The sequence below is a fragment of the Lactuca serriola genome, chromosome 8 (assembly GCF_051521515.1).
Source record: "Lactuca serriola cultivar US96UC23 chromosome 8, Lser_US96UC23_V15, whole genome shotgun sequence".
Classification (NCBI taxonomy): Eukaryota; Viridiplantae; Streptophyta; class Magnoliopsida; order Asterales; family Asteraceae; genus Lactuca; species Lactuca serriola.
In genome coordinates this window covers 55,272,543-55,344,631 of record NC_136415.1, presented here as the reverse complement: position 1 = coordinate 55,344,631, position 72,089 = coordinate 55,272,543, and positions in this window count along the sequence as shown.

The following is a 72,089-nucleotide window of genomic DNA, read 5'->3' as shown; positions in this document are numbered from 1 at the left end:
AAGAGCAACTTTCGGCTCTCAAGGAGATCGTGGGCTTCTTTTTGCTTTCGTTCGGCTTCTTCAGCCTCACGCGCCACACGACTGGCATCATCTTCAGCATTGCGACTGTTCTTTCTTTTTAACATGTCAGCAATGGTCTCCTTGTCTTCATCTTCATCTTCATCTTCATCTCCTCCCTCTGCTATGTTCTTGCCCTTGTTCTTCACACCCGAACCCGAGGCATGACCAGTTGGGGGTGGTTCGGTTGTATGAGTAGCTTTGGAGGAAGGAGGTGGTTTCGATCCTTTCTTTTCATCTCCCCCTTGTTTCGGAATGGACACGAAACTCGGTAGGCCTTCAATCTTGCTTAATAAGTCCATGGCCGGGGAGAGCTTTTCAGCGAGGGTACGCCTCACCGAATGATTAAGGATGGGGTCGTGTGCTTCCAGGATGTTGGATAGAGCTGCGTGGACATCCGAAACACACGTCTTTATGACTTCCCTCTCGGATCGAAGAGCTTCCAATTGTTCTTGAGAGTTGGAAAGCTGCGTGCTCTTGACCTTTAGGGCAGTTGTTTTACTCGCCAAAACGTCCATCAGAGAGTTCTCTGCCGCAAGATCCTCTTGTAGCTTTGCCAGGCGGGCATCGATGGAGGCACGGAGTGCCGAGTTGTCGTCGCTGATATTTTGTCTGAGGGTAGCGAACGAAGTCAACTCCGTCGAGACGAACTTGGCCAATTGTTGAACAATCGGTTCCAGAGTTGTCTTTGTGGCGTCGGCGCTTTCCTGCAAAGATTTTAACAGGACAGTAGCATCGGAGAATAGTTTATCGACTTTTTCGGTCGCCGCCTCACAGGCTCGGGTGGAGGCGTCTATCGCAGCAGATGCTGAGGCCACTGAATCATGTTGAGCCCTGGAGAAGGCATCAACAATTTTCTGAAGGGCAGCGTCAGACAAAGATGACTGCTGGTTGGAAGAGGAGGCGAGAAGTTGATCAACCTTCTCGTTAAGCTCACGAAGATGCTTCTTTGTCACTGGAGCATCATCCTCCTCATCACTCTGAACTTGAAACGGACTATAGTAGACCGAATCAAAGTTCATGTGATCACCACCAAGGTATTGATCATCGCCATTGGAGGCGTCTTCTGGAGATGGAGGTGGTGGTGAAGCTGGGGGTGTGGTGGGTTTGGTTGGTTCAGGTTGAGTGGGTGGGGGGTTAGTTTCGGGTGGTGGATGTGTATGGGTAGGTTCGTTTGTGTGGGTTTCGGTTTGTGGTGGTTCGGTTACAGGAGGGGTTTCGGTAACAAGTGGTGTTTCGGTTGATGTGGTGAATATGGGTGGAGGTATAGGGAATGAGGTTGGGGGGATAGTGGGGTTTATGGTGGGAATGGAAATGTAGGTGGAGGTGAAGGACCTGGTGATTGATGAAGTTCCATCTCTGGGGTTGGGGACCGAGGTGGTGTATTGCCTCATTGAGGAGATTCGTCTCCTTGAGATCCTTCAGAGTCCGAACTTCTACCTTCGGATTCGCTCAAAGAGGAGGGAATAAGGAGCTTTCGCTTCGGTTGAGTCTTCCTCCTCTTAGGCTGTGGGGACGGAGCAGCCTTCGGTTGTTTGCGCTTTTTGGGAGAAGGTCCCTTTGGAGCTTTGGACACTTGCTTCCATTTGTCACCCTTTTTGCCCCTGGCCGCCGGTTTATCGGCATCATGAATCGATCGCAGCATGTCCGGTGTCAGTTCCCTCGGACCAGTTAGCCTAAACTCTTTGATCGTTCTGATCAGTCTGCTATCGGCGGGCACATCGGCATACATCGACTCCGGGATAGAGCCAATGAAAGAGAATTTTGATGCATCGGATACAATGATCTTCTTGGTATGAAACGTACCAACAGAAGACATCGGTGCACCATCAGCGGTTGGAACATCGAACTTGTCCATAGCCCATCGTGTGATCAAGATCCAGAACCGGGCCAACGACACCTCAGAGTGTCGTGAAGAAGAAGAGAGGCTCTGAATCAGTTGTTGCCAAAGGACAAACCCATAGTCCAGGTTTATCCCGTTGTATACCCCGTACATTATCGAAAGGAAAAGACGACTGGCACCGTCAGATCCTGAGCTCCTCTCTGACAGTCCCTTGAAGAGAACTGTAAATAACCCATTCCACTGGGGCGGTAGGCAGGACTTCTTAAATTTGGGCACGGAGGTGAGAACCTCGGTGTAGCCCATGTTGTAAAACATGTTAAACAGCATCCCAACCGGAATCGTCTCCGGATGAACTCGTGACGGGTCAGCAGCAAACCCTAACATAGTGCAGAAACGGGGGCGAGAAATCGAAGTCTTGTGTTCTGCCACTTCGAAGAATACCCTGTCGACGGCTTTGTCGTAGTAAGCCGTTGCGTAGACCTGAGATAAGGCCACCATTGGCACCGTTTCAATCCTTGACAGTGCAGGAGCAAGCTGAGAGTACTTGAGGCACTCTATGACCGGCGAGATGTAGGAGTCGTACGCCAGTGGGTTGAGATCAATGACCAGACATTGCTGAGGACGGATTGGAAGAATCTGAGAAGTAGCATGGACGGAAGAAGAGTCAGCCATTGTTGCAGGTTGGAGAAGAAGGTGAACAGTGAAGTGCTCTGGAGGTTTTTGCTCTTGAGAAATTTCGGAGGCAGTAAAGAGGTAAAAGGTTTTGTGGACTGCCTTTTATAGTGAGAGACTGGAGAGAGAAATATCGTTTCATATCTTCTATGCGATGATCACGTAGGAGAGAGATTGTCAGAATCCTAGGATCACGCTACCCAACAAGCGTCGTTTCAGAAGAAAATCGCTTCAAATCCGCACGCGCCATTAATTACCAGAGATATGACGCTTGAATTTCGCACACGCGTCCATAAGTGTCAGTAAAAGCGCGGCCGTTTCAAATTCACACGCGCCTGTCTTTTACCGTCGTTTGAATTTCTATCTTTTGAACTCCCGCCACGTCAGCAACCTTTTCGTCTTATCCGTTTTTTTAAACGGCATCTTTTGAATTAAACGCCCACGTGGATTATTGCTGACCACAACTTCATTATTAACCAACCAAAATTGATCCAGCCTGTAAAATAATTAGTAACGGAATTTTTGAAAATCAAGGATTTTCGTGCAAAGAGTGTAAAAGAAAAAGAAATAAAGCAACTCTTTTAAGGATATTCTGTGATGTCAATAATGACACGAAACTGATGATCCCGGGCACGAATCTCTTCCTTCAAGGTCAAGAGACACCTCAAAGTGTTAGTGTGGAATCCCGTTGAATTACGATCAAACATTTATTAATAAATGTTGAAAGGCTTCTTTTAATAAGGCTAAATAAGGGTGGTTTCGCTTTGATTCATCAATTCTATTCTTGAAATAAGAAAGAAAGTGAACAAAGTACTTGTGAGACCGGTGTGGTCTGTTGAACAAGTAGGTAGGAATTTATTTTATAATTGCTTGGATTAACATAAAACCTCAAAAAAAATAATGGATCCCATGGGAAGAAATGTTATGGTGTTTAACAATTTCATAGGAATCACGCAAAAAAAATGTGAGATTTTATGAGGATACATTCATTAATTCATTAGTGAAAGCTTGATCAATTTAACTGTTCACCGTCAATTCTTTGGTGTTGAATTTTGGGTTTCACTCAGCTCGTAGTGGCACGAAACTAAGATCATAAACACATATGTTGTGTAACCATAAACCTCAGTGGTAGTTGCTGAGAGTCTCAAGGGTTACATTGATGAAACGAATGTAATGGAGAAGTGTAATGGGGATGGTGTAAGAAAACATAGTACCTCTACTGCGAACAAAAAGGACCAAGCAGGAAACTCTTAACTCATGTGAGAAAAGAGTGAGGTAGCTCACGATCAGAATAAATATGTTAGCCTTATTGGGAAGACAAGGTTTGTGTATACCAGGTCATGAAGGCTATTATTCAAAATCTTATGAGGCTTGGGACACATACAACAGCATGCTTCTAGGGACATTTAAGTAAGTCATCAAATATATCCCCATAAACAAATAAGAACACAAAAAAAATATTTTTGGAGTTTTGATATTTTAATAAAAATAAAATTAAGATAAGAAAAACTAAAAAAAATATAAAAGAGTTAAAAGAAATACGATAAAAAAAAACTTTGGAAAAAATTGAAAAACCGAACCCGAACGTTCGGTTGGTGTCGGTTGGGAAAAAGTTGAAAAACCGAACCCGAACCTTCGGTTGGTTTCGGTTCAGGAAAATTTTGAAAAACCGAACCCGAACCTTCGGTTGGTTTTGGTTCAGGAAAATTTTGAAAAACCGAACCCGAACCTTCTGGAGGTTTCGGTTTTGAAAAATTTTAAGAAACCAAGGAGTTTAGATATGCAATTTGGAAAAACTTTTTACACACAGGAAAACAAATTTTATACAAAGAAAATATACAACTCATAAAAACTACCTTTGAAGTAATGAGCGAGTCACATGATTGAACCGAACCCGAACGTTCGGTTGGTTTCGCTTCTTACGATTGCGTTTGAGAGGTAGTGTGAGGTACTGACTCTGATTCCATCATACCCAGCCCTTGCAATATTTTGTTAAATGATGCTTCAGGAAGAGCTTTGGTAAAGACGTCAGCCAGTTGATCAGTGGTTCTTACGAAGTGAACTTCGACATTTCCATCTTCCACATGATCTTTGATGAAGTGATACCTCAGTGCTATGTGTTTGGTTTTAGAGTGTTGCACTGGGTTATGACAGATCCTAATTGCACTTTCAGAGTCACAATATAGTGGGATCTTCTTCATATTGAGTCCATAGTCGCGAAGTTGACTCTGGATCCAAATCACTTGGGATGTGCAGGATGCAGCGGCAATGTATTCCGCTTCGGCAGTAGACAGCGACACACACGTTTGTTTCTTGGATTGCCAGCTGACCAACTTCCCATCAAGAAATTGACAGCCACCAGTTGTGCTTTTACGGTCGAGTCCACATCCTCCAAGGTCAGCATCAGAGTAGGCTTGAACGAAGAAGCCTGAATTGGATGGATACCATAGACCTAAGGAGGTGGTTCGCTTGAGATAGCGTAGGATGTTCTTTACTGCCAGCATGTGAGGTTCGCGTGGGTTAGCATGAAATCAAGCACAATAACACACAGAAAACATGATATCAGGCCTGCTAGCAGTTAAATACATCAGTGAGCCTATCATTTGACGATAGAGCGTGATGTCGACAACCGGTTTATCTAGTGAAGGGGTAAGCTTGGTGCCGAATGCCATTGGGACTTTTACTTTTGAGTCTCCCATCATTCCAAACTTCGCTAGGAGAGTCTTTGTGTAAGCTTCCTGATTGATAAAGATGCCTTCGGGTCCCTGTCTTATATTTAAACCAAGGAAAAAATTAATAGGACCCATTGAGCTCATTTCAAACTTAGTCTCCATCAACTTTCTGAATTCAACTGTTAAGCTGGGATTCGTAGAGCCAAAGATGATGTCATCGACATAAATTTGAACTATCATAAGGTGGTTACCTTCCTTTTTGCGAAAGAAGGTTGGGTCAACCGAACCTTGTTTGAATTTAGACATCTTTAAAAATTTTGTAAGCGTTTCATACCAGGCTCTCGGAGCTTGTTTGAGGCCGTACACAGCTTTATCCAGAATATAGCAATGATTTGGATACTTTTCGTTCACGAACCCAGGAGGTTGCTCCACATACACAGTTTCTTCGAGTTCTCCATTGAGAAATGCGCACTTGACGTCCATTTGGAAAACCTCAAAGTTTTTGTGAGCAGCATAGGCCAGAAATATTCGAACCGATTCTAGCCTAGCTACTGGAGCGAATGTCTCTTCATAATCTATCCCTTCCTCCTGACAGTATCCTTTGACCACCAGACGAGCCTTGTTCCTTATGACATTACCTTCCTTATCCATTTTGTTCCTAAAAACCCATTTGAGACCAACAACCGAAGCATCTGGAGGAGTTGGAATGAGGCGCCAGACTTTGTTCCTTTCAAACTCATTCAGTTCGTCTTGCATTGCTTGAACCCAATCAGAGTGAGCGAGGGCAGTGTTCACTGTCTTCGGTTCAACTTTTGATACGAATGAGTTAAACATACAAAACTCAACCTTTGAGAATAAGGATGTCTGTTTTGCCTTCAGTTGAGATCGGGTTAGAACTTTTTCAGATACATCACCAACCACTTGAGAGATAGGATGATCTCTGGTCCATTTGGTAAGAGGAGGGTAATTCGGATCAAAGGTTGGATCTAGTTCAGCGTTGATCATCTCTTCTGGCTCAGATTGGCTATCGTAATCAAGCGTCATATCATCATGCTCCCCCTCAATTGATGAGTCTTGAGAGACATGAGGATCAAGGGTTTCTTGTGGTACTGGAGTTTCAGACGTTGAAGCACCTTCGTTTGGAGGGGCATCTTCGGTTGGTGAAGGACCTTCGGTTGAAGATGTAGAGTTTGGCTCCCCCTCGACTAGAGAACTTGGCTCCCCCTCGACTGAAGCATTGATAGATGGAGATTCATCAGTGGGCGATTCTCCTTCATGCATTCTTCTTGCAGCATCTTCGACAATCTGCTTCATATGATCAACTTTGTTGTCAGCTGCATTCGCTTCTGAGAGAGAAGTTTTTTCCGGTTCGTCAAAGAGTTCCATAAACTTCTCGTATAAATTGGCAATCGAGACTGTGACTTGGCCAGTTTGAGGAAAGATTTCCCCGGCAGTGTCTTCTATGGTCTGTAGCTTCTTAACATAGCTATCGTCAAAGGTCACATAGTATGTCTCTTCAATCCTCCTTGAACGTTTGTTTAGGACCCTGTACGCCTTGGATGTGAGTGAGTAACCCAGAAAGATTCCCTCGTCGGCTTTGACATCAAACTTGTTGCGGTGTTCTTTAGAGTTAAAGATGAAACACCTTGAGCCAAACACGTGGAAAAATTTCACATTGGGCTTCCTGTTGTTTAATATCTCATATGGTGTGAGCGTGAATCACTTGTTGAGATAGGACCTGTTTTGTGTATAACAAGCAGCAGAAATAGCGTCAGCCCAAAAATAAAGAGGTAAGGAAGCGAAACTTAACATAGTTCGGGCAGCTTCACACAGAGATCGGTTTCGTCTTTCGACTATTCCGTTCTGCTGTGGTGTGTAGGGAGCTGAGAAATTGTGACTAATTCCCTTTTCTGCAAGAAACTCTTCAAACTCCCTGTTCTTGAATTCGAGACCATTGTCGCTCCTGATGTTACGAACGACCTTCTTGAGCTGGACTTCAATTTGCTTGATAAACACTTTCAGCTTTTGAGTCGCTTCAGATTTGAGCTTCAGAAAGAACACCCATGTAAATCGTGAAAAGTCATCAACGATAACAAGAATATACTTGCTACCACAAATGCTTTCGATAGATGAAGGACCACACAAATCGATATGAAGCAATTCGAGTGGTTCAACAACTTTTGTGTTGATTACAGATGGGTGACTTTGATGACTTTGCTTTCCCATTTCGCATGCAGCACACAAATGCTCTCTGTCGAACTTGAGCAATGGAAGACCCCTAACATGACCTCCAGTGACAAGTCGGTTGATATCTTTGAAATTGAGATGTGAGAGTCTTCGGTGCCACAACCAGCTTTCGTCGGATTGAGCTTTTGATAACAGACAAATGGCTGGGTTTCCTTTGATGGGTTTCATGTTCAGAGGAAACATTTCACCATTTCGCTCTGACTTTAGAATCACTTTCTTTGTCCTTTTCTCTATGATTTCAGAACCTTCATCATCGAATGAGACATTGAGACCTGTGCCTCCAACAAGTTGAGATACACTGATGAGGTTGTGTTGGAGTCCTTCCACATAAGACACCTTCCTTATTGTAAAGTCACCATTCGTTATCATCCCATATCCCTTTATGGTGCCGAAGGAGTTATTTCCGAACTTGACGTTGCCACCATTCGCAAGAGATCTGTATTCCCTGAGCTCCTCTTTCCTCCCTGTCATGTGACGCGAGCAGCCACTATCGATGTACCATTCTTCGTCAAACTGTTCGTCACTTATAACCTGCAAAAGTTAAGCAGATTTAGGAACCCAAAGTTTCTTGGGTCCATGTGAGATTTTCATGGAAACGGGAATAGTAAGAGAGATGTCAACCAAATATGTTCGTTTTATTAGAGTTGTTTCATCTTTCTTTTTAATGGTAAAGACTTTTATTTTGTTAGGATTAGATGTGTTCGTTTTGGACTGTGGTTTGGATTCATCGACCTTCTGCTTTCCCTTCTGTTCCGCTGATGAACGAGGTTTACGAGACTGAACTGGATTAGCTTTGGAGCAAGATGGAGATGAATTGGTGGAAGTAGAAGAATTAGATGTACGAGAAGAGTTAGAATGAGAGGTTTTGGATGGAGAAGACTTCCTGGCTGGTGATTCTTGGTGACTCTTTTGCTTTTGATCATTGGGGGGACTGACCTTAGAGTCTTGTTCTCCTTTGACTTCAGAACCGAACCTCTGCGTTCGGTTGGAGTTGTTCTTGGAACCGAACCTTTGGTTTCGGTTGAAGTCCTTCTCAAAACCGAACCTTTGCCTTTGGTTGGTATCTTCTTGTGAACCGAACCTTGGCTTTCGGTTGATGTCCTTTTCAGAACCGAACCTTGACTTTCGGTTGGTATTTTCCTGTGAACTGAACCTTGGCTTTCGGTTGGTATCTTCTTGTGAACCGAACCTTGGCTTTCGGTTATTGGAACTTTCAGGCTTTCGTACAGGATTGTTTTCATACTTCAAATTCTTGTCTTTGTGAGAATAGTATGCATTCTGGGAGTGCCAGAATTGTTTCCTTTCAGAAAGGTTTTTCCTGTATCTTTGGTTCCTTTCTATCTTCTTATCCCTCATCTGCTTAGGTTGATGATGAACGTTCGCTTTCGTTTTTGTTGTCACCTTTGCTGGTTCCTTTTGAACTTCAGGTATTTTACTTTGAGCCGAGGGAGCAGAGGGAATGTCCGAAGAAGATTCAGTTTGTACTGTGGAAGTGGAAGGAATATCTGATGAAGTTTCACTTTGAGCTGTTGGAGTAGAGGGAATGTCTTCTTTTGCTGAACGATCATCCTCTTGAGGAATATCTTTCGTACCACTGGTGCTTGGTTCACTGAAATTATCAGGCTTATTCAAAGGTTCAGGGATGTATCTTCCTCTGCTCATCCAGGTGGTTCTTTTAGACAAACCAACGGTTTCGTTTGCATTATCAATAGGAGCTTCCCAGAAGTACTCATCACAGCCATCAGCATTGTCTTCATTCACAATAGCTGTAAGTTCGGCTGTTTGATGTTCGGTTACTCCAGTCACCTAGTATACTTGATTCGGAGTGGTACTGACCTTTTGATACACAACTGCTTTTTCTACTAATTTCGGGGACTTTTGTTGGGACAATCTAGCGAATTCCACAAAATTTTCAGAAATAAGATTTTTGTGGTTTTCAGTTTCGCTTTTAACAAATTCTGAGCAGTCAACCGTATCCTCTACAGAAATTTCACTCATGTTTTCGTCCTCGTTAAGCTCAGATGCATTTTCAACATCGATTTTATTTTCTGAGCTTACGTTGGCGTTTAGAGAATCAAAGTTTTGCATGGTTTCGGTTCTCAGTTTAAGTCTGTCATTTTCGTCCAAAAGATTTTTGAGCATGTCCTTGTGGTCTTTGGATTTGATGAAGGACTCAATTTTGTCCAGTCCATACATATAGGTTGGGTTGACATCATCAGACGATATCACACTCTCACAATTGTAGGCCTCGGCATCGATTTCATCCTCCTTAAATTCCAGGAAGGGCAAAATCATGCGGTGGATCTTTTGGCCTATCTCACAGTCTAAGTGAAGTTGAGTAATATTGGAATATAAGCGTTTAGCAATTAAACAAAAAACATTTCGTTGTTTTAACAATTTCAAATTGTCTCTCTGCAAATAAATGTTTTCGTCTTTAACTTTAACTAATTCCGACTCTTTTAACTCAATCCACATTCGCCGCTCCTCACTCTTCGACGCCACCCTGCTTAATTGATCAGTCAGGTTAGAATTGGTGACTCGAGTTTGTGTTAAGCTACTATCTAAATGAGAAATTCTTGTATTAACGTTTTTTAGTTCTTTCTCATATGAGGATGGTGGAACTTTAGATGAAACAAAAACAGATTGTACCTTCTTTATCAGTTCATCGAGCTCATTGAACTGCTGGCTGAGTGGTTTGGCCGTAAAGCACATATCCTCCTGTACCTTCGGTCCGTCGCTTCCTCCATCGGTGTTATATCCCCTCATTTGTGATACGTCAGTCACCATGAAACATTTTCCTCCACTGCTTTCCTCCTTAGCCACATACGCCTTTCCATGGGTAGGCTTCCTCACTTCTTCATCTTCTGAGTCAGTAGACCAAACTTCTGTGCTACCGAACTCATCGTCATTAACCGAACCCTGCACAATAAGAGCATTAATAGAAGGGTTAGCTGTAGACTTCTTCTTTCTCAACTCATCCAATCTCTTCTGCAGCACGGCTTCCTCATCCTTTCCATCGTCCTTTTCAGCCATCTTCTTAAGAACACAGTCCTTAGCATAGTGGTTCTTGCCACCACAATAGAAACAGCTTACTCCGGAATCGCCATCTGCCTTCGGTTCCTTCTTGGGCTCCTCAGCCTTCGGTTCATTGTTCACTTTTTCTGAGCTGTAACTCCCCTGCCAGTTTCGGTTTTTGTTGCTGGGGAATCTCTTATTTATGAACCTCTTAGGATTGGACACCATCATGGCATAATCCTCAGATGTGAGGTCATATTCCTCCAAGTTAAGCTCTTCATCCTCCATCACAGCTTTACTTTTAGATAGAAGGGCCAACGAACCAAGACTGGAAACAACGTTCTTCTCTTGTACCACAATCTTCTCTTGAGACTTTAGAATACCCACCAGTTTCGCCAAAGAGTATGATTTAAACTGCTCATGGGCTTTGACTGTGGAAACCACTGCTCTCCACTCAGACCTTAGTCCGTTCAAGAAAGTAACCTTCTGTTCGATAAGCTTTCTTTCAATATCGTGTTTGATCATCTTGCTGAGAAGATGATTGAAGCGATCAAACGTCTGGGTCACGGTTTCTTCGGCCCCTTGCCTGAATTCTCCAAACTCAGATAGAAGCAAGGTTTGGATGGAATGTTCAAGATCTTCGTCTGTAGAATACAGTTCGCGAAGTCTATCCCATACTTCCTTCGCCGTAGTGCATGAGATGACCAGTCTGAATGTGTCTGACTGAAGGGCGAATCTGATCAACCTTAATGCCTTAATATTACACTGGAATTTGTCTTTCTCGTCTTGTGCAATATCCTTCACGTCCTTAAGCAGATCGTTGTACTCTTTTTGTGTCTTGATGATTCTGGATGTAGCAGAATGAGAAAACGGTCCATTGATGATGGCTTCCCATATGAGATAACCATTGTCCTCCGATCCAATCACGTAATCTTCAAAATGATGCGCCCATACTTCATAGTCATGGGTGTATAAGATTGGAATCTTCGTCGTCGAACCGATGCTGTTGGAAATATTAATGGGGTTTGATTGCGTCGCGTCCATTATGATCGTAAAAAACCTGTTCAAAGATCAGACTTGTAATAAAGCAGATTAGGGCAAAACAATAAATACTAAGATACGTCAATTAAGATGACGGCTCAATAAATATCGATGATTGCGGAAAACCCTAATGGAAATCTTTTTCACAGAAAAGATGTGTATCGATTACACAGCCTCCTGCTCTAATACCAATTGATGGGATTAAAACACCTTTTAATCTATGAAGATCGATTAGATCTTGAACAAGTATATAAATATGAAACAGCAAAAACGCAATAATAAGAACAAACAGCTTGAATCAAACGTGTCGAATGATTAAATAAAATCCTCAGAAGAGCTCGATTAAGAACATCAACTGTAGAGGATTAGAAGATTACAAGAACAATGAAAGAAAAATGTTGTACGCTGTATCAATCGCTATTTCGACAGTATCTGCAATCTTAACCTAATATGCATGCAAGCATTAACTTAAATACTATACATAAAAGGCTCACGGTTGGACAGGCCCAAACCGGAGAATACAAGGCTAAACTAACGATCCCAAAAGACGCAACACCAAAACAATCTTTAGCCCAACACGTAATCCATGATCGTATCATCCCCTCCCCCTTCAAAAGAAATTGTCCTCAATTCAGCAAGGACTTCATAAAGTTGTTCTCCCATACGATCCTTCCAAGATGGTCTCTTCTTTAAAATGAAGGATATCTCAAATCATCACACATCTTACATTTAATTTTAGCATTATCACCCAACTCTTCTTTCTTCAAACTAACCATTCACTTGGACTTAGTAGCTCTCTTGATTTCAATCTGAATTTCATTTTGATACATATAAGAATGTGTTGGATTAATTGTCTAAGGTCCTAACTAAATTGTTATAATATTGATGAATAAAAGTATCCTTTTTGGATTTCCCTCATAATCAAGAAATGGCTTGGATTGATCAAAGGAGGGAGAAGGAGAGAGAGAGAGAGAGAGAGAGAGAGAGAGAGAGAAAGAAAGAAAGAGAGAGAGATCTAGAGAGAGAGAGAGAAAGAGAGAGAAAGAGAGAGATAAAATGTTTTGTTAATATATTATGTGATTAATATATTGCTAAGAAATTGTTAAATATTGATTTGTTAAATTATTATATGAATAATAAATTAATTAGAAATGGTTAATAATTGATTAATTATTAATCATAATTAATTTGAAATTCATTCGGTTTAATCAGAATTAATTAAAGGTGCCATTAGTGAATTATAATTGTTCAATAGCTGAACAACAAGGCGATTCTAGAACCTACCAAGGCTTGGATGGTTTTAGATCCCTTTTTAGGGTTTACATAAGCTTCCTGATGGTAAATAAGAAAAGGATTTAGATGTGGATTAAATCTATTATTTAATCCTTTAAATCTTGCTTTGTTGTAATGCCCAGTTCCTGGAATGTATTTTAATAAAGAATTATTCATTCTTGTAAAGGGAATCGACGATTTGGAGGCCCCAAACTCGTCGAGTAGGAATGGGATTTTTGGACACAGGACTTGAAGTCTACTCGACGAGTTGAGAAGCCTCGACTTGACGAGTAGGGCTGCCACAGTGAAACCCTAGTTTTCAGGATTTGCACCCTATTTAAAGACCTTAATACCCCCATTGTGGCCTCCCTTATCGCCTCCCATAGTCCAACAACCCCTAATTCGTAATCTTGAGCTTTGTGAGTGTGTGTGAGTGAAAATGAGTGATTCTTTGGTGTTTTATTGAAGGAGTGGAAGCTAGAAGTGCTCGGTTGAAGGAAGGAGCTTTGGATCCAGAAGAAGAACTTCATTTCCAGTTCATTTGAGGTATAAATTTTATACCTTGTCTATTTGTTTACTAGATCTCTTTATAGGGTAGTTTGGGGCCATATGGAGCATATTATGGAACCATTCTTGGATGCAAGCATGTTTTACGATAATAACTTCAGATCCAGAGTCTTTGAGGGACTTTATGGCATAAAGGTGCCAACTTTATGGCCATGGGAGTCCCACACATCATATGAACCACTTTTTAGGGCTTTTTGAGCTAAATAACCCATGCATGCACGTAAAGTTAGAAACTTTACGTGATATATCGACCCTAGGGAACCAGATCTATGTTTTGGATGCATTAAGCCCGACTAAAAACGACTGTATAGATTTAGACTATGGGGGACTTGACAAATTGTTCATACGACTCGCCGAGTTAGGTCATGGTCCCCCAATCTTTTCTGTTACTCAGTAAACTCACTGAGTTTAGGAGATGACTCAGCGAGTTGGACACGTTTTGGGCTTGAAGATTAAAGAACTCGACGAGTCAGGAGGAACTCGTCGAGTTATGAACAAAATGTCCCGACTCTGTATGAAGGAGAACTCGATGAGTTCAAGGAGGAACTTAGTAAGTTATGGGTAAAAGGTCCCGACTATGTTATAAGGAAGAACTCGACAAGTTCAAGAAAGAACTCAACGAGTAAGAGCGGGACTTCAGGGTTATATGGATTATGGAACCCAACGAGTTGATGGACCAACTCAGTGATTTGAGTCAACCAGATGTTGACTTTGACCAAAAGTTGACCTTGATGAGGGTGTTGATCTTTGACTTTGACTTTGACCTGAGTTAACCCTTAGAAGGGTTATGAGAATGGAAGGGTAATTAAAGGAGATTGTTATGTGTAGGAGTTTGAGAGGAGTTGATCCCAGCATCGAGGATAGTTCAGCTACTACGCGACGTTGAGGTGAGTTACCTTCCAGTAGGAGTGGGTCGAAGGCACCAATGTCGGTCCACTAGTTAGCGATTTATAGCTGAGATGATTGTCTTTATGATAATTGTCTGGTATGACACTATCTGATATGATTTATGTGCTAGTAGCTATGTTATTGTATGGTAGTGGTAGGGGTGAAATAGTCTCCGGTTACCTGTTGAAAGAGACTGAAGGGAAAGCCAACACCCAGATATTGTGACATCCCCGTTTTCACGGCCAGAAAAGAGCGATTTTGTTTATGCTTTATAAAAATCAGAGTATCTCTTTTAATAAAAACGTTGAGGAATTTGTTCCCAGAAAAACATGATAATTTCATTATCAAAGCATTTCCGAAGAAATGTATTTTTATTCATTTTAAAACATTTGGGATGTCATCGTCAATACAGAAACATAAGCATAAACAAAACTTACATTCATTTACACTAGTGATCTATATCTCCTTAATCTCTCAGTGTAATGTAACTTCACCTCGTCACCTGTGATACAAGTAAACTTAGTGGGTCAGGTTGGGAAACCTGGTGAGTACATAGGGTTTTCAACCACAATAATATAATTATTAAGTTTAATCATCAAACAATTAACCCAATTACTCATCCCCATTATCTTCTTTATTCCTAAGTACCTTCCCTAAGGATTTATCCTAAGGGTCATCTCCTACATCATATTTACCTCTCATCTCCTTACATCACATTTCCTTATATGTTTGTTCCTAAGGACTCTCCCTAAGGATCATCGCCTACATCGCATAGACAATATTGATTCATGGATTACTCCCTCAATACGTGCCCAACAAGGGTTAGGGCATCATCGCATGAATACGTAGTTACAACATCGCCCGAACTCGTAATTTATAGTAAGGGGTTAGAGTATCACCGCATGAATACGTAGTTACAACATCACCTGAACTCGTAATTCATAGTAAGGGGTTAGAGTATCATCACATGAATACGTAGTTACAACATCGCCTGAACTCGTAATTCATCACCTACAGGTTATGGGTTTGGTGGTGTTTCCATGGGGTTGCCTATAATAGTCTGTGGTCGCCATCTATACTATGGTAGATGACTACATCTCCATATTTTCGGACAAGGTTATGGTATCTTTCATCCTACATCACCGATTCATCATCACCTATCTATCCTCACCTAATTATCATCACCTTCCTATCATCACCTATCTCTCATCATTTTATTTCATCACACACCAACTATTTCATCTACTCATGTTTTATCCTAACATATTTGTAGATATAAAATAAATATACAGTTTGAATCATTTAAAACATGTATAAAATCATTCATCCAACATAAACAACAAGTATTCAGATAATATGCACACATAGCATGTAATTTATATAAAATATTTCATATCTATGTGTAAGATGAAAGTAACTATGCACTCACTTGATAAGGTGGTGATTCGGTACTCGGACAGCGCTTCGTTTACTTAAAAATAATTTCCTTCAACGAAACCTAATATTATTACCACTAGATTTTAGTCTAATATTTACTGTGACTAATTATTAGTCTTGTTATTATTATATAAGCGTTTAAACAATACTTTCCAACCACTATGTACAGACAGGGGCCAGACATAAAACACCGGAGGGCAGGACCATTTTGGCATATAACACTTCTGAAATCCAACAACCATATGCGGCCCTTTAAACCAGATTCCTCATACCGCGAGTAGTTAAAAAGATATTATAACGACACTTATATAATAATAGCTCAAATATTTATTATAAGTTCATAATAAGAATACTAATTTTAAATATAATCTATATTAAAATAGGGTAAGCATAACTTACTTACAAGAGGGTTTTAGCTAGGAGTCGGGCTCTGCAGGGGCAGAACTTCATCGCTGAATCTTTCTAAGAAAGATCCGTGCAGCGCTTTGGCGCTCACCTTACTATACTAAAACTACAGAAAGAGAAGTCGAATCATGAGGGACCGAAATGCTCGGGGGATAAGAAGAGAAAGACTCTTGAATCAAGATAATGGTGCAAGAAATATAACTGCATCGTCGATACCTTTCTAATGATATATACATTTGTATATATATGTGTACGTATATATGATTTATACTTTATTTTAATACATAAATATGTTATTATAATTTGTAACTCATTCATATGAACTCCATTTTTGATGTTCTTTATATCCACGCCTTGGTATTTACGAGTACTACAAGTTTCATTTAGACGCCGTCAACTAATTCTCATTCTATCTCAGATTTACAAAATTGTATCGAATTTATCGCGCTCGAAGAGTAGGGACCAAGTTTCGTCCATATATTTAACATACAAGCTCTACTCTCAACATTCTTTATATCCACACATAGGTAAAAATAATATCTAAAACTTTCATTTAGACTCCGTCGTCTAATTCTCGACCGATCTTAAATTTAACAGTAGGAGGAGATTAATATTGTTAAATGCCCGCGTAAAATTCATAACTTCTACATACGGACTCTGTTTTTGTCTGTCTTTTTACCGTTGAGTTCCTATTAATGAGATCTTCAACTCTCATTTAGGTCGCGTAGGCCAAAAACCGCTCGAACTAAAATTCGAGTTTTGGGTCGTGCATTGCTATGCCAAATGTTAGAAAATTCATAACTTCCTCATAAGAAGTTAGATTTGGGCGTTCTTTTTATGGAAGCTCTCAGTTTAACATATTCTACGACTTTTTTTTAGATTACTAAGGCTAAAAAGTCCTCTATCGTAAATTCACTATTTACGTCTCCCGGTGTCATGCCAGTTTTGCCGAAAAACTTCGACGGGGCATAACTTCTTCGTTATAACTCGGATTTCGGCGTTCTTTATATGTACTGAACCCTTGTAACATATACTACAATTTGGTTAAGTTTAATCCTTCTAAATAATCTTCCATCAAAAACTCATTTTTTGATGCTTATTGTCTCTAAATTGACTAGCCCGGATCTGCGGGCGTTACAGATATGCTAGGTTGTATATGTCTTATATGTTTTATGTGGTAGTGGTAGGGGTGAAATAGTCCCCGGCTACCAGTTGAAAGAGACCGAAGGGGAGGCCAACACCCATATATGCTAGGCAGTTACCGGTTGAAAGAGACCGAAGGGGAGGCCACCACCCAGATATGCTAGGAATTATGTGATTATATGGTATGTGGTATGATGGGGGAACTCACTAAGCTTTGTGCTTATGGTTTTCAATTTTGGTTTCAGGTACTTCTTCCTCGAAGGGAAAGGAGTCGGCACGGTAGCAGTGCATTACACACACGATTTTCCGCACCTGTATTTTTGGGATGATACAAGTTGGTATCAAAACCTTGGTTTGAGGGATTCAGAGACACCTTCAGAGGTGTCTGGACTCAAATTGAGGGTTTGAAAGATTTTTACAAGAAGATAATTTTATAAAAAATTAAAATAAAGAGTTTTGAGAAAAGAACAAGGTGTGTGATGCATGCAATCAGCCGAGCTCAAGTAAGTTTTCCCCAAGATACTTATACATGTTATGTTATGATATTTGATATGATTATGTGAACTGCATGCTAGATTAGGGCTAAGGATCTAGGAAGATGCCTTATGTGTCTGCTATATTTGCTTATTGAATTACATGCTAGAGCTGATTAGTCAGTAATATGATGGCCTGAATAGGATATGCTTGGGTTGGTTTACTCGATGCCCAATGTTGCTTGCTTTGTGCTTTTAGGAGTTCTAGTTATCTTTAACTAATTAGTAAACGAATACGTTAAGTTACATATTATGAGGACTAAATAATTTTAGAAGGTTAGGTCTAGCCCTATTTTGCAACTCTTGTTTGAGTCCAAACGTTGTAGGGTAAGACCTCTCATTCGAAGAATTATCTGGTTTTAGTAACATGTACTGATATTTGTGAGCTAGTTAGGTAAAGGTAGCAAGGATTTCTTATGCAGCTAATGGCGGAGAGTAGTTCGGAGAGTTACCCTAGGGTAAGCCTAGGATGAGATTAGTGCATCGAGAAGTAGTAGTAGAAAGGACTTGGTGAAGTCAAGGCAATCCTTGAGGAAAGTATGAATAGATGTGGAAGGTAGTATGGGCCTGTACTACTGAAAGCAGAGGATCCGTACTCGAGTCAAGGAGGGATGATATAGAACCAGGGGACTTGTAGAGTGTGTAATACCTCTCGAGATTTTGTATGACCTTGACGATTATGTGTTTTGTTTAAGAATGGGGGTGACACGTTTCAGAGAAAGAGGTTTAGGTTCGGGTGCGGGTTCTGAGCCGATTGATGACAGACTACGCGAGTTCCTCGCATCAGATATTAAGAGAGGCATCCTTGAGGCAACCTCGGTGATATTCAGGTCGATCAAGGAAGGGATCATCGAGCTGATGGAGGATCGCCTCAGGGCGTTCAGGAGCGACATGGCATCTAGCCAGACAGGGACGCACACACTCTCCTTCAAGGATTTTCGGGGATGTGGTGTGTAACATCCCAAAATACGAGACTAAAAAAATTCGTTTTTAATTAAGTTATTATAAAACCAACAGTATAAAACATCCATAGTAACATCCCATGTCAAAACCAAAGTGTAAATAATCAAACGTGTTATCATAAAACAATATCAGAGTGTAATCCCAAAGATCTCATGTGCGGAAATATAGTGTGACACACTGTGATTGAGCCGACTCCTTTCCTTTGAAAACGAATTACCTGAAACCAAAACTATAAACCGTAAGCACGAAGCTTAGTGAGTTCCCCCATCATACCACATACGATACAAATCACATACTGTCGAGCATATCAGGGTGCTCGGCCTACCCTATCAAGCATATCGGGGTGCCCGACCTACCCTGCTGAGCATACTGGGGTGCTCAACCTACCCTACTGTCAGGCATGTCTGGATGCCCGACCTACCCTCCGGTGTATCTCAACCGGTTACGGGGACTATTTCACCCTTACCACTACCACATAATAACATAACATAACATAAACATACTGTCTAGCATAGTTGGGTACTAGACTACTCCTTTGGGCCTATCGACCGGTAACCGGCAAACTATTCCCCCTACTACCACCATCACATAACGGCATATCATGCCAGAACATAAAACATATAAGATAGTGCTAACCAGAAAATTATCACAAAGACAATTATCTAACAAACAACTCCTACTAGTGGGCCGACATTGTGGCCTTAGACCCACTTCTACTGGAAGGTAACTCACCTCACACTGCTGAAGTCCCGCAGACACAACCCCAACTGCTCGATGACAGGTTCCCGAACTGTAAATATCAAAACATCACCCAATTAATAATTGGGTCCCAACACATAACCATAAGTTTTTGGAGTAACAGGCTACATTACCCTATCTTGGCTTGATTCAAGCCCAAGGCCCAAAAGTCAAACTGGGAATCAAAGCCCAACATATGGCCCAATATATCATAATCATAAAGGCCCAAACTATGGACCGATTTCCCAAATTAGGCCTAAACCCTCATATGGGCCTTACTCTAAAGCCCATCAACATATTCTAGTCCATATGATTATTCTTGGATAGCTCATTAATAACCCAATTACCAAAGCCCAACGAAAAGGCCCAACTCAAGGCCCAATTGAAACTAGGGTTTCACATAAAATGACAATTAGGGTTAAGTATTTCTCACTTAATCCATTAAGTCCATCACTCTACTAGATAAGTCATATGGTGTGATTAGGTGTAGTTCACAATTCCATTCCAATGGCCCAAATGTAGGTCCCGATAAGTCCAAGTCCATGATTCCAAAATTAGGGTTTCTAACCCAATCATAGCCTAATAGGCCCAAAAGTTAAGTCCTTAGACCCATTAGGGTTCATTAGGCTCATTAGGGTTTCACTAGTAGGTCACCACCCACTACCACCTCGGGTAGTGGTGGTCAGCGGCGGCTCACGGCAATGGCCACCACCTCACGGTGGTGGTTAGGGTTTCGCCACCCAACACGGCGGCTGGTGGCGGCAAGAGGCGACAGCCACCACCTCACGGTGGTGCTTTCGAGTTTTCTTATTATTATTCCAGCATCGGTTACAATGTTACACTGAAAAATACCAACTGGACACACACACACACTCACTAAAATACACACACGGTGGTACATGGTGGCAGCCACCACCTCGTGGTGGTGGTGGTGGTGGCTATACTCGATTGTCCGACCAATCAAACACGATCTACATGATTCTGATTTGTTCAAAGGGCTTAGGCACCCACCTAGTGGCTCATAGCGATGGTACCAACTGTTTTGCGATGGCAGCCACCACCTCACGGTGGTGGCGGTGGTTTTTGTTGGTTCCCAGTCAAGGAACACTTCAACTGACACGATTTCACGCCGAAATTGTATCCAAACACTACCTCCTTCATGGTGGAACCTGGAAGTCAGAGGGAAATCGATGAAATAATCCCTAGATGGCGGCGGCGGACGTCCGTTAGTTGCAACTTGAGGAGGATGGAGAAGAACAGCGAGCTGGAACAGCAACGATGAGAGTGACAGCGTCCGACGATATTTCAATTGTTCGCAGCCCACACTTCGCCATTTACAGCTCGAAATCTGGTCTCGTTGGTCCTTTTTGCTCACGGTGTCGTCGGCAGCAGATGGCGACCTGATCGGATTGAAAACACGAGTAGAAGGGAGGTGGTGGCCGGGGAGTCACAAGGTGGTGGCGTCTGTATCATCTGAGAGTAGGGTTAGGGTTTAGTGGTCGGTGGTGCTATGGTTATATACCCGGTGTCCTAAAATCTTATTGCCATAATGGCATAAACAGTCCCTCTCCATAAAATTCTTTTTGGACCATGGTCCAAAATTTACTCTTTAACCCACAACATTCTAAATTTTTTTCAATTTAAGTCAAATGATCATAATTCAACCATGTTAACATTTTTAGTCCTTCCTCCTCTCATTCTTTTCAAATTAAGTTCCAATAATTACCACGGAGCCCCTATCTTCATAAATATTTAAAACCTGAGTCCGAATTTTACACTTTTAACCCCCAATCTCTAAAATTGCGACAGTTAGCCCCTCGAGACCGACACCTTGCTATATAATTATTGATTTTAGGGCTATTATACAATCATTAATTTATTTATTTATTTATTTATTTAATAAACAGGGTGTTACAACTATCCCCCACGTAAATTAGATTTCGTCCTCGAAATCATTCATTACTATTCCTTACTCACCCAACCACTCTAGTTACGTGGTCACCATCTTGGGCACACCCTAGCCTTCCCAGGGTAGTTGTGACCAATCTTCGTAAATCCCTAAAATTCGTAGGTGAATGAATTCCTCGCAACAGGATAAAATCTACTCTCTCTGAAATAGGTTGTCTTGAGATGGTCTGATTCCCTGATAGACCGCTCATACTGAATCATTATCGTTGAATCCAGTCCGTTTATCCCTCCACTAACTACTCAACTTCTAATAGCTCGAGGTTCCCACTATAAAACAGGATCACATACCTAATTATCCTTGCAGATCACTTATACTTGGCCAAGACTCAGCTAATCCTGTTGTGAGTGACTTGTCACTTCCCAATCAACCAGCTATTCCGTCCGTACTTGCAACCAAAAACACAAATACTAACACTGCCCAAAAGCTGAAACTGCCCGAACATGAACCGCCTGAAGCAGTATGTTGCCCCATGGCTACTTTCCAAAATCTACTGAGACCTTTCGGGTCTCAATTCGTTCACAAGTCATCTGAAATATCGGGTTCTGGCTCAGCTGCGGAGCCAAATGACTCCCACTTAGTCGCCTCACACGACTTCTGAATGAAATCCTTCTCCATAACTAATTACCACTAGTTATCATGCCACTGTGGCTCTAACAACCTTCTGATTTAACCGATTGGGTCCATGCATCGAATCTAGACATCACCAAATCCAAGGCTAAAAGTGATTGCTACCTGATTGATGGTAGCCTTATATTACCAACGACCTTATATGGTCCATTGCTTCCCTGATCCCATAACTGTAGTGGCACACCTATAGTCTTATCATTGTCTCAACCAGATCTAATCCATCTGGGTAATTCTGAAATCCAATCCGTGGATTTCCATATCCTCACTGCTACACCCGAACTGGTGGGTACTATTGTTCCTTTCGTGTTCTAACAACACGCTCATGCCATCTACCAACCTAGTGAATACTACGGCCACACCCGCAATCTCACGACACTCTATCATTATCTGCTAACCTCATGAATGCTATGGCTACACCTGCAGACTTAAAACATTCTTTCACTATCTGACCGCTAGTGAATGTTATGGCTACCCTCGCAGTCTTACAACACTTTCCATGCTAACTGACTGCTAGTGAATGCTACGGCTACCCCCATAGTCTTACAACACTTTCCATACTATCTGACTATTAGTGAATGCTACGGCTACCCCCATAGTTTTACAACATTGTCCATACCGGGTCGAACACGCACTCGAACCAACACTCAACTGAACTTGAGTCCTAACTGAAACTATAACCTGGTTCCCAAAATCTGTTATCTGATGCCACGAAAAAGCGTGAACTAAAATCTGGAACATTTTCTATGATGGTTTTTGAGCATTCTAACACTCCTATGGTGTACATGCAACCCTAGAAACCTTGGATCTATGTTTTCTCTAATATTCATGCAAATTTAATTTTTCCAAGGTTCTCATCCTATCTAGCATGGCATGGTGTACTTGTAATATAAAAACTAGTAGAATGACATAGCTTTCTTGTAGCTTGGATTCCTTAAGACCTTGTGAGCCTAGCACCCCAAATGTGATGCCTCAAATGTCTCACACAACACCACAAATCTTGGAATAACTTGAGAGAAGAACACTTGATCACAAAATCGGCTAGCTTTCACCCTTTTTGTCTTAGTGCCTAATTTTGCTCCCTATACGCTTCTTTATATAGTGTGTCACATGTAGGATTAAACCATGTAAACCCTAATGTGCATGGCTTTTCATTTCCCCATAATCCATGGGTTATAACCTCCATGAAGAACCCAATGGGTCCTAGCCCAATCTAGTGAATCATGAACCATAAGCCCATTATATAAGAATGAATGATTTACAAATCAATCCCCATATATTTAATTAGTCTCTTTTTGATCACAAAATTAATTCCAAATTAATTCTTGATCAATACTAATTAAATTATATGATTTCATATTAATATATTAGAACTTATAATATATTAACAAATCGTAAGTGTCCTTTTCTCATTTTGTCTATCCAATTGTTACGATGCCATGCAACCCAAATGGACCATGCCAAACCTGGTCAAGTACATACTAAATATAGTTATGAACTTAGACACCTTATCCAACAGTCTCCCACTTGGATAAGTCTAATAACTATAGTTACAGGTATGACTTCAGGAACCGACCATCAATCGTAGCTCTTTCAAAGTCTCACGAAACTAAGATGATGATGTGCCATTTAAGATAAGTGATAATATAATCCTCTGCTCTAGATATCAGGCGGACAAATACATGGAACAATGTCGTACTTATTGTCTAGCAGTTTGCTTCCCGATTTCCGATTTGTTTGACGTAGAACTAAGCTGAACACATTAATTTGGTTCTGACCGGGCCCGGTACATAGGTCAAAACAAAATCATCGAGGGGCCCAAATATTGCTTCTTATCCTCCAAGGACTAGAAGGAACAGATAAACTTCAACTCATATGCTTGTACTAACCACTTGTTGAATCATACACAAAAGCACGTTTTATAACATCGAGTTACCGATGCATTTTCGTACAATCAATGCACAACCAACTCATAATCAACAAATCATATCTCTAGGTTTGAAGACTTATATGATATTACCGTCTCACGATCATTCGAGATAAATTCCATGAAGTGATACAAGTGAGCGTGGGTTGAGTCCAATACTCAGAACTTATGAGCACTCATGAATTTTTTAGCAACTTCTGCTATGTCTAACATCTTAGACATCTACAAGCCTAATTCATGACAGTCTTGATTCATATCTACTTCCAACATATGACTGACTATGAAGAGTTGGAATAAAGAAATTATTCTGGAAGTCAAAACATGGAAAATTGAAACAATAGTAAACAATTGACACAAGATAGCAACACTTTACTTATAAATAAACAACAACTTTCATTTAATCATCAAATGTCAATTTACATTTTACAAGTTTCAGAAATAGCTATCTAATCTGTAAAACAAATATCATCCTTCATCTCGATGCGCCTCGCATGCTGCAAATGCTTAACCCTACACAGTCTCTTCGTGAGGGGATTTGCTAGGTTCTCATCCGATGATACCCTCTTTACCATGAGGAGTCCTTCTTCTATCTGATGTCTAATGAAGTGTTATTTTCTGTCAATGTGCCTAGATCTGCCGTGATCCCTTGGTTCCTTAGCTAAGGCAATTGCACCCTCGTTGTCACAGAAAATCTCCATAGGCTCCTTAATAGCTGGTACAACTCCAAGGTCTCTAATGAAGTTCTTTAGCCATATAGCCTCCTTTGCCACCTCGCTTGCTGCTATGTACTTTGATTCACAAGTTGAATAAGCTACTGTTTCCTGTTTGGGACTTTTCCAAGTAATTGCTCCTCCATTTAGGGTAAAGACCCAGCCCGACTGAGAGCAAAAATTATCCCTATCAGTCTGGAAGCCAACATCACTAAAAACCAATACTCTCAAGTCATCACTCCCACCAAGGGTAAGGACCCAGTACCTAGTCCTTCGTAGGTATTTGAGAATATTCTTCACCGCAGTCCAGTGAGCCTTGCCCGGATTCCCTTGATATTTGTTGACCATGCTCAAAGAAAAGGCCACATCAGGGCGAGTACAAGTCATAGCATACATGATCGAGCCTACAACAGAAGCATATGGTACTCGACTCATCTCAGCTATCTCAGCCTCTGTACTCGGGCTCTGAGTCTTACTCAGTTTGGCATTACTCTGGATCAGTAAGTCACCTTTCTTGGAATCCTACATGCTAAACCTTTTCAACACCTTATCCAAATAGGTAATTTGACTAAGTCCAGTTAGTCTCTTACTCTTGTCTCTTAATATCCTTATCCCTAGGATATAGGCAGTTTATCCAAGGTCCTTCATAGTGAAACACTTCCCAAGCCAGGACTTAACCTCCTGCAAAGTTGGAATGTCATTTCCCATAATTAGTATGCCATCCACATACAATATCAAAACGCTAACTATACTCCCACTAGCCTTAACATATACACATGACTCATCTTCGCTCCTTGAAAAACCAAACTCTTTGACTTTCTCATCGAAACAAAGATTCCATCTGCGAAATATTTGTTTCAATCCATAGATGGATTTCTCAAGCTTACACACTCTTTTAGGGTGCTTTGCATTGATAAAACCCTCTAGCTGACTCATGTAAACATCCTCAGCCAACTTTCCATTAAGGAAAGCGGTTTTGACATCCATTTTCCATATTTCATAATCATGAAATGCAACTATGGCTAGAAAAACCTAGACTTAATCTTTGCTACTGGTGAGAAGGTCTCATCATAGCCAACTCTTGGAGTTTGAGTAAATCCCTTCGCAACCATTCGTGCTTTATAAGTGTGTACATTCCCATCCATGTCGGTCTCTTGAAGATCCATTTGCATCTGACCGTCTTACGACCCGGTACATTGTCAACCAAGTTCCAAACTTGATTGTCATACATGAAATGAATCTCGATTTCCATGGCCTCTTTCCATTTGCCAGACTCAAGGCCTGTCATGGCTTCCTTAAAGCTATTAAGCTCATCCAAATTTACCAGTGTACTATCACTAATAAATGCATCACCTTCCGCAGTAATATGAAAATCATAGTAATGCTCAGGTGGATTCCTAACTCTTGTGGAACGCCTTAGAGGTACGGACTCATCAACAGGAGTTTCCTCCCCGGGTTGATTGCTAGGGTTTGAGGCTCCTTCACTCCTTGACTCTTGAAATTCTTCAAGGTCAATTTGCCTCCTAATGTTTCCTTGGCTTATAAACCCTCTCTCTCGAAAGACCCCTCTCCTTGCTACAAAGACCACATTCTCACTGGGTCTGTAGAAGAGGTAACCAAAAGAATTTTGTGGGTAGCCGATGAAAATACATCGCTCGCTTCAAGGTTCGAGCTTATCCTGAGTCTCACATCTCATGAAATCCTTGCAACCCCAAATCTTGATGTGGTCTAGATTGGAAATTTTCCCAGTCCACATCTCGTGAGGTGTTTTGGCAAACTTGTTGGTAGGGACTAGATTAATGATATGGGTGGCAGTCTCTAAGGCATAACCCCAAAATGAGATTGGTAACGAAGCTCGACTCATCATGGAACGAACCATGTCTAACAAGGTTCGATTGCGCCTCTCAGCCACACCATTCAGTTGTGGTGTCCTAGGAGGTGTCAATTATGAAACAATTCCACATTCCTTAAGATAGTCAAGGAACTTTGTACTAAGATACTCTCCTCCTCGATCGGATTGGAGCATCTTAATGTTCCCGCCCAACTGATTCTCCACTTCCTGCTTAAACTCTTTGAGCTTTTCAAAGGTTTCTGACTTATGCTTGATTAAGTAGACATAACCATATCTACTGTAATCATCGAAAAAAGTTACATAGAAGCGGTTAGCATCCATAGTGTCGGTTCTGAAGGGTCCACACCCATCTGTATGTAAGAGGTCCAATAAACCTTCACCCCTAGCACAAGTACCAGTGAAGGGTGAGTTTGTCATTTTTCTAAGCAAACAAGACTCGCAACTATCATCTGACCTGAAGTCAAATGACTCCTAGACTCCAGCCTTCCGGAGTTGGCCTATGTGCTTCTTGTTAACATGTCCAAGACGACAATGCCACAAGGATGATTTATCCAAACTAGTGGATGAATCGATATGCAATACATTATTTCCTAAGTTATCTACATCCGACACAGTTTCATATACACCATCACAAGGTAATGCTTTAAAATAAAGAACATAATTATAAAAAGCATTAATACCACCATATTCATTATCAAATGAAAAAGTAAATCCTTGTTTGTACAAAACATGAAAAGAAATAATATTACTCGCCATTTCAGATGAGTAACAACACTTATTCAAATCTAACACTAACCCACTATTGAGCAACAAAGAATAAACTCTAATCTTGGTGACAGGTGAAGCTTTCCTATTACCCATGATTAAGCTTATTTTTCCGCACTCCACCTCCTCACTTCTTCTTAGGCCCTGCAAATCAGAACATATGTGAACACCGCAACCTGTATCAAGAACCCAAGAAGTAGTATGTGGTGAGTTATTAGACAATGTAGTGTAAATACCTACATGGGTAGGTTTGACCTTCCCATCCTTAACATCTTACAGGTACTTGGGGCAGTTTAGTTTCTAGTTCCCTTTTCTTGATAATAGAAGCATTAAGCTTCCTTTGGGTTGGAAGAAGGAGTGACAGAACCACCTTTGGTTCCATTTGAAGAGGAGCCATCAAGAGACTTTCCCTTGGTATCGTTTGAAGGGGCCTTCCTCTTCTTCCCTCTACTTTGTCCAATTGCTAGAACAGGGGCAGTGTTAGGAGTAGTAACAATTGATTTACCCTTGAGACCGGTTTCGGCGGTATTCAAAAGTCCTTGAAGTTTTCTAAGTGTGACCTCCTCCTTGTTCATGTGATATGTCATTTAGAACTGATCATAACAGGTAGTTAAGTAGTTCAATATGATGTCAATAGCCAACTCCTCAGGGAAGTTCACATTCAACTTCAACAAACGGTCCATAAACCTTTGCATTTTTTGCATGTGGCCCGTGATGGATTCACCATCCTTCATTCGAGTTGTTATCATGGAAGAGATGATTTCATACCTCTCTTGACAAGCACTTTGATGGTAGAGGTCCATCAAGTCCATATGCATCTCAAAAGGGTAAAAGTCCTCATAGGACTTCTGGAGTTCAGCTGTCATTGTGGCCAACATGATACATGCCACTTTGGTAGCATCTCTCTCATGTGCCCTAAATTCAACGATCTCCTCTAGAGTAGCAGTAGACTCATCAATTTCTTTCAGCACCTTTTTGAGAAAATATTCCTTGTCCTCGTACCGCATGACCATCCTGATGTTCCTACTCCAATCATTAAAGTTTCAACCATCAAAGATGACTCTCTCACAAAGGTTCATGAGAGAGAAGGAGTCGGTAGGGTTTGATCCAGAAGCAGCATTGTTGGAAGACATCTGACAAGAAGAAAGATAAGTTTAGATTAGATATAGAATCCTTAATAAGACACCCAAATCTAATATTAAGGCTAGGACCCAACACAATACTTTATAACTTGGAAGAAGGATGTCGTAATCCAAGCTATAAAATATTTGAAGGTAGGAGAATGACGATTCACCAATTTCCACCATGAAAAACGAAATAAATTATTAGGTTTTAATTGGATTGAAACTCCTAGATTCTATTGAGATTCATTGAACTTTTCAATGGCATGTTTAAATCTCGATTGTGCCCTCTCAAGTTTGTGGCTGGGATGTTGAGGATCACAAACAAGGTGTGAATAACCATGCAAATTTACTTGGTACCCTTAATCTTTATCGCCTAATCAATGTGTCAGTTACCCACACGCCCTCCACCGATCTATGATAAACATTAAGTCACCCTTTTCCACTCTTACTAGTCCATGTTAGTGTGTTGGTTACCCACACACACTCCACCAACAAATTGGTAAGGTACAAAGTGTAATTTAATGGGATAACACCAAATTCACATTTTCCTAAAGTAACTAAGATTGGGAATTTATAAAAAGTTTAGTTACTTTGTATTTTCATTATACTTTTAATGAGGATTATAGTCCTTATCCTACCCATTCGGCTAACGACCTTCCACCAGTCAAGGAAGCAGTGGGTAAGAGTGGACTCCCATTAAGCTGCCATTTTATAGGCAACAACCTTATACCCCTCTTATAGACGGGCTTCGTGAATGAGGCCTACTAACCTATGGTTCTTTAATGACTCTTTAAAGAAGTGACTTTTGGTAATCCATAACTTGAGGACAAATTATAAACTCCATCAATAACATTTAGATCAAGAATTATAACATCAAACAATTTGCAAATAATTTCTATGATCTTACTAAAACTCATAAGCATGAACATTCATATCAACAATTTCAAGAATCATATAAACACATATAAAACTTGAAATTTTGATAATAACTCATTGTAAATGGATTAGCATAATCATTACCACATCAAAAACAAGTTTTAAAAGTCCAAAACAGTTTAGGGTAATGATTCTAGTACATTTCCAGCAGCAAAACTCGAAATTCTGCACACAGGGCCTCCTACTCGTCGAGTGCAAGAACCTACTCGACGAGTAGGATGAATTCTCTTCTTGGACTCGTCGAGTCCCCCCATGGACTCGGCGAGTCCACTAAACAGTTGGCAGAAAAATCGATTTTTTCAAGCAGTTTGCATTAAATACAAAGAAAACAAGCCTAGGCTCTGATACCACTGATGGGTTTTGAGCATTCTAACACTCCTATGGTGTACATGCAACTCTAGAAACCTTGGATCTATGTTTTCTCTAATATTCATGCAAATTTGATTTTTCCAAGGATCTCATCCTAACTAGCATGTCATGGGGTACTTGTAATATAAAAACTAGTAGAATGACAAAGCTTTCTTGTAGCTTGGATTCCTTAAGACCTTGTGAGCCTAGCACTCCAAATGTGATGCCTCAAATGTCTCACACAACGCCACAATTCTTGGAATAACTTGAGAGAAGAACACTTGATCACAAAACCGGGTAGCCCTCACCCTTTTTGTCTTAGTGCCTAATTTTGCTCCATATGAGGTTCTTTATATAGTGTGTCACATGTCGGGTTACACCAAGTAAACCCTAATGTGCATGGATTTCATTTCCCCCATGATCCATCGGTTATAACCTCTATGGAGCATCCATGGAGAACCCAATGGGTCTAGCCCAATCTAGTGAATCATGAACCATAAGCCCACTATATAAGAATGAATGATTTACAAATCAATCCCCATATATTTAATTAGTCTCTTTTTGATCACAAAATTAATTCCAAATTAATTCTTGATCAATACTAATTAAATAATATGATTTCATATTAATATATTAGAACTTATTATATTTTAACAAATCGTAAGTGTCATTTTCTCATTTTGTCTATCCAATTGTTATGATGTCATGCAACCTAAATGGACCATGCCAAATCGGGTCATGTACATACTAAATATAGTTATGAACTTAGACACCTTATCGAACATTATAAACTCCCAACTCACCCAATCCTCTACCTAGACAGTCACTCGACCGCCTTTCTCCCTATCGGGGATGCAAAACTCATCCTAGTCTCACACCTATTACTACTCCTAAGTACCTGGTTGATTCACCCCCACTTAGCTTCAGCTAAGTCTTCACGACACGTTAGAATTGAAGGATTCCCAATCCTTCTTGCTTTCTAATAATCCACTGTCAACAATTTGAGCTTACCAATGCTAACGATCAATTACCAGTCAAACCTCAACATTGCCCATTATCTGACATCCTGAAGAATACCCTTGAGATATGGTCTAGTCTGACACCTTAATCCATCTCCCATGCTGTCAACTGAAGGACTTAATCTTCACTCTGGCCGACGAATCCTCGTTCCCATTCCTAATCTCGCAGCACTACTGAACTCTGACCGAACACAACCCATGCGAGAAATGCAATTCTCTTGAACATCCAATGACCGAACACCCATGCGTCTAACACTCGGAAATGACTCCAATATCTTCATGCTACCAGTCCTTCCCTATCACTGGTAGTGCCTTGAACTCCAAAGTTCATCCATAGACAATTGTCGACCATACCTGAACCATGATAGAACCACTGAACGCTGAATTCACTGGAGAACTATCGCTCTAACCCTGACCGAATATCCTCTGAATAATACCCCATACAGATCCTGACGAAGATCCAGAATGATAATGCGCGGAACCCACTCCTCAAGATGCGTCCTTCTGTAGGTTCATCAAGGACTTTTCGGCATGCAGATTGGTATATGAAAATCCTTGATAACCCAGACAGTAGCAGAGAACCGATCCGATATCTAACTTATCCAAACTCGGTTAAAATTCCAATGTGGTACAATTTCCCATCATCCACCTGAAAGTAGCAGAAAGTACACATCCGCGGTCATTTGGAGGATTCATGATCACCTCCTCCTGAGATATCTCGACCATCAGAGATTTGCAAAATAGCCAGAGTAGGCGCCTTCACTGCTCCTTCACTTCCTCCTCGATGACAAGAACTAACAATAGGACCCCCCCCCCCCTTCCTGAAGGACGCTAAGGATTCACAGGCTTTAGGATTCAGATGAGTCCCTAACTGCCCCGCGACAAATATGTACTATGAATCGAGAGAAAACTGAACACCCCGAACCAGCAAAAAGGGAGGCAATCTTACACTAACTACTAGTAATTCACGGTATGCAATTGGCATATGACAATATTTGACGATCTAACCCAGGAGAAGCAAAGAAACAAACCAGGGATACACTTTATTATCCTGCTACAGTGTCCCAAACCATAGAACAACTCCCACAACAATGTGCAGGTAAAACTGAAAGAATGCTAGGTTACATACCCGCAACATCGCCTGCTGGAGTTCTGACTTCTCCTATCTGATACTGCAGGGCCTGAATCCTTCTGCTAACATGACCAACCCCGCTACACTTGTAGCAGCCTACACCCCTAGAACGTCAAACTCCCTTTCGTACTTTCCCGCACGTACTGTACTGACTCCAACCCTGTTGGCCTTTCACCGATGATCAGTAGTCTTGGGTCTCTCCCCGGGACCCTCTACTATGTGCACATGGCACGACCCTCTCTTCTCAAGGTGCTCTAAATCGATCTCGCATCCTCGAACTTAGAAGTCATATCCTCCAGGGTCTGACACCCTGTCACGCTCACTTGCCAATGGCTGAACTACAATAGTTGGAACATCCTCTGACCCCAAACCAGGTCATAAACTCCTCCCCGAAGCTTCTCATATTCTCCAAGACTCTCACCGATTCGAGTATGGATCCTGTACTTTCAGTAGTACGGGCCCAATACTACCTTCCACACCTATCCATACTTTCCTCAGCAATCCTCCGGAATCCTCCAAGTCACTTCCTCAAATTGATGCACCCAAGTCTCACTAATCCTCACTACTAACCCACTGAAACATATCCTAGACTTTCCTAGGTTCCCGAACTCACCCAGTCCTCAGCTGCTGAAAGATTTCCAGTAATGTTAACTAGCTACCTAATGAATATAGCCACATACAATAGAGATAAGATAATCCTTAGAGTAAAAGACCCATCCCTAGAACAGTTGGACTCAACCAAGAGCTGCGTAATAGGGTCAAATCTATCACTCTAAGATTATCCAGCATGTGCCACATGTGAATTAGCATATTCACGTAATAGTTAGCTCACATTACTAAGAGTCCCACAAAGCACAAAACAAGCAGCATTCAGACAATGGAAAATCTAACCAACATATTCCAATCAAACCATTCTAACCTTTAATCAGGAATCTGTACATGAAATTCAAAGGTACATATAATCAGGCATAACCTAAACAGGCTATCCTATCGCTGACTGATCATTACTAGCATGCAAGTCTACAAGCAAATACAATAGGCATACTAGGCATCCTCCTAGATCCTCAGCCTTAATCTAGCATGCAGTTATCATAATCATATCATAACATAACATATCATAACATGTATGGGTATGTTAGGGAAAACTTACTTTAGCACGGCTACTTGCACGCATCACACATCTTGTTCTTTTTCAAAGTTCCTTTTTCTCTTTTCAAATTCTTTACAAAATTCTTTTTAGAAAATGTTTTTCCGTTTGAAAATTTTCATACCAAGTCCTTAGTTTGAGTCCAGACACACCCGAGAGTGTGACCGAATCCCTCAAACCAAGGCTCTGATACCAACTTGTAACATCCCAAAATCCGAGACTAAATTTTTTTTCGCTTTTAATTAAGTTATTATAAAACCAACAGTATAAAAACATCCATAGTGACATCCCATGTCAAAACGAAAGTGTAAATAATCAATCGTGTTGTCATAAAACAATGTCAGAGTGTAATCCTAAAGATCTCATGTGCGGAAATATAGTGTGATGCGCTGCGATCGAGCTGACTCCTTTCTTTTGAAAACGAGGTACCTGAAACCAAAATTGTAAACCGTAAGCACAAAGCTTAGTGAGTTCCCCCATCATACCACATACCATACAAATCACATACTGTTGGGCATATATGGGTGCCCGGCCTACCCTGTCAGGCATATATGGGTGCCTGACCTACCCTGCTGAGCATACCGGGGTGCTCTACCTACCCTGCTGAGCATACCGGGGTGCTCAACCTACCCCACTGTCAGGCATATCTGGGTGCCCGACATACCCTCTGGTGTATCTCAACCGGTTACGGGGACTATTTCACCCCATACCACTACCACATAATCACATAACATAACATAAACATATTGTCTAGCATAACTGGGTACTAAACTACCCCTTTGGCCCTATCGACCGGTAACCGGGGACTATTCCCCCTACTAACACTATCACATAATGTCATATCATGCTAGAACATAAAACATATCAGATAGTGGCTAACCAGACAATTATCACAAAGATAATTATCTAACAAACAACTCCTACTAGTAGGTCGACATTGTGGCCTTAGACCCACTTCTACTGGAAGGTAACTCATCTCACACTACTAAAGTCTCACAGACACAACCCCAGCTGCTGGATGACAGGTTCTCGAACTGTCAATATCAAAACATCACCCAATTAATAATTGGGTCCCAACACATAACCATAAGTTCTTGGAGTAACAGGCTACATTACTTCATCTTGGCTTGATTCAAGCCCAAGGCCCAAAAGTCAAACTGGGAATCAAAGCCCAACATATGGCCCAATATCTCATAATCATAAAGGCCCAAACGATGGCCTAATTTTCCAAATTGGGCCCAAACCCTCATATGGGCCTTACTCTAAAGCCCATCAATATATTCTAGTCCATATGAGTATTCTTGGATGGCTCATTAATAACCTAATTACCAAAGCCCAATGGAAAGGCCCAACTTAAGGCCCAATTTAAATTAGGGTTTCACATAAAATGACAATTAGGGTTAAGTGTTTCTCACTTAACCCATTAAGGACTTAATCCATTATGTCCATCACTCTACTAGATAAGTCATATAGTGTGATTGGTTGTAGTTCATAATTCCATTCCAATGGCCCAAATGTGGGTCCCAAAAAGTCCAAGTCCATGATTCCAAAATTAGGGTTTTCTAAACCCTAATTAGGGTTTCCATCCCAATCATAGCCCAATAGGCCCAAAAGTTAAGTCCTTAGATCCATTAGGGTTCATTAGGCCCATTAGGGTTTCACTAGTCGGGCACCACCCACTACCATGAATTGATTGTAGATTGTGCATATGGATTGGACATTGCATAAGGATTGCTGCAATATTCATGAGTACTTAGAAAAATAGGGATTTTAAGTATTAGTTAAACCCGCGCGTATAGATTACTTCATGGATTCAATAATGAGTAATTCTAAGACGATAACATCTTCTATTCTTCAAACATATATAATCATATTTTGCATATTTGTTGTGCATTGGTTTACTCCAACGCATCTCGTAACTAGGTGTTATAAAGTGTAATTTCATGCATGATTTGGTGAGTGAAATTGATCATTATACAGTGTAACGTCCCAAAATTCAAGACTAAAAATTTCTTTTAATAAAATATTACTTAAAGTAAAATCATCGATTCACAGCAAAATCAAAGTAATAGTTTTCAAAGCACAAGTTCGTTATCAGAGTAAAACATTCCCAGGCTAACTAATCTTTGGTGTGTGCCATGCGATCATCCCGAGCTCCATCATCCGCTACCAGAAGTACCTGAAACCAAAACTAAAAACCGTAAGCACGAAGCTTAGTGAGTTCCCCCATCATACCACATACCATGCAATCACATAACATACACATATTGTCAGGCGTATCTGGGTGCCCCACCTACCCCTTCGGTCCTCTCGACCGGATACTAGCTAGCATATATGGGTGCTGGCCTCCCCTTCGGTCCTCTCGACCAAATACTGACTAGTATATCTAGGAGCTTGCCTCCTCTTCGGTCCTCTCGACCGTACACTGGCTAGCATATCTGGGTGCTGGCCTCCCCTTCGGTCTTCTCGACCGGATACTGACTAGCATATCTGGGTGCTGGTCTCCCTCTTCGGTCCTCTCGACCGGATACTGGGGACTATTTCACCCCCTACTGCTACCATATAACACATATATCACATAATCTATCTAGCATGGTTGGGCATGACCGCCCCTTCGGCCCTATCGACCGGTAGTCTGGGGGGCTGTCTCCCCCTACTGCCTCTAACTCATATAACAGATCATGCTAGCATGTAAACATAATATCACATACTGTCAGACATATATGGGGTGTCTAACTACCCTTCGGTCCTAACAACCGATCTCTACTGATGAGTCATGAAACCCCGTCCATGCTCCCACTGATAGTGAGATACGGGCCCAGCCCACACTCACTCTTTCCCTACTTGGGCCTCGCCCCTGATCTGCTGCTAATGAGATGTGGAACACCATCCACACTCTGCTATTGGTGAGATACAGGACCTCGCCCACACTCACCTCCCTACCAGGCACATACAAGTATCACGCAGACAACAAGTATAAACTATCACATAAACCATTCCTTGGGCACCCGCCCGCTCTCCCTGGACCTCATCCTGAATATCGTACTAGCATACTGTGCATAGGGCTAACCCCCGGGTCTTCTACTCATAACTACATGGGCCGGCATTATGGCCGTAGACCCATTCATACAAAAGGGAAACTCACTTGCACTGGCTGAACTTCCTGATGATCCCACTAGCCGCTGCCCGGCAACTCTCTGAACTCCTGCTCCACCCGCTCCCCGAGCTACCAATAACAATGTAACATTGAGTCTAACTGACCCCCGGAAGACAACCAAGTCAACTCTGGTCAAAGTCAAAGTCCTGGTCCAAGTCAACCTTCCAGGTCAACCCTACTCGCCGAGTCACCATACTGACTTGCCGAGTTCATATGTTCAGAGTCCTTCCATTCACGACTCGACTCGCCGAGTCAGTCCATGACTCGCCGAGTCTACCGATTTCCGAGTCCTGACCTGTCCAACTCACCGAGTCTCCACTCGACTCACTGATTCGAGTCTCAACTCGAAGGGTTTGGGGTTTCGCGATCTGACTCGACGAGTTGTTCATCCCACTCGTCAAGTTCCTCCTCATCTTCTTGCTATTCACTGAGTCCACTCGAAGGACTCGCCGAGTCCATTCAGGTCTACATACATGCAGAGGACTTTTGAGTCATGCATGGACTCCAAACTGTAGATCTACCCTTCCCAAGCCTATTCCTCACGTAAAGTTGCAAACTTTACGTGTAGAGAAGGAGATCTAGGCAAAATACACCATAAACTAGGGTTTAAGGCAAAGAGGCTCCATAATCAACTCAGGGGCAGATACTTTATGCTTCTCAAGACCATAATATGCTTAGATCTGGAGTAGCAACTCCAGATCCGGCTTCTAACTCAAATAGGCAACAAATCATGGCTAAAAAGCCCCAAAACTCACAACCAAAATAGATCTAAAGGAAGGAAAACGACTTAATACCTTCAAATGCCTCAGAAAGGCTCCACAAACTCTAGATCTAAAGCCAATTCTTGAAGCTTCACTAATTCCCCTCTTTCTTCTTCCTTCAAATCACCCAAAATGGCTTAGAAGCTTGAATGCACAACAATGGAGGCTTAGGGTTCGTTTTCTGGGTGAGAGAGACTGCAAAGGAACCCTAGGGGAGAGAATGAGACGCTTAAATAGGCCCCAAGTCCCGAATTTAGGGTTTTCCTCATACAGACCAGACTCGCCGAGTCTCCTTGGCCGACTCGCCGAGTCGGTCACTTACTCCTCGACCCGGATCCCGCTCGGACTTGCCGAGTTCCTCCTTGGACTCGCCGATTCGTCCCCTAAACTTAGGGTTTTCTTTCCTTTCTTGGCCTTCAAAACTTTGGGTGTTACAACTCTCCCCCACTTAAATTAAACTTCGTCCTCGAAGTTTGCTACGGCCCACCGCCTGCGATCTGCCTCCAATATTCCACCAATTAATCCAACACCAGCTGCCTACCTTCGCTGGCCTTCCGCTTGGTCATTCCGGCTAACACTAATCCTTGAGAATAATAGACTCGGGTCACCCTGACCCTGAACATCCTGGAAACACAACTTACTCACCGACAATCCTTCTGGTACTCACCGAGTACTACACTGAACCTATAGGGGTTCACCCCTTCTTTCCTTGCGCAAATTCCTTGCCTTCCCAAGGCAAAAATCCATAACCGACTATTTCCTCTGTCACTGTGAAGGTCCTATCCTTCACCAACTCCATCACCCCCCCCCCCACTATTTCCAGTACGGGTCATCACTGCCAGTAACCACTGATACCCCTCTCTGTCAATATTTGGTGCCGAGCACCCCTCGATTCAACTAACTGAATTCCACCATACACTGCTTACCCACGGTACTACTAACTGAAAATTTTGCTATTCCTTGTCTGCCTTCCGAATGAACTGAGACCACCCTCGTCCCTACCAACCTATCAATGTCTGGATTACCGGCTCCCACCGGTAGCTAGTCCCATCACCACCACTAGTCGCTCCCAGCGACTTCTGAAGAAACTTCGACCACCTATAACTGCTAAATCTATTCTGCCATTCAGGCACTACAAACCTGGGGTCCCCGATCCCCTAACTTGACACTAAGGTCCCTACCAGGTCCCACATGCGCTGCTAAAACTCACGGGCCTCGCCCACGGGTCCCACCCGCCTCTATCCTGGAGCGGCTTCCCAAGGTCTCACCTCTCTAGGGCTATACAGGCAACTCCCTATCCTTCTCATCCACTACCCATTCCTGATCCCTAACTGATCACTAGGAGACAAGGGCCTCGCCCCAACTCCGCTAACGAAGCTACTAAGGAATGCTACGGCTTACCCGTAGCCTCACATCACCATCCATTGCTGACTGCTAGTGAATGCTACGGCTGCCCCGTAGTCTTACATCACCTTCCACAACTGACTGCTAATACGGAGGCACCGATGTGCCATTAGCTCTCAAGATCCTCATTCCGACTCCCTCGAGTCCTACAGGCGATCCATCAATCTGAATTCCCAACCACGTACCAACCATTACCATCACACGCACTAGCTGATGAGGAGTTTCTCAAACTCCCAACCCTGAAATCCTCAATCCATCAACGCTGAACCACTTCTTTTCCTTCTCGGAGGTCGCACGCTCATTCTGGGTCTGCGTGCTCCTACCTTTGCACACTCGGAGGATTCTCCCCCACTTCGATCTTGCTTACCCCTTGTTGCTCAAAACTCAAAAGAAATCCCAATCCTTGCTACCATTCCATAATCAATCTGCTGAGGGACCCAAGCTTACCATAGCTAGGGATCTAGCCAATCCATTTCTAACACTATACAACTCCGATCTAGCGAGACATACCAAGTCCCTCCCAAGCATGCTACAATTACTGCATCCAATGCAACCTTCTTCAATAGGGCACATCCCTTAACTACCATTCGAATATCCCAGGCATGCAGATGACATATAACTCGATCACACTCAACCGCTCAAAATAAAATACTCATACCGATACTGATGCAGAACCATAACAATATAATCATGCACGAATAAAAGGACTGAAAATGGAAATCGCATACCTGCAACATCCGGTGCTGCTCGCGTCTCCAAGGTAGTCATCTGAAAAGCCCTGCCTCCTACCGCAGGCGCCTCTGCACGGCCCTGCTGGCCGTCCGTGGTCCTCAAGGTTGCAGGGGCAGGTGCCATCACCCGTCCTGCTGAAAACAAACTGGGGCATTGGGCCTTCTTGTGGCCCCGCTGATTGCAGTGAAAACACAACAGGTCTGATCCCTGTGAGGTGGTAACAGTACAATCCCTGCTGAATTGACCAGTCCGACCGTACTTGAAACAGCCAGGCTCACCACCGTTACCACTCCTACACGCGCCCCCGTGCGCCCTGCCACACTTCCTGCACCAGCTGCGGTCCTGGTAATCCCTCGATCTCGTTTCCGATCCCTTGGGCCTTTTGCCCGAACCTGCGGCTACCTGAACCTCATCTGGCTTCCTCTTCCGGATCTGCTCCAAATCAATTTCCCTCTCTCTCGCCCAAGAAATCATATCTTCTGGCGTCTTACAGCTGGATCTGCTCACGAACTCCCTGATGTCATCCCTCAACATCTCATGGTATCGGGCCTTCTTCATCTCCTCATCCGCGACATACCGCGGTACAAGAAGGGTCCTCTCCCGGAACTTGGCGGTGATTTCCGCCACAGTCTCTACGGTCTACGTCAAATCCTGAAACTCCCGTGCCAACTGCTGCACCTCAATAATCGGCGAAAACTCCGCCTTGAACCTGGCCGAGAAATCGCTCCAAGTCATCGCATCCAACGCGAAACCATTCCCCTAAAGCATGACCAATCTCCTCCCACCGATCCCTCACTCTGTCCTTCAGAAGACAGGAAACGAGTCTGACCTTGTCCCCCCCTCAGGACACCGGCTCATACGGAATGCGTTGGCAACATCAGCCAACCATCTGCTGCTAGCGATGGGGTCCCTAGCCCCATGATAATCTGGTTCCCCACAATCCCTGAACTCTCGAAATGTCAAGGTACGCGCTCCCATCAATGCCATCATCTCGGTACGGAAGGCTCCCAGCCTCTCATTCAAAATCTCCAATATACCCTCTTTGACCATGCCAAAGATCACAGGAGTCTGATCTAGAATATTGCGCATAACCTCAGCTGATATCAACTCCCTCATTCGCTCCTCGAGCTGCTCGGCCCCTGAACCTGAGCTTGATCCCTCTCTGGCACCTGATATGCCCGCTAGTCTCTCTCGCAATGTCACCATACTGAAAATATTCTACATCCACTATCAGAATACTCATCACTGCTGCGAGACCAAACACACACTCTACCAGGTTCCCGGTCTTGTCTCGGCCCTTCCCGAATCGAGTACGGATCCTCTGCTTTCAGTAGTACGGGACCATACTACCTTCCACATCTATCTGTACTCTCCTCAGGAATTGCTTTGACTCCACCAAGTCCCTTTTCTACTACTTCTGCTCCCAACACTACCTCATCCTAGGCTTACCCTAGGGAAATCTCTTACTCAACTCAAACCAGTCCTCAGCTACTGAAGGCCTCCTCGCGATGCCAATTAGCCATCACCTGGATATCACCACATGTGACGAGGCTCAGATAATCCTTCGAGTAGAGGACTCGTCCCTACAACAGTTGGACTCAGACAAGAGCTGCGCAATAGGGCCAAATCCAACACTCTGAGATTATTCAACCCTGATCACATGTGATGTGGCGTATCCACTTAATGGCTAACTCCCATCACTCAAAATCCCACAATGCACAAAGCAAGCCGCATTCGAACAAGGGAAAATCTAACCATAACATACTCAAGCAATCATAATCTCATAACAAGAATTTGTACTAGCATGCAATATAAGTTCATAAACTCAGGCATAACCTAAACAGGCTATCCTACTACTGTCTAACCAGTGCTATCATTCAGCTCAAAAGCACATATAACAGGCACATAAGGCATCCTCCCTAGATCCTTGGCCCCAATCTAGCATGTTGTTCTAATAATTACAACATAAACTTGTATGAGTATTTTGGGGTACTTACTTGAGCTCGGCTGATTGCATGCACCACACCCTTTTTCTCTTTTCAAAGTTCTTTTCTTTCTAAATTCTTTTTGCTTTTCTAATACCGTTTTCTTTCTCAAAAACTCTCTTTTTACAAAACTCTCTTTCCATTTTGAAAACTTTTATACCAATTCCTCAGTTTGAGTTCAGACACACCCGAGAGCATGTCCGAATCCCTCAAACCAAGGCTCTGATACCAACTTGTAACGTCCCAAAATTCAAGACTAAAAATTTCTTTTAATAAAATATTACTTAAAGTAAAATCATCGATTCAAAGCAAAATCAAAGTAATAGTTTTCAAAACACATGTTCGTTATCAGAGTAAAACATTCCCAGGCTGACTAATCTTTGGTGTGTGCCATGCGATCATCCCGAGCTCCATCATCCGCTACCGAAAGTACCTGAAACCAAAATTGAAAACCATAAGCACGAAGCTTAGTGAGTTCCCCCATCATACCTCATACCATGCAATCACATAACATACACATATTGTCAGGCGTATCTGGGTGCCCGACCTACCCCTTCGGTCCTCTCGAACGGATACTGGCTAGCATATCTGGGTGTTGGCCTCCCCTTCAGTCCTCTCGACCGGATACTGACTAGTATATCTAGGAGCTTGCCTCCCCTTCGATCCTCTCGACCGGACACTGGCTAGCATATCTAGGTGCTGGCCTCCCCTTCGGTCCTCTCGACCGGATATTGACTAGCATATCTGGGTGCTGGTCTCCCCCTTCGGTCCTCTCGACCGGATAATGGGGACTATTTCACCCCCTACTACTACCACATAACACATATATCACATAATCTATCTAGCATGGCTGGGCATGACCGCCCCTTCGGCCCTATCGACCGGTAGTCTGGGGGGGGGGGGGGGCTGTCTCCCCCTACTGCCTCTAACTCATATAACAGATCATGATAGCATGTAAGCATAATATCACATACTGTCAGACGTATCTGGGGTGTCTGGCTACCCTTCGGTCCTAACAACCGATCTCCACTGATGAGTCATGAAACCTCGTCCATGCTCCCACTGATAGTGAGATACGGGCCCAACCCACACTCACTCTTTCCCTACTTGGGCCTCGCCCCTGATCTGCTGCTAATGAGATGTGGAACACCATCCACACTCTGCTATTGGTGAGATACGGGACCTCGCCCACACTCACCTCCCTACCAGGCACATACAAGTATCATGCATAAAACAAGTATAAACTATCACATAAACCATTCCTTGGGCACCCGCCCTGATGTGTGTAAAACTAACTAGTTTTAATCCTACTAACTTAGACACAAAATAAACACACGAAAGGCAGTGTACCTATCGATTAGTAATATAGTTCAAGCAAGTAGGGTATCAAACACAGGGAACGGTAAACAATTAAAATAAATGCTAATATTATCTAAATAAAACAAATAACAAAAAAGGGGGTTTTCTCTAGTTTTACAAGACTAGAAACTTAATTAGAATAACCAACACACAAATTAACTAACTAGTAACTAAAACAATTAATTACCAACTAAATTCAATAGTAAAGAGGACTTCTGTTTAGGTACGACTCATTTGTTCCCATGGATGATTTTAATGTATCGGATTAATTCTTCATTGGCTACCGATTAAGATAATTAGGTTCACGTTCGCTATTCCTAATTCTTAGAAAACAAATTAACTCAAGCAATGGCCAGTTGTCTAAATTAACGGGTTTCCTAGATTATTGATTTGGGTTAAGTAAGACTTGTAGTGGTTAACTAAATTGGCCCTTCAATTAACCTCTTGCTGATGTTCATCAAACAAGCTCACACATTAACTTACCTATCTTCTAGTTAATTCTAGTTTCACATTCGTTATTCCTAGACATACAACTATGTGGTCACAATAAATCATATGAAATTAATAACTAAGAGATGTTCATACAACTTAATTACTGATTTATTAACAGAAGAATAGTTATTGTCAACACATAAGGTTCTTTAACAAGCTTAACTAAACATAATTACCAATTAAAATTAATCCTACTTAAATAATCAATCCATGTTCACAAAATTGTCTACCCTAACACAAGAATAAGTTTTTAGCTCATGATTGCAGTAAACATAAACTCAAAAACGAAATCAATTGGTAAAAACATAGTTCAAACAAGAGATTAGGTAAGAGTAAACTTGATTTTGACTTGATTTTCCTTAAAATTGAATGTAGGGTTGATTCCCTTGCTTCCCACGCTCCAGCAGCACCTTTAGTCGACAATTGGCCTCCACGGGTTTCTCTATATGCCATGGTATCGATCTGAAAGTCCTTTTATATAGATTTTCACAAAACATAGGCTACTCGGCGAGTCCAGTGACCTACTCGGCGAGTCCGTCACTTAAAACCCGTGTACGGCAAGTCAGCGCGTCCAGAATCGTGAAAGCTCGATACAACTCGCCGAGTAATCGACCCTACTCGCCGAGTACGTTTCGAATCAGCATTTTCTCAAAACACGAAAGTCGTCCGAAATTGTTTCTACTTTTCAGAACATTTTGAATCTCGTCAATCGGAGTTACGGTTCATGAGATATGGTCAAAACACTGACAAGGGGTCAAGTTGTCCAGCAACGTCCTTCTTTCTTCAAAATCCAAGATCCATACGTCCAATCGCCAATTCCGCTTCATTTTCCTTTCGAGCATGTCTTTATTGCTGAAAATGAAATATTTAAACTAATTAAGCACCTTTTGTTCATTAAATGAGATAAAAACAACATAAAGTATTAAGATAATGCATGAATTTTATAACTAAATATGCCCATATCACGCCCGCTCTCCCTGGACCTCGTCCTGAATATCGTACTAGCATAATGTGCCTAGGGCTAACCCCCGGGTCTTCTACTCATAACTACATGGGCCGGAATTATGGCCGTAGACCCATTCATACAAAAGGGAAACTCACCTGCACTGGCTAAACTTCCTGATGATCCCACTAGCCGCTGCCCGGCAACTCTCTGAACTCCTACTCCACCCGCTCCCCGAGCTACCAATAACAACGTAACACTGAGTCTAACTGACCCCCGGAAGACAACCAAGTCAACTCTGGTCAAAGTCAAAGTCCTGGTCCAAGTCAACCTTCCAGGTCAACCCTACTCGCCGAGTCACCCTACTGACTCGCCGAGTTCATATGTTCAGAGTCCTTCCATTCGCGACTCGACTCGCCGAGTCAGTCCATGACTCGCCGAGTCTACCGATTTCCGAGTCCTGAACTGTCCAACTCACCGAGTCTCCACTCGACTCACTGATTCGAGTCTTAACTCGAAGGGTTTGGGGTTTCGCGACCTGACTCTCCGAGTCCAAAGCAATCTTCAACCAACTCGCCGAGTTGTTCTTCCAATTCGCCGAGTTCATGCCCAACTTCATCTGACTCGACGAGTTGTTCATCCCACTCGTCGAGTTCCTCCTCATCTTCTTGCTATTCGCCGAGTCCACTCAAAGGACTCGCCGAGTCCATTCAGGTCTACATACATGTAGAGGACTTTTGAGTCATGCATGGACTCCAAACTGTAGATCTACCCTTCCCAAGCCTATTCCTCACGTAAAGTTGCAAACTTTATGTGTAGAGAAGGAGATCTAGGCAAAATACACCATAAAATAGGGTTTAAGGCAAAGAGGCTCCATAATCAACTCAGGGGCAGATACTTTATGCTTCTAAAGACCATAATATGCTTAGATCTGGAGTAGCAACTCCAGATCCGACTTCTAACTCAAATGGGCAACTAATCATGGCTAAAAAGCCCCAAAACTCACAACCAAAATAGATCTAAAGGAAGGGAAACGACTTAATACCTTCAAATGCCTCAGAAAGGCTCCACAAACTCCAGATCTAAAGCCAATTCTTGAAGCTTCACTGATTCCCCTCTTTCTTCTTCCTTCAAATCACCCAAAATGGCTTGGAAGCTTGAATGCACAACAATGGAGGCTTAGGGTTCGTTTTCTGGGTGAGAGAGACTGCAAAGGAACCCTAGGGGAGAGAATGAGACGCTTAAATAGGCCCCAAGTCCCGAATTTAGGGTTTTCCTCGTACAGACCAGACTCGCCGAGTCTCCTTGGCCGACTCGCCGAGTTGGTCACTTACTCCTCGACCCGGATCCCGCTCGGACTCGCCGAGTCTCCTTGGCCGACTCGCCGAGTCGGTCACTTACTCCTCGACCCGGATCCCGCTCGGACTCGCCGAGTTCCTCCTCGGACTCGCCGAGTCGTCCCCTAAACTTAGGGTTTTCTTTCCTTTCTTGGCCTTCAAAACTTTGGGTGTTACATATAGTCGAAGTTTATTCGTTCCTTTTTCCTTAACAGGAAAAAGCGATATCTTTGGGCCCCTTAATAATTTGTCGTCGACATTTGAAGTGTTTGGTCGAGACCAGACTAAATTGATGTGTTCAATTAATCTGAATCCAGTCGTCATAAATCGGGAAATCAAGAAACAAAATATTGGACAATGAGATAGGTTCTAATATATGTCTCATGTCCATACGATATCTTGTATAACGAAGGTATAACTGATCACTTATCTTAGGACCAACATCTAATCAGAGTTTGGAAGTGTAACACCGTAAATTTTCAAACAAAAATTTTCATTTAAAATTCACCTTAATCTCATTAACATAATCACAAAACCCCCAAAAATATCGAGTTATCTAAAACACATGTTAATAAATTGTTTAAAACACAATCCAGGATCCTTCAAAACATATGTCCAACTCGTGTGTATCCAATCAAGTCGGTGCCTTCCCGTGATCCTGAGAAGTACCTGAAACATATAACATATAACACTATAAGCACGAAGCTTAGTGAGTTCCCCAAAATACCACACATATTTCATTATCCTCTCATGGCTTTGCTCAAATGAGACCCTTTGGTCAATGTGTCTCAGTGGGACCCTCTGGTCCCACAACTCGGGTGGACCCTCTGGTCCTAACTCGGTAAGCTCAGAATAATACACAACATAAATCACAAATACATAATGCAGGATATCACAATACTCATTATAAGCACATAAGACCCTCCAGTCACACAAAGGTTTCCACTCTAGGTAAGTATAGTAAGAAGACTCACCTTGTAAGCAAGCAAATGAATAACCTCATACACGAATCTCAAACTAGCCTCCGCCTAACATATAGGATAATTATCTCTAATCAACACTTAAATCATGACTCTAAATAAGCTAAGTTATTTTCTCTCTCAACTCTTGGAATGGGTAAGAGACCATTTTGTTGGAATAGTGTCTAAGGTTGCAACTATGTTAGACAAGTATTTGACCCGGTTGTGCATGGTCCTTTTGGGTTGCCTTCACCATAGCAACTTGATAGGATGATTTATTAAGAGAGAGTAAATATTATTAATATATTATGAGAATAATATAGTGAATAATATATTTGATTAATATAAGTCACAGAATTAATTAGAATTAATTTGGTGACTTAAAGAGATTAATTAAATAAAGGGGTATAAACTGTCAATTGTTTGATAGTTAAGCTTTAGACTGTAAATCCATTGGGATATGCTTTGGACAAATTCTAAGGGTTTTAGGATAGCTAAAATCGTCCATATAGATATCTAAGGAATGGATTTGGATAGCCTTAAGCGAAGATTATCCAATTAGGGTTTAGGTTGTAACCCTTAACGAGTCTACAAGTATAAATAGACCCCATGGCATAGGGAATTCGACACATTTCCTAAAGTAAGAGAACCCTGGCCGAATTCCTCCCCTCTCCTCTCTCCTAAATCATTCTCCTTGCTATTGGTGTTTGTAAGCCATTAGAGGAGTGACATTTGTGACTCTAGAAGCTCCAAGACCTCAAGATCAACAAGGAACTCAAAGGTATGATTCTAGATCTGTTTCAATGTTGTTATTTAACCTAATTAGTCATTAGAAGACTTGGATTCAAAGCATGTTTATTAGAAAGCCTAGATCCAAGCATTAGGGTTTTGCATGCGCACATAGGAAAGTTCTTATGGCTAAAACCCATCAGTGGTATCAGAGCATAGCTTGGTTTTCTTTAAATTGTTGCTTGATTAACTGAAACAAACCTGCAAAATTCGATTTTTAGGTTTCTGAGTCACTGACTCGGCGAGTCCCAAGGTGGACTCGGCGAGTAGGCCTGACTCGGCGAGTCCCCTTGTGCACTCGGCGAGTCTAGGCGTCAGGAATGGCCAGATTCAGGATTTTTTCATGATTATCTTATGGAAACTTACCTTAATCATAATAGATCAATCTAAATCCGATTTTTTTTTATATATATGACTATTATCTTGATCTAATTAAAGGTATTTATCAACTAATAAAATATTTGATTTCCTTATATGATAATTAATTAATTATTTTAATTATTTTGGTAATTATCTTGAATAAAATCAAATATAGATAATTAGGATATTAATTGTTAATTGGAATTATTTGTTATTTGATCCACCATGTTTTAAATGTTTAAAACCTACCCTCAAGTTTTGAAATTTATATTTGTGATTAAAAGTTTTAATTTAGACAACTTAAATTTCAAACCCTAGATTTTAAAAGTTTTAAAATACAACCCTATACTAATATGATATTACTAGAATAATATATATATATATATATATATATATATATATATATATATATATATATATGTATAACTAAATGCTAGTCTTACCGTTAGTTGGCCTCATTCACGAAGCCGATCTATAATGTGGGTATAAGGTTGCGGCCTATAAAATGGCGCTTAATGGATGTACACTCACACCCACCGCTTGCTTGATTGGTGGAGGGTCGTTAGCCGAACGGGTAGGATAGGGCAACCTCATCCTCTCATTAAAAGTATAATATGAAATATAAAGTAACTACACATTTTTTAAAATTTCCCAATCCTAGTTACTTTAGGAAAAGTGAATTGATGCAATCCCATGAAATTACACTTTGCACCTTGCTAAGAAGTTAGTGGAGCGTGTGTAGTTTACCGGCACACTAATTGGTTCTAAGCGAAGGTGGCAAAGGGTGATTCATTGTTTATCATAGTTCGATGGAGCGTGTGTGGTTTACCGGCACATCGAATAGGTGATCGTTACAATGAAGGCACCATGTGAATTTGCATGGTAATTCACACCCGCTTTGTGATCCTCGACATCCCAGTCACAAACAAGAGGGGCATATCGAGATTTAAACATGCCATTGAATAGTTTCAATGAATCTCATCCGAACCTAGGAATTCTCAAAAAACACACTTAGGACTAATAGTTTAAGTTTTGTGATGGAGAATTAGTGAATCGTCATTCACTTACCTTCAATTTATTTGCATGTTAGATTACGGTATCCCTTTTCTAGTATGTAAATGTTATTGTTGGATCCTAGCCCTAATTTTTCTTATTGGGTGATAATTAGGGATTCTTATTCTAATCTATCTTTGTCCTTTTCTAATTGTAGATGTCAAACGCAAACAACGCTGCTGCTAGTTCTTTCACGTTGATGAGCCTTTGCCAAAAGGTCACCTTCGATGGAACGAACTTTAGCGAATGGATAAGATACATTCGCACCATTGCTCGCTATGAGGATAAGGAGTATGTCCTCGATGAGAAGCTCGAGAAAATCAACCCCGAAGTTGCTACTCCCACCGAAATCACCGCCTTTGAAACTCATGAGCGAGATGCAACGAAGGTACATTGCATCATGATCGCCACCATGAACTCCGAATTCCAAAAGTCCTACGAGGACACGTACCCGTACGAAATGCACCAAGACTTATTGGAGAGATACCATCAAAACGCGAGACAAGAGCGTTATGAGATTTTCACCAACATGATTTCCGCGAAGATGGGTCATGGAGAATCTCTTACCGTGCACCTGCAAAAGATGCAAAGGTATGTCGACCGCCTTCGCAAGTTAAATGTTGACTTCGGTGAGGACTTGGCGATCGACATGGTGCTTCACTCTTTGCCTCCGATGTACAACCAATTTAGGATGACCTACCACATGAACAAAGAAGAGGTCACCCTAAGCAAACTCCAAGGTCTCTTGAGGGTCGCTGAGAGCAACTTCAAGGACAAGTCTGTTGCACCTACTCCCAATCCGTCCGCTGCTCCTGTCTTGGCTATTGGTCAAGGGAAGGGAAAGAAGAGGAAAGCTTCATCGAAGAACTATCGCAAGGTGAAAGCCCGAGATGGTGCCTCTTCTAGTGGGACCAAATTTGATCCCGCCAAGCCCTGCTCTAACCCGAAGGAGGCAGAGTGCCACCACTGCCACAAGATAGGACATTGGAAGAGAAGCTGCCCAGATTACCTGCAAGCAATCAAAGAAGGAAAGATCAAGCCATCTTTCGCAGGTATATACACAATCAAATCTAACGATTCTAATCATGCTATTTCTTGGGTCCTTGATACCGGTTGTGGTTATCAAATTTGTTCTAATGTGCAGGGACTAAGAAGAAGTAGGGATGTGGAGCAAGGAAGGATCAATCTAATCATGGGGAACAGAAGATTGTCACCTGTGACCAAGATTGGAGTGTATTCTTTAGTGCTCAGGAATAGTTTGGTTTTAGATTTGAACAATTGTTGCTATTCGCCAGAAATGGCTAGAAACATCATTTCATTTCATGGTTTATATAGACAAGGATTTAGATTTTCTTTTAATAATGAGAATGGTTCTATTTTGGCTTATCTAAATGGTGTCTTTTACTTTGAAGCTATACCATGTAATGGAATATATGAAACCGTTATGATTGTTGATAACTTAGGAAATGATGTTTTGAATATTGATTCTTCCACTAGTATGGATAAAGCATCCTTGTGGCATTGTCGTCTTGGACATGTCAACAAGAAACGCATAGCCCAACTCCAAAAGGATGGAGTGTTGGAGTCATTCGACCTTAGGGAAGATGACACATGCGAGTCTTGTTTGCTGGGAAGTCCTCGTGCCGAGTGGCCTAAAGCGGACAATATTGTGATACGTGCCAGAGGGGGGTGTTACAAATGGTATCAGAGCTAGGGCACGGGTCGATGTGTTCGACGGGGACGTCGAACCCTATAATGGGGGGTGAAAGTGGGTTAGATCTGATCCCACATCGGCTGGGAAGGAGAACTAAGCATTCCTTATAAGGGGTGTGGATACCTTCCCTAACACAACGCGTTTTAAAGCCGTGAGGGCAGCAGATCCCATAAGAACTCTGCAGTTAAGCGTGCTCGGGCGGGAGTAGTACCAGGATGGGTGACCCCCTGGGAAGTCCTCGTGCCGAGTGGCCCAAAGCGGACAATATTGTGATACGTGCCAGAGGGGGATGTTACAGTATGCCTTAGAGACTGCCGCCCATATCCTTAACCGAGTCCCTACTAAGAAGGTTGCCAAAACACCTCACGAGATGTGGACAGGGAAAGCTCCCTCGTTGGCACATATCAAGGTTTGGGGTTGCGAGGCTTTCGTAAGACGAGATGCTCACGACAAGCTTGAACCTCGAAGTGAGCGATGTATTTTCATCGGCTATCCGCAGACATCCTTTGGATATCTCTTCTATAGACCGAAGGACAATGTTGTCTTCGTTGCGAGGAGAGGAGTTTTCCGAGAGCGATAACTCATAAGCCAAGGAGACAGTGGGAGGCAAATCGAACTTGAAGAGATTCAAGAGTCGATAGATGAAGGAACCTCTACCGCTGGCATTCAACCCGAGGAGGAAACTCCGGTTGAACCGATTGATGAATCCTTACCTCTTAGACGTTCCGATAGAGTTAGAGTTCATCCCCAGTTTTATGGCTTTCATATTACTACCGAAGGGGACACATATATTAGTGATGGTACACTAGTAAATCTTGATGAACCTAATAGCTATAAGGAAGCCATGGCAGGCCCGGAGTCTGTAAAGTGGAAAGAGACAATGGATAGCGAGATCCAATCCATGTATGATAACCAAGTTTGGAATTTGGTTGATTACGTGCCCGGACGTAAGACCGTTGGGTGCAAATGGATCTTCAAGAAGAAGACCGACGTGGATGGGAACGTACACACATATAAAGCGCGATTGGTCGCGAAGGGCTTTACTCAAACTCCCGGAGTTAACTATGATGAGACCTTCTCACCAGTTGCGAAGATTAAATCTATTAGAGTGATGCTAGCAATTGCCGCATTTCATGATTATGAGATTTGGCAAATGGATGTCAAGACCGCTTTCCTTAACGGAAAGTTGGCTGAGGATGTTTACATGGCTCAGCCAGAGGGGTTTGTGGATCCAAAGCATCCGGATAGAGTGTGTAAGCTTGAGAAGTCCATTTATGGACTTAAGCAAGCGTCTCGCAGATGGAATCTTTGCTTCGATGAGAAAGTCAAAGAGTTTGGATTTGTACGAAGCGAAGACGAATCTTGTGTATATGTCAAAGCCAGTGGGAGTATAGTAAGCATCCTCGTTCTATATGTCGATGACATATTACTCATAGGAAACGACATCCCGACTCTGCAGGAAGTTAAGTCCTGGCTCGGGAAGTGCTTCGCTATGAAGGACCTCGGAGAGGCTTCTTACATTTTGGGAATAAGGATAGTAAGAGAAAGAAGTAAGAGACTAATTGGACTTAGTCAGAATACTTACTTAGAGAAGGTACTAAAACGTTTTAGTATGGAAAACTCAAAGAAGGGAGAACTACCGATACAAAGTAATGCCAAATTGAGTAAGACTCAAAGTCCGAGTACCAAAGCTGAGATAGCAGAAATGAGCCGAGTACCATACGCTTCCCCAGTTGGCTCAATCATGTACGCTATGACTTGTACTCGCCCTGATGTAGCCTTCGCTTTGAGCATCGTTAGTAGATATCAAGGGAATCCTGGCAAGGCACATTGGATTGCGGTGAAAAACATCCTTAAGTACCTTCGGAGGACGAAGGAATGGTTCTTAGTCCTCAGAGGGAGCGATGACTTGAAGGTGCGAGGGTATAGTGACGCCAGTTTTCAGACCGACAGGGACAACTACCATTCGCAGTCGGGATGGGTCTTTACCCTAAATGGAGGAGCAATGACATGGAAGAGTTCCAAGCAGGAAACCGTAGCTGATTCAACGTGCGAATCAGAGTACATTGCAGCGAGCGAAGCGTCGAAGGAGGCAATATGGCTAAAGAACTTCATCGGTGATCTTGGAGTTGTACCTGCCATAAAGGAGCCAATGGAGATTTTCTGTGATAACGAAGGCGCGGTTGCCTTGACCAAGGAACCGAGGGATCATGGTAGATCAAGACATATCGACAGAAAGTATCACTTCATTAGACATCGTGTAGAAGAAGGACAACTCGTAGTGAAGAGGATATCATCAGAAGATAACCCAGCAGATCCGCTTATGAAGGGACTGAGTAGGGTTAAGCGCTTGCAGCATGCTAGGAGTATTGGGCTGAAGGATGATATTAGCATAGATTAGATAGTATTAGAAACGTGTAATAGATAAATGTAATTGACATTTGATGATTAAATAAAGGAGTTTTATTTATGAGTAATGTTACTATCTTATGTTAATTGTTTAGCTATTGTTTCACTTTGCATGTTTTGACTTCCAGAATAATTGAGTTTATTAGGAATAATCGAATTGTTCAAATGGTCCACAATCGTTCATATGTTGGGAGTAGATATGAATGAAGATTGTCATGAATTGGTGTGTAGAATGTCTAAATGGTGTTAGACATAGCAAAAGATTGCTGCAACGTTCATAAGTGCTTATGAACTAGTTTTGAGCATTGGAATAAACCCGCGCTTGCTGGAATCACCTTATGGAATACGATATAAAAGGTGATCGCAAGACGATAATATCATATAGTCTTAAAACCTAGATATATGATTTGTTATTTGTTAATTGATTGTACATTGATAATACGAAAACGCATCAGTAACTTGGTGTTATAAAACGTATTGTTGTGTATAGTTGGTTAATGAATAAGTAAATGCATATAAGTCGAAGTTTATCTGTAACTTTTATCTAAGAAGGTAAAAGCGATATCTCGGCCGCTCGATGATTTGATTTGACTTATGTGCCGGGCCCGTTCAGAACTGAATTGATGTGTTCGATTAAGTTCTATGTCAAATAAATCAGAGATCGAGAAACTTAAATGCTTGACTAACCATTCCATAGGATTGTCAGCATGATATCTAACAGAGGACTGTACGTTCCCTTATCTAAAGGACAAGATTGATTAGATCAGAGTTGACAGCGTCTTTGAGAGCTACGATTGCAAACCGAATTGTACATGTAAATATAGTTACTAGACTTATCCAAGTGGGAGACTGTTGGAATAGTGTCTAAGGCTGCAACTATGTTAGACAAGTATTTGACCCGGTTGTGCATGGTCCTTTTGGGTTGCCTTCACCATAGCAACTTGATAGGATGATTTATTAAGAGAGAGTAAATATTATTAATATATTATGAGAATAATATAGTGAATAATATATTTGATTAATATAAGTCACAGAATTAATTAGAATTAATTCGGTGACTTAAAGAGATTAATTAAATAAAGGGGTATAAACTGTCAATTGTTTGATAGTTAAGCTTTAGACTGTAAATCCATTGGGATATGCTTTGGACAAATTCTAAGGGTTTTAGGATAGCTAAAATCGTCCATATAGATATCTAAGGAATGGATTTGGATAGCCTTAAGAGAAGATTATCCAATTAGGGTTTAGGTTGTAACCCTTAAGGAGTCTACAAGTATAAATAGACCCCATGGCATAGGGAATTCGACACATTTCCTAAAGTAAGAGAACCATGGCCGAATTCCTCCCCTCTCCTCTCTCCTAAATCATTCTCCTTGCTATTGGTGTTTGTAAGCCATTAGAGGAGTGACATTTGTGACTCTTGAAGCTCCAAGACCTCAAGATCAACAAGGAACTCAAAGGTATGATTCTAGATCTGTTTCAATGTTGTTATTTAACCTAATTAGTCATTAGAAGACTTGGATTCAAAGCATGTTTATTAGAAAGCCTAGATCCAAGCATTAGGGTTTTGCATGCGCACATAGGAAAGTTCTTATGGCTAAAACCCATCACATTTTACCCCTCCATGGTCCCCATAATCCCTGCCTTGACCAAACCCTAAAGTCAACAGAAGTCAACACTCGAGTCAACAGTCCATGTTGACCCGACTCTCCGAGTGCATCTATGTAACTCATCGAGTCTCCTCGTTTTCTCTAAAATGTCGTGAAAATCCAACTTAACTCGTCGAGTTGTCTCATCAACTCGCCGAGTTACTCATGTCCAAACTCACCGGGGAAAACCCTAGCCAACTCGTCGAGTCAGCTCATTGACTCGGCGAGTCCATTCAGCCTATTTCCTCATTCAAACGTTTTAAGTCAGATCTACAACCCCAAATTCTAGATCTAGCTTCCCAAGGCTCGAATGTCACGTAAAGTTGTAAGCTTTACGTTCATGCATGGCATATTAGACTCATAATTCCAATACAAACTCCAACAAGGGTTAGATGCACAAAAGCTAGACTCTATCACAATAAAGCTTGGATCTCTGGGCTCTCAAGTCCTCCTACAGTCCAGATATGAGGTTTCAACCTCATGATATGCTCAAATAACTCATTGTCAAAGGATGGATGGGAGAAAACCCTAAGAACCTCCCTAAACTAAGATCTCACAGAGAAAAGGTCAAGATAGGAGCTTTTTACCTTTGCACTGAAGCTAATCACTGAAGAACTCTGGATCTATAACACCTCCTTGATTAAACACGCCAAGCTCTCCAAATCTCCTTCCAAAGATGCAGAAAACCACTCAAATTAGTATCTCTCTCTTTCTCTCCCAAATCAATTTGATTGATTAAGGTTTCATACAGGGGAGTTGGGTGACTGGTGAGGCAGAAATGAGGGCTTAAATCCTTGTAAATAGGACCCAAACCCGAAAGATTAGGGTTTCCACTCGCAGCGCCAACTCGCCGAGTTGGTTTCTCCGACTCGCCGAGTTGGTTTAAAAACCCATGTGGTCAATTCGTCTCTACTCGACGAGTGGGGGCACCCACTCGTCGAGTTGCTCACTTAACTCATAATTAGATATTATAAATATTATACCTAGGAGTCGGGATGTTACAGGAAATGTCTTTGGAAAACACACTTTACTGGTTATTCGGAGTTGTACCTAAAATTGTAGTTAGTAACTTATCTAAGTGGGAGGCTGTTGGATTAAGTGTCTAAGGTCTTAACTAAATTGGTATAATGTTGATGAATATAAGTAAAGTTCTTTTTGAGTTGTCCTCATAACCAGGAAATGACTTGGATTGATCAAAGGAGAGAGAGAGAGAGAGAGAGTGAGAAAATGTTTTGTTAATATATTATGTGATTAGTATATTAATTATAAATTGTTAAATATTGATTCGTTAATTTATATTATTAATAATAAATTAATTAGAAATTGGTAATAATTGATTAATTATTAATCAGAATTAATATGGAATTCATTCGGGGTTAATTGAAATTTATTAAAAGTACAATGGATGAATTGTAATTGTTCAATAGTTGAACAAAAAAAAAATTCTAGAACCTATCAAGGCTTGGACAATTTTGGAGCCCTTTTTAGGGTTTCCATAAGCCTCCTGATGGTAAATAAGGAAAGGATTTAGATGGGGATTAATTCTATTATTTAATCCTTTAGATCTTGGTTTGTCTCTAAGCTACCTTGGACTATAAATAGGACCCTTGGGCTCCTAATTTTTGTGGCTCTCTCATACCCTAAGGGGGAGAACGAAATCCTCCTCTCTCCACTCTTTCCTTAAATCCTATTGTTTCTTATGTTTTGGATGTGAACCATTAGAGACTCGCACACTATTAGAGCTAGGTTTTGAAGCTCGTCACATAGTATCTGCAATTAGTTAGAAAAATTTAGGTCCCCAATACCATTTTGGTCCTTGGACATTAGTTTGAAACATATTGTGCAAAGAAGAACTTAAAACCAAATTACGAACTTTTGATTTAACGTTGTTAATTAAGTCAACTTTTTCAGCTTTAGGCATCGATATATAATTATGCAATGACGAAGTTTCAACTTTGATTTTCTCTTTTTCAATCTTTTTCTAAGAAACATCAATTTTATTCTGTTGAACCTTTTTCCACTTTCCCACTTTTCGTGTAGACTCTCGAGACGAAGTGATTCCATTCATTGACCCATTCAAATATTTCTCATAAGCATTTTGAACTTGTTCTTGAGAGAACTTTCATAATTGATATTGTTTTCCCTTTCCTTCAAGCCAATGATTGAAATTCTTGATATCATTTCTGCCTTTGACAAATGATGCTTTCATCTTTTGTTTTGACTCTGGATTTGGAAAATTTGATTTTTAGGTTTAAAAGACACATTTTTTTTGCATTGATTTCCATTTTATCAAAATGTCTCGTGGGAGATGATTTTTGAGGTTGGTGTTGAAAACAATTTTGATTTCGAGTTTGATAACTAAAACGTGAATCTTGTTGAAAAATTTTCCGGTTTTGACCATAGCTTCTTTGTCTACGATTTTGAACATTTCCTTGAAAACCATTTTTTTTGGAATTTGTTGTGACCTTGTCGAAAATTATTTTGAGCGTGGTCTTAACCTTGTCAAAAGTTATTCTGCTTTTGGAAAGACCTATTTTGAAAATTCTTTGCATTTTGAGAAAACTTCTTTTCAAATCCATGAGATTTTATTTAAAACCCTTTTGTTTGTGAAAATCTTTTTCATTTTTCCAATATGCTTTATTTTGTGCCTTTGAATTCGAAATTCCTTTTTCAGAATCCAACTTTTCCACTTCTCTTTTGAAAATTTGTGTTCTTTCCTTTTGATGTTTTAGATCATTAGGCATAGATTCGACACAATTTTCTTTATTTTTATTTTCAACAACAGACTTTTCTGTTTTTAATGCCCAAACACGGTTTGTTTTATTTGACATAGAAAACTTTCAGTTGTTTGTTCAAACCATTTTCGATAGTGAGTTGATTTGAATAAAATCCTTCATCTGTCAAATTCATATTGTCTTCATTTACCAACCTGTTCAGTTCAGGAGCAACATTATCACCATTTCCTTTGGTGACAAAGACTTGATTTGGTTACACAACATCATCAATATCCTTGAATCTTGGATAAACCATTGCATTTGGTTCGATATAATTGATCCTTTGTCTTTCAACACTTTTGTGTATTCTTTCGAGTCTTCAAAAACCTGATCTTCCACTTCTCGTGCAATTGGTTTCTAATTGGAAACTTCATCATCATCACTCACATAGTCATCAACAACAAGAATATCTTGAAAGTCACGGTTCTTGGTTGTCGAAGATTGATCATTGTTTAATTTCGTCATTGGATCATTATTATCTTTGTCGTTAGCCATTGCATTCACATTAATGATAAAAAATTATGAGCAATCAACACATTCTCTTCCTCAATTTCACTAATATTGTTAGAATTATCTTCGATATTAGCAATCAACACACTCTTAGTCTTGTTCAAAATCCAAATTTGTTCATTTTTTGGTAAGGTCTCATTCATAATTTTCACTAGATCATCAGCATTCAAACATTCATTAATATCAACAATACCATATGCATAGGAATCATTTGGTATTTTATCATAAACGACAATCTTAGTTTTGCAGTCCTATGTGATTTCATCTATTTGTTCTCTTTTAAAAGCAAGAAAAATAAGTAATTTTTGATGTTGTTCATCATATATTTTAGCTGAATGGTACAACTTAGTTAATTTTCCATACAATCTTTTTACTGAATTACAATAAATGTTTCATTGTTTTACTAGCATCATATTATCCGTTCTAATGGTGTCAATCTCTACCAAAAGATTCATAATTTTTAAATCTATAGACTCCATTAATCCTTTCTTTTCTCCAAGTTTATTTCTAGCTTCATATAACAAGGATTTGGATTTTTTAGCTTCACTACTCATGGAGATTAACATGTCATTAAGATAAGCACAAGTATTATCAAAATCAGACAAAACAACATTCGAAGAATTCGAAGGAATTTTAAATGAAGTAAGAAGATCACGTACCTTAGCTGTCATCGGTGACTTGGTTGAATCTGTCGACACAAAGTACCTTGCATAAATCCTTTCTTCTTTATTCTCCTCATTCAAACTCACCTTCTCATCATTTTCCTCCTCAAGCTTTGCATATAGAGCGCCATGAGTGAGATGACATATTTCTTCGTCATCTGATCCTGAAGACCAGATTTGAAAGGTACCATCTTCTTCATCATTTCCACTCTCAATCAATGAAACATTCTTCGTTCGAGAACGTATTTCCTCAAGCTTCTCCACATAGTACGCTTCATCTTTAACTTTTGTCATTCTTCTCTTCCTTCTTCCTCAACATACAGTCTTTTGCAAGGTGATTGTACCCATTATAGTAGTTACAAATGTAACCCGAATTACCTTTCAGTTTCAATTCTCTTTTCTTCTCATTCGAACTCTCTGTCTCCTTTTTCTCAACTTTCGTATCCTCCTTCACACTTTTTCCAGATGTTACCACTCCCTTACCCTCAGAATTATTCTTGAACTTTGCATTGAAGGGCTTCTTGAAAAACTTCTTGACTTTATTATTTTTATATTATACAATAGCTTCGTCATCAGAATTGAACAAGAATCCTTCTTCTCCATTTTTAGTTTCTTCATCAGATTCAACTTCCTTCGCAGATACTATCGACAACAAGGCTAATGGTCCGCCCAAACTTGATTTGTTTCCCCATCAATATCTTTAACCTCATTTTAATGAGCTTTCAAGATGTTGTAAAGAATTGATAATGAGTAACCGTAAAAGTTCTCCTGCGTTTTAATCTTCAAACTTATGTTCCGCCATTCCTTTTTCAAGCCCATGAGAAAAGTCAAATTGAACTCCAGTGTCGAACGAGTAACTCCATAACAAGAACATTTGAAGATCAACTCATTTAATCGATCATAATATGATTCGATTAATTCACCTTCTTTCTACTTGAACTCATCTAATTCCAATAAAGATTGAGTGACTAAACTATTCTTCATTTTCTCGTTATACATATCCTTCAGAGTATCGCACATTTGCTTTGCAGTCGAACATCCATGAACATATTTGTAAACCACCAGTGGAAGAGCACCACATAATTCACGCATACACTTCTTGTCATTAGATTTCATCTTGTTTCATTGCATGATCGTGTCTTCAAACGTACTAGCAGTTCCAACAACAATTAACATCTCCGAAAGAAATGGATCTTTATTGTTTGATCTCATCAAATCTTCATCAATTCCATTCAAGTAATCTTCCATTATGTCAGCCCATTGTTCGTAGTATTTTGGAATCAACATCAGACTCTTTGTTGCAGATCCAAGCAAATGAGAGAAATTTGTCATTGTGTTCACGTTAAAGTTCGCCATTGATGAACATTTTTTGAAGAAAGAATTGTTTGATTCAAAGAGAAATCAAAGATTGAAATCAATCAGAGATCAATTGTTCAAAACAGACAAAATGCAAAATCGATACTACTCAATCGATTGACATCAGATTTCTGTTTCAATCTGCGGAAAAGTCTGAATCGGAAAGAACAATTAAAAAAAATGAAAAATACGAGAAAACTTCAATCTATGATCTGAATCCTGCTCTGATACCAGAACAATTTAAATTCCAAAATGCCAAAATGGTCCTGCCCTCCGATGTTTCATGTCTGGCCCCTGTCTATACATAGTAGTTGAAAAGTATTGTTTAACACTTATAAAACAATATCGCTCGTAGACCTTGAGTTAATTAGTCGTAATAAATATTAAACTAAAACTTAGTAATAATAACGCTAGGTTTCGTCGAAGGAAAAGGCGATTGTTTGAAGCGAAGCGCTGTCCGAATTTTGAGTCATCACTTTAACAAGTGAGTGCATAGTTACTTTCATCTTACACATAGATATGAAGTATTTGATATTAACTATGTCTTATGTGTGCATATTATCTGTGTTCTTGATATCTATGCTGGATGAACAAAATATAGATGTTTTATTCGATTTAAACCATATACATATTTTATACCTGTAATTATGATGGGTAAAGATGGGTAGATCAAAGATGAAAGATGAGATGATTGACGATAGATGAAAGATGATATAGATGATGAGAGGTGAAAGATGATGAAAATCCTTGACCCAAGCGATTGTCCAGTCATCTAGCAAAGTATAGATGACAACCACAGACTATTCTAGACAGTCCAGTGGAACGCTAGCAGGCTCGCAACCTATAGGTGTTGTGAACGATGTATTCACCACATGTAATCTAAAAACCATGGCAACTATGGACTTAGTGCCTTACAAATGAACTGTAACATCCATAAAATTTTAAAAATTTTAAAACTTTTACATAAATCCAAAAACCATCATTTATTACACATTGTTTTCAAAATAGGTTTCACATCAAAGTTTACCCATAAATCATAACACAAAATATGAGGAGGTGCATGATCAGGCCTTCGCCTTCTCGCGATCATCTGAGGTACCTGAAACATAATCAAAAACTATAAGCCCAGAGCTTAGTGAGTCTTCCCCAAAATACCACCAAATAAACATAACATACGACATCATGCATAAATGATCCTTCAGCCTGATTGGACCGCCTCGTAGGGCCTTCAGCCTATCTGGACCGCACCCAAGCCTTCGGCATGACTGAACTGCCTCGCATGGCCTACAGCCTATCCAGACCGCTCGTCAGGCCTTCAACCTGACTGGACCGCCTCGCAGGCCTTCAGTTTATCTGAGCCGCCCTGGGTCTATTGGCCTTCAGCACAAGGTAGGACCGCCTCGACCCAACCACACACACACACACATGTCGACATATACATAACTCATAAACACATAGGGCGTGTTCGACACATAGTATTTGGGAGCTTCTGGCTTTTATCTTTTAAGAAAACACTAGTAAAAAAGAAAAAGTCTCGTTCGGCGACATGAGCGTTTAGCTTTTAACCTAAACAAAATGCTCCAAACCAAAAGCTACATGGAGTAGCTTTCAACAAAACGCTTCAAAATCAAACGCTACCCGCTACTCGCTAACAACTACCCGCTACCAGCTAGTTTTTCCGAACACGCCCATAATCAATCAACAGGCAAGCACAGATCATAAAGATCAATAAGCATAACATCATCCTATATACTAGGATTCATATATAACCGATTACTATAGTACTCAATTATACGATAACCAGGATAGCAATCTGAAGGGCTGGCCTTGGTGAAACGGTAAAATCCAACTCCAAAACTCAGCTCCGGACTCACAAGTAGTGCTGAAACGGTAAAATCCAACTCCAAAACTCAGCTCCGGACTCAAATGCCTACAACCACCATGTGTCATTTCTATCAAAACTCCAAAAAACCCAAAATGCCCTCACTCAACCGTGGACAAAGTCAAAGTCAATAGTCAAGGTCAACAATCCATGTTGACCTAACTCGTCGAGTGCACCTACTAACGCATCAAGTTCCTACAGTATTCCGAGATTCGGGAAAACCCTAGCCAACTTGCCGAGTTGGCTGGAAAACCCATCGAGTTTTCCCAGCTTAACACATTCAGACCTTTTTCATCAAGTCTAACGCCTTAAACTATAGATCTGATACCCGAGAGTTGAAATACCACGTAAAGTTGCTAACTTTACGTCCATGCATGACACAAAGAGGCTCCAAGACTCAAGAAAGGCTTAATAAGGGACCTAAAGCATGAAGGAGGCCTAGAACTTGATAAAGCTTGCAAATTTAAGTCCAATGAGGCCATAAAACGTCCAGATCTGAAGTGATAACTTCATGAAATACCCAACCCATGAATAAACCAAAAAATGATCCAAATATGACAATACACTTCCAAGAAAAAGACCTAAGCAAAAGATAAGCAAGGTGTCGACTTTATACCTCAAAATGACTACAACAAAAGAGAAGATTCTAGATCTATAGCCTTCCTTTCAATCAAACCACTTCAAACTTCAAGCTCCTTCAAAAGAACTTTAGCACCTGGTTCCTGGTATGTAAAATTTATCTAAGTGTTTTGCATTTTTAGCCTTGGACTCGGCGAGTTGTAGGCCCGACTCGCCGAGTAGAGACGGGATATGGAGCATGTTTAAGTTGGCGACTCTGCGAGTCCATATTCTGGACTCGGCGAGTCCCCACTATCTGATGAAACCCTAAATTTCAAGGGTTTGCACCCTATTTAAGTCATCATATGCACCCCCAAGCTCGCCCCCTTCACCCTCAGAGCTCCCTATACCGTCCAAACCTTGTTCCTTGTGATATTGAAGTGCTTTGGTGTGTTTTCTTAAAGATTTTGAGAGAAAAGAGAGTAGATCAAGAAGAGAAGAAGGAGGCCAGACATCTTGGTGTTATCTCAGTGATTTCCTTGAGGTATAACTCAGTTTCCCTATGTTTTCATGCTTATAGTCCCTTTAAAGCTCCATTAAAGTCCTTCTTGAGCCATTTCCAAGCTTGAGTATGAATTAGGGTTTGTAATAAGTTAATTAACCTTTAGATCTATGCATGATTGAGCTCCAGGAGCTCGGATCTACTGCCTTTATGGAGCCATATTGCATGAAAGCCCTAGATCTACTCTTTTAGTGCATTTTGAGCCCTAAAACCTTCATTGGTGTTTATTTACATGTAAAGTTGGAAACTTTACGTGTTAATCAAGCCCTAAGAACCTAGATCTATGTATGGCATGAGCTGGATTCAAGCAAAATCGAGTATATAGTAATTGCATGTGAAAGACTCGGCGAGTCGTTCATCTGACTCGGCGAGTCGAGTCGCGAGTCCCCGAGTTTTCCTCCTTTTCGTGTTTGCTGAGTGGAGTAGTGAGTCATGGGGTGTGACTCAGTGAGTCGGAAGCCAGACTCACCCATGAAGGAACTCGGCAAGTCAATGCCCTGACTCGACGAGTCCAAGGCAATATTCTTGCCTCAAGAACAGACTCGGCAAGTTGTTCATACAACTCGGCGAGTCTCATCATAAAATGTTCTTCGGATGAAGATGAACTCGACGAGTTGTTCATACAACTCGGCGAGTAGGATGAAGGACTATTGGACTTTGGTTTAGAAGGAAAACTCGTCGAGTCAATGCCTAACTCGACGAGTAGAGTCGAGATTATGGTCAATCGAATGGATAGGGACTCGGCGAGTTAGCAAGCCAACTCGGCGAGTCGGGTCAACTGTAAGTTGACTTTGACTTTGACTCTTGGCTTGGTTAGGGGTAAATGGTCATTTTACCCTAAGGTCGGTTAGCAGTATTTGACTGAGTGTTTTGTGGGAATTATAGCCGGAGGATTTCTGGGGCAGCAGCAGCAGAAGACAGTCAGTTCCCATGCAGATCAGCAACTACTTTGAGGTGAGTTACCTTCTAGTAGCGGTGGGTCTACGGCCACAATGCCGGCCCACCAATAGGAATTGTATGATAGATGATTGTCTCTGTGATATTCATCTAAGGTTGTTACTAAATGTGATATGTTATTGTGCTAGTATGATATGATGCTATGTGCAAGTGACAGTAGGGGGAGATAGTCCCCCAGATTACCGATCGATAGGGCCGAAGGGGCGGGCATGCCCAGCCATGCTAGATAGATTATGTGATATATATGTTATGTGGTAGTAGTAGTAGTAGTAGGGGGTGAAATAGTCCCCAGTATCCGGTCGAGAGGACCGAAGGGGAGACCAGCACCCAGATATGCTAGTCAGTATCCGGTCGAGAGGACCGAAGGGGAGGCCAGCTCCCAGGTATACTAGTCAGTATCCGGTCGAAAGGGCCGAAGGGGTAGGTCGGGCACCCAGATATGCCTGACAATATATGTATGTTATGTGATTGTATGGTATGTGGTATGTTGGGGGAACTCACTAAGCTTCATGCTTACAGTTTTCAGTTTTGGTTTCAGGTACCTCTTCTTCGAAGGGGAAGGAGCTGGCGCGGTAGTGACACATCACACACATGTCTTGTATTCCACACTATGAGATCTTCATGGGGATTTGTACTCTGACATTATTATATTTTATAAAAATGTTTTCCAGACATGCGATATCTTTTATGAAATGATATGATCGGTGAACGTTTTATTTCTAATGTCTTGCTAAGTATATGTTTTAAAAATGAAATTTTTGGCTCGTATTTTTGGGACGTTACAAGTTGGTATCAGAGCCCTGGTTTGAGGGATTTGGACACACCTTCGGGGGTGTCTGAACTCAAACCGAGGGATTAAAAGATTTTAAAGAAGAAAATATTTTCTAAAAGATAAGTAAAGAGTTTTAAGAAGGAACGAAGTGTGTGATGTGCGCGACCGGCCGAGCTCAAGTAAGTATTCCCCAAAGTACCCATACAAGCTTATGTTATGTTTATCAGTTTCAATAGAACAGCATGCTAGAATAGGAATAAGGATCTAGGAGTGATGCCTTATGTGCCTGCTTTATGTGCTTCAATGTATGAAAATTGCATGCTAGAATTGAGTAGACGGCAGTAGGATAACCTGTTTAGGTTATGCCTGATAGTATGAGTTTAGCATTGTATGCTAGTCAGTTTCTCTTATGAGGACGGATTTGCTTGAGATTGTTTCCTGTTGTCTGAATGTTGCTTGCTTTGTGCTTCGTGGGACTCTGAGTGATGGTAGTTAGACATTAGGTGAATACGTCACGTCACATGTGATCAGGGTTGAATAATCTTAGAGTGCTGGATTTGGCTCTATTGTGCAACTCTTGTCTAACTCTAACCGTTGTAGAGCCGAGTCTGTTACTCGAATGATTATCTGAGCCTCACCACATGTGATGGTATTCAGGTAATGGCTAACTGGCATTGCAAGGAGGCCTTCAGCAGTTGAGGACCGGGTAGGGTGGAGTTAGAGATTTTCCTAGGGCAAGCCTAGGATAAGTATAGCAGTGATCAGCGGTAGTGAAAGGGACCTGGTGGAGTCAAGGCAGTCCTTGGAGAAGGTACGGATAGATGTAGAAGGTAGTATGGGCCCGTACTACTGAAAGCAGAGGATCCGTACACGAACCGAGGAAGGCCAAGATAAGACCAGGGAACTTGTAATAGGTGTGATCCCTACAGAGATATCAGTATCGCTAACGATTATTATTTATGTATTTTAGAATGGTGGTACTACGATCGAGGCCAGCAGTTGGCAGTACAGGAGAGGGATCGGGTTCGGGATCAGGTTCCGAGCCAGTAGATGAGGGGCTACGCGAGTTCATCGCGTCAAAGATCACCAGAGGCATCCTTGAGTCGACCCCCATTATCTTCGGGTCGATCAAGGAAAGGATATTGGAGTTGATGGAGTATCGCCTCAGGGCATTCAGGAGCGACATGGCATCTGGCCAGTCGGGATCTTGCACACTGTCCTTCAAGGACTTACGGGGCAGTGGTGCGCCGGATTTTCATGGGGCGAAGGACCCCATAGATGCCAGGCGATGGATTGCAGACATCGAGTCTGCACAGTTGACTAGCTTCTACCCTGAGGGGTCGAAGGTGAGATTTGGAGCAGGATGTTTGAGAGATCGAGCTAGGGATTGGTGGGAGTCCGTTGGTGACTCGTTGGGAGCCTCGGTTGTCGAGGCTATAACCTGGTCGAACTTCATGACCAGGTTCAGGGCAGAGTTTGCGCCGGCTATTGAGCTTCAGCAGCTGGCCAGGGAGTTCCTAGACATGAGACAGACGACGGAGACTGTGGCGGAGATCACCGCCAAGTTCCGGGAGAGGGCGTTGCTGGTGCCCCAGTACACGGGTGATGAGGATATAAGGAGGACCCACTATCATGACATGCTATGAGCTGATATTCGGGAGCATGTCAGTTTTTCAGCTTGCCCTACCCTAGACTCTATGATTGCCAGGGCAAGGGAGAGGGAGATAGATCTGGAGCACATCCGGAAGAGGAAGGCGGAGGAGGGGCATGTTATGGGGGCTTCGGGGAAGAAGCCCAAGGGACCAGATGCGGGGCCGAAAGGCCAACAGGGGTGGGGCCGCTGCAGGAAATGTGGCAAGACCCACGAGGGAGCGTGCAAGTTGGGATCGTCAGGCTGTTACAAGTGCGGCAAGCTAGGGCACTTCAGCAGGGATTGTACCGCCCCTGCACCTGTGATACAGACGTCTGAGTTGTTGTGTTTCCATTGCAACCAGAGGGGCCACAAGAAGGCCAATTGCCCCCAGTTGACAGCATCAGCGCTGGTTAAGGCGCCAGCTCCAGCTACCCTGCGGATTACAGATGGCCGGCAGGGCAAGGCAGAGGCTCCAGTGGTGAGGAGCCAGACATTTCAGCTGACTACCGAGGAGGCGCGCGCCACACCCGATGTGGTGACGGGATCGTTCCATGTGAACGGTATCCCTGTTCAGGTGTTGTTTGACTCGGGTGCCACCCGATCATTTGTTTCCCTTGCGCTTAGCAAGAGGTTTGCTGAGTCTTCGGGCATGTTGGATTGCCCTTTAGAGGTAGAGATTGCCGATGATCGATCGGTGCGAGCGTCAGCAGTATTCAAGGATTGTGTCCTAAGGTTATTTAAGGAGCGCTATTTGGTGGATTTGGTTCCCATCCCATTGCGGGGGAACAAGGTGATTATAGGCATGGATTGGTTGAGCCCTAATGGGGCGGTGATAGATTGCGCACAGCAGCTAGTGCGGATCAGGACCCCAAGTGGGGAGAGTTGGTGATCCACAGTGAGAGGCCACAGCGTGGACCCACAGTATGTTCAGCAGCAAGAGCTAGGCACTATCTCCAGCAGGGTTGCGCGGGATATGTCGCATACGCTATGGATACCCGGGAGGCGGGTAAGGCGACGGTGAGCGAGGTTCCAGTGGTGCGAGACTACGCTAATGTGTTCCCGGAGGAGCTTCCTGGAATACCTCCGGAGCGTCAGGTAGAGTTCAGGATCGACCTAGTTCCTGGTGCGGCTCTGATAGCCAAGGCACCCTATCGGTTGGCTCCTCCCGAGATGCAGGAGTTGTCTACGCAGTTGTAGGAGCTGCTAGACAAGGGATTTATTCGACCGAGCAGTTCACCCTGGGGAGCCCCGATCCTGTTTGTGAAGAAGAAGGACGGGACGCATCATATGTGTATAGATTAACGGGAGCTGAATAAGGTAATGGTGAAGAACCGTTAACCACTCCCGAGGATTGATGACCTCTTTTATCAGTTGCAGGGAGCATCTTGGTTCTCCAAGATCGATTTGCGTTCAGGTTATCATCAGATGAGGGTCAGAGAGGAGGATGTGCAAAAGACCGCGTTTCGAATGCGTTATGGCCATTATGAGTTCATGGTGATGCCGTTTGGGCTCACCAATGCTCCTGCTGCGTTCATGGACCTCATGAACCGCGTGTGTAGACCGATGCTGGATCGGTCTGTGATAGTTTTCATTGATGACATCTTGGTTTATTCCAAAACGTAGGAGGAGCACGAGGAGCATCTGAGAGAGGTTTTGGAGACCTTGAGGAGGGAGAGCTTGTATGCCAAGTTCTCCAAATATGAGTTTTGGTTGCGCGAGGTGCATTTTCTTGGGCACCTCGTCAACCAGAACGGGATTTCAGTAGAATCGGCCAAGGTGGAGGTCGTGATGAGATGGGAGGTTCCAAAGTCTCCATCCGAGATTCGGAGTTTCCTAGGACTAGCAGGCTACTATCGGAGATTCATTCATGATTTCTCCAAGATAGTCGTACCCCTGACACGGTTGACCAGGAAAGTCGTGGTCTTTCGTTGGGGGACTGAGCAGCAGGCAGCGTTCGAGATTCTGAGGCAGAGATTGTGCGAGGCGCCAATATTAGCCCTGCCCGAGGGCGTAGAGGATTTTGTGGTATACTGTGATGCGTCTATCTCGGGCTTAGGCACAGTATTGATGCAGAGGGGACATGTCATTGCTTATGCCTCGAGGCAGCTGAAGCCTCATGAGGCGAACTACCCGACGCATGATTTAGAGTTGGGGGTGGTGGTCTTCGCCCTCAAGATTTGGCGGCATTACCCCTACAGGGTTCGATGTACCATTTACACGGACCACAAGAGTTTGGGGTACCTCATGGATCAGCCGAATTTGAACATGAGGCAGCGTCGGTGGTTGGACGTGGTGAAGGATTATGATTGCGAGATCCTTTACCACCCGAGGAAGGCCAATATGGTGGCCGATGCGCTTAGCCGTAAGGCGGCACCGATCAGGGATGTGTGTATGAGGATGACGGTGGTGACTCCACTGTTAGAGCAGATTCGGGAAGCTCAGCAAGAGGCTATGAAGGAGGAACATCGGAAGAGCAAGCGAATAGTGGGTCAAGTCACCTCCTTCGATTATGATAGCCGAGGATTATTGACACTACACCGTAAGGTGTGGGTGCCGTATAGGGATGAAAGTGGGTCCAAACCCGGACCGGATGGACCCGGACCCAGAAAACCCGGAACCGATTAACGGGATTTTATAGAACCGGAAACCGGACTGGTATATAGGAACCGGTTCCGGTTCGGTTCCGGGTATGGTTCCGGGTAAAGTGGGACTACAACCGGAAAACCCGGAAATATCAAAGTGGGTAGGTTGGAACCGGATAAAGTGGGTTTAGACCCGGAAAACCCGAAAAAACCGGAATTTTTTGGTAATTACTTACTACTTAGTGGGTTGAACTTTGAAAATTTTCATATTGATATCCCGACTTTGGGGGGCTGTAACTTATTGAATACGAAACCACAATTAACAAAATTAGAGTCTAAAATCATGTACAAACTCTAAAATACACTCTGGAAAAACCCGCATGTCAATCCGAATTTAAACGAATGAGATATACTTGTGTTAATATTTTCACATAATACAAAGTACAAAAACAAATAGCTGAAAAGTTGAAAATTTTCAGTTTTGATATCCCGACTTCGGAGGACTGTAAATCATTGAATGTTAAACCAAAAAGGACAAAATTATAGTCTAAACTAATATACAAACTGTAAACTAGAAGTTGGAAAAAACCACATGTCAATCCGACTTCAAACGAATTAGATATGCATGTTTTAAAACTTTCACCGAATACAAAAAACTAAAAAACTAAAAACTTCCAGCTTTGATATCACAACTTTTGAGGACTGTAAGTCAATGAATATAAAACCAAAAATGATGTACAAACTCTAAACTACATGTTGGAAAAAACCGTATGTCAATTGGAGTTGAAACGAATAAGATATGCATCTTGTAAACGTTTCACAAAAACTGGTTCCGGCCCTAAAAGTGGTTCCGGTTCCAAAAACCAGTTCCAGATTTTAGACCCGGTTTACCCGGACCCAATGGACCCAAACCCGGATTGCCCGGAACCCGGATAAAGCCAATTTTTAAACCCGAAACCGGACCCAGTTCTATATATCCCGGTTCTAACGGGTCCGGTTCCGGTTCGGTTCCGGTTCCGGTCCGGTTTTCCGGTTCTAAATCTCATCCCTAGTGTCGTATCACGGAGGCGTGCACCAGATCTTGATGGAAGAGGCGCACAAATCCCGATTCTCTATTCATCCAGGGGCGACGAAGATGTATAGGGATCTTCGTCTAGACTATTGGTGGCCCTGCATGAAGCGGGATGTGGCGTGGTACGTCGAGCGGTGTCTGACCTGCAGGAAGGTCAAGGCCGAGCATCAGAGACCGCACGGCAAGATGCAGCCGTTGGATGTCTCGTTGTGGAAATAGGAAGATATTACAATGGATTTTATCACAAAGCTTCCCCGGACGACACGAGGAGTAGATTCGATTTGGGTCATCGTGGATCGGTTGATCAAGAGCGCCCATTTTATTCCGATCCAGGAGAGTATCTCGGCCGAAAAGTTGGCCGATATCTATATCAGAGGGATACTGGCGAGGCACGGGGTGCCAGTGTCAGTGATATCAGACCGAGATGTGCGGTTCACTTTCAGGTTTTGGAAGAGGTTTCATGATGAGTTGAGCACTCGTCTGCATTTTAGCACCGCCTTTCACCCACAGACGGATGGTCAGAGCGAGCGGACCATCCAAAATTTGGAGGATATCTTGCGGACATGCGTGCTAGATTTCGGTGGTAGCTGGGATACTTATCTTCCCTTGGCTGAGTTCTCGTACAACAACAGTTACCACACGAGTATTGACCGTCCTCCATTTGAGATGTTGTACGGACGGAGGTGCAGGACCCCGATATGTTGGGGTGAAGTTGGCCAGAGGGTCATGGGGAGCACCGAGGTGGTGCTCAAGACGACCGAGAGAATCCAACAGGTTCGAAGCAGGCTTCAGACTGCGCTGAGTCGACATAAAAGTTACGCCGAAAAGCGTCAATCAGACCTGGAGTTCCAGGTCGGGGATATGGTTCTCCTGAAAGTGTTGCCTTGGAAAGGCGTCATTCGATTCAAGAAGCGAGGCAAGTTGGGCCTGAGATACATTGGTCCGTTCAGGGTTGTAGCCCGGGTGGGCAAGGTGGCATATAGGCTGGATCTGCCAGTCGGGCTCAGTCAGATCCACAACACCTTCCATGTCTCCCAGCTACGGAAGTGCCTAGTGGATGATTCAGCGGTGGTGTCGCTAGAGGATATACAAGTTGATGACATCTTGAATTACATTGAGCACCCAGTCGCAATCCTCGACCGGAATTTGAAAGATCTGAGGAACAAGAGGGTGGAATTAGTGAAGGTGCAACGGCAGCACCGAAAGGGTTCAGAATGGACTTGGGAGCCGGTGGAAGAAATGATGGAGCATTACCCCGAGCTGTTTCAGGATCGAGCAGCAGACTTCGAGGACGAAGTCTAAAATAAGTGGGGGAAATTTGTATCACTTGGTTCCTGGTATGTAAAATTTATCTAAGTGTTTTGCATTTTTAGCCTTGGACTCGGCGAGTTGTAGGCCCGACTCGCCGAGCAGAGATGGGATATGGAGCACGTTTAAGTTGGCGACTCGGCGAGTCCATATTCTGGATTCGGCGAGTCCCCACTGTATGATGAAACCCTAAATTTCAAGGGTTTGCACCCTATTTAAGTCATCTTATGCGCCCCCAAGCTCGCCCCCTTCACCCCAGAGCTCCCTATACCGTCCAAACCTTGTTCCTTGTGATATTGAAGTGCCTTGGTGTGTTTTCTTGAAGATTTTGAGAGAAAAAGAGAGTAGATCAAGAAGAGAAGAAGGAGGCCAGACATCTTGGTGTTATCTCAGTGATTTCCTTGAGGTATAACTCAGTTTCCCTATGTTTTCATGCTTATAGTCCATCAAAGCTCCATTAAAGTTCTTCTTGAGCCATTTCCAAGCTTGAGTATGAATTAGGGTTTGTAATAAGTTGATTAACCTTTAGATCTAGGCATGATTGAGCTCCAGGAGCTCGGATCTACTGCCTTTATGGAGCCATATTGCATGAAAGCCCTAGATCTACTCTTTTAGTGCATTTTAAGCCCTAAAACCTTCATCGGTGTTTATTTACATGTAAAGTTGGAAACTTTACGTGTTAATCAAGCCTAAGAACCCAGATCTATGTATGGCATGAGCTGGATTCAAGCAAAATCGAGTATATAGTAATTGCATGTGAAAGACTCGGCGAGTCGTTCATCTAAATCGGCGAGTCGAGTCGTGAGTCCCCGAGTTTTCCCCCTTTTCGTGTTTGCTGAGAGGAGTAGTGAGTCATGGGGTGTGACTCAGTGAGTCGGAAGCCAGACTCACCCATGAAGGAACTCGGCGAGTCAATGCCCTGACTCGACGAGTCCAAGGCAATCTTCTTGCCTCAAGAACATACTCGGCGAGTTGTTCATACAACTCGGCGAGTCTCAACATAGAATGTTCTTCGGACGAAGATGAACTCGACGAGTTGTTCATACAACTCGGCGAGTAGGATGAAGGACTATTGGACTTTGGTTTAGAAGGAAAACTCGTCGAGTCAATGCCTAACTCGACGAGTAGAGTCGGGATTATGGTCAATCGAATGGATAGGGACTCGGCGAGTTGGCAAGCCAACTCGGCGAGTCGGGTCAACTGGAAGTTGACTTTGACTTTGACTCTTGGCTTGGTTAGGGGTAAATGGTCATTTTACCCTAAGGTCGGTTACAGTATTTGACTGAGTGTTTTGTGGGAATTATAGCCGAAG